The 63974-nt window shown below is 40.0% G+C and overlaps 1 protein-coding gene across 1 annotated transcript; it reads left to right on the top strand.

The window, feature by feature from the left end:
* Positions 1–8418: 8418 nt before the first annotated feature.
* Positions 8419–62360, top strand: LOC123375050 (BRCA2-interacting transcriptional repressor EMSY-like). The gene is given in 22 exon segments (XM_045025629.1): positions 8419–8464; positions 10964–11072; positions 18007–18106; positions 18657–18731; positions 21189–21364; positions 22925–23077; positions 27079–27338; positions 31137–31337; positions 31339–31414; positions 34518–34769; positions 36873–37022; positions 39232–39405; positions 41898–42034; positions 43728–43901; positions 45755–45953; positions 50153–50317; positions 50563–50718; positions 52652–52711; positions 53803–53957; positions 56512–57075; positions 57927–58439; positions 60603–62360. Coding segments are annotated over 21 exon segments (4005 nt in total). The 5' UTR covers positions 8419–8464; positions 10964–11002; the 3' UTR covers positions 60798–62360.
* Positions 62361–63974: the final 1614 nt, after the last annotated feature.

The following is a 63974-nucleotide window of genomic DNA, read 5'->3' as shown; positions in this document are numbered from 1 at the left end:
GGGCCTGATGAAATACATCCTAGAATACTCAAGTTGCTGACTGAGGAGGTATCTGAGCCATTAGTGATTATCTTCAAAAAGTCATGGAAGAGATTCCAGAGGACTGGGATTATATTTGCCCTCTTCCAATCACTGAAAAGGGGAATAAGGACAACCTGGGGAATTACAGACCAATCATCTTAACTTCAGTAGCTGGAAAATAAGAAGAGCAAATAATTAAGCAATCAATTTGGAAACAAGATAATAAGGTAATAAATAACAGCATGGGTACGTCAAGAACAAGTTATGTCAAACCAACCTAATAGCTTTCTTTGACAGGGCACCGAGCCTTGTGCATGAGGATGGTGGTGATGGGTCCCCCCGCCCCAGGAACTGAGGTACAGCAGAGCCCTTTTTCACCAATCTGGGTTCCCTCTTGCACTGTGGCAAGCTGCAAAGCCCTGCAAGCTTGCACTCACACCAACATCCACAGCCAGGGATCACACCCAGCTGTGTTCATGAATGCTCTGGCCAGCCACTCATGAACCCACAATAGCGAGGCTACAGGCAAAATACCCCCAGCTCCCTAGCCTAGGAGCCCAGACCTGGGAATCAGAGGAATCTCTAGAGCTGGGTTCAATCAATCAGAATTGGAGTCCAAGTCAGGGATAGTATCATGCTGGATTTAGGAGGCAAGAGTTAGGTTGGGATCAGAGACTGGAGATCATGAGGCATGGTACGGTCTGGAGCCACCACAGGCCTGAAATGTGTGTGGTTGTCCAAACAAGTTCCTGGGGCAACTCTCCAAGATTAAATAGGGTGCCTGGATAATCAGAGGGCTGCAAGGCACTGTCACTCTGGTTTTCTTGGGAGATATTGCCTGTGGTGCCTACTCTCTACAGAGCTTCCTGGAGGGAGCTTTGTATTGCCTTCTGGTGGCACTATGGGACCATTAACTGCTCCAGGCTCTGTAGACCTGGGTTCTAATCCCTGGATCTTTACAGCATTACAGTTTTGGTTGCCCCGTTTAAAAAAAAGATAGATTAGAATCAGCAAAGGTACAGAGAAAGGCAACAAAAATGATTAGGAGTATGAAATAGCTTCCATATGAGACAAGATTAAAAGGATGGACTGTGCCGCTTAGAAAAGTGACAACTTATGTGGGATGTAATAGAGATTTATAAAATCATAAATGATATGGAAAAAGTGAATAGGGATGTGTTATTTACCCTTTCACAAAACACAAGTAGTAGGGTCACCTGATGAAATTAATAGGCAGCAGGTTTAAAACAATCGTAAGGAAGTATTTCTTCACACACAACGCACAGTCAACCTGTGGAACTTGTTGCTTGGGGACACTGTGAAGGCCTAAAGTATAGATAAAAGATTGAGATAAGTTCATGGAGGATAGGTCCATCAATGGCTATTAGCCAAGATGGTCAGGGACACAACCTATGCTCTTGGTGTCCCGAAACCTTCAACTGCGAGAAACTGGGACTGGATTACAGGATTGATCAGTCAAAATTTCCCTGTTCTGTTCGTTCCTCTGAAGCATCTGGCACTGGCTGCTGTTGGAAGACAGGCTACTGGGTTAGATGGATCCAATATGGTCATTTTTATCCTAGGTGAATACACTAATCACTGGGCTCAAAGTTATATGGTAGACACTAACATCTTCCTCCTCCTCCTCCTCCTCCTCCAGCTGGATTTTGAATGGAACCTGATCCAGCAGTGGGCTCTGAGCATGCCTAACTGTTTGGGCCCTGCACACGAGATAGGTATTTGCTGCCTATCTTCCTTTGGTTCATGGATCATCCTGGGGCTCAGGTGGGAGATAGGTGTTTGGACACCTAGAGTGATGCTGCAGAGCAAATGCCCAGAGGCAGAAACTTTTACCCTGAAAACTTAGATGCTGAGTGAGTTTAGGCACCTACAGCGTTCAGCGGGAGTTTTGGGGATCACAGTGGAGCTAAAACTAGGATCTTAGGCATCTAAACCGAAGACCTGGCACCTAAGTCTGGGCTTTAGGCACCAAATACTTTTGTGAATGAGAACTAAAGTAACTAACAGTAGCATTTACTTTTAAGGCTACATTTACGCTACATGCCACTTTTGGCAGCTCAGAGAGTATGTCACAGTGAAAATCAAGCTGTGTCCAGACTGCATGGACTGGTACTGTGTGTAGCTGCAAGTGTCAGTGAAAGGCTCTGGGGAAGGGGAAACTCTGAGCTTTTCCCCATTGCCTCAGTCCTTATCTATGGCAGGGAGGCCTGCAGCAGCAGGGAGCTGGCGGAGCCTTTCCCAGCTGACAGAGCCATGGAGTGTCCAGCTGTCTCCCAGCTGATGGAAACTTTTGCTGCAGCAGGGAAAGGCTCCATCAGCTGGGAGACACCAGGACACTCCACAGTTAAAAATAGCACTACAGACGGGAAATCATTGCTTGGGTGAGTAGAAAGCCGAGTAGGGTATGTGCTTGCATATATACCCACACCCATCAGGCATGTCTGTAGTAAGCCATGCTTCACCATATAGATTGCTACTTGAACCCGTGCCGGGGCGCTACCCAAGTACATGCCCCACCGAAAGACACGTGCAGTGTAGATGTAGGCTAAGGCTCTGGTCCTGCAACCATTCAAGTCAAGGCAAAGCTCCCATTGATTTTAGTGGTGCAGGAACAGACCCTAAGTGAACACTAAGGCTCTGATCATGCCAACACTTTTAATGCACAAGCTTAACTTTAGGTATGAGGAGTCCCACTGAAATCAAACAAACTATTCATGTGCATAAAGTTAAACATATGCATATTTTCAGGATTGGGACACTCATCAAGAAGTAGTTATTTTTAATGCATCTCTTTCTATTAAATGGAAAGGTAGGTCAATTTTTAAAGTCATGATTGTTTTCAAAACCTGTCAAGATGATCAGAAACATTTCTTTTCACCACAACTTGGAAAAAATATGGAAATATCTTTTGTAACAGGCTTGGGCCAAATTCTACTATTTATTAGTATGATGGCTTTCAGATGTGAATTTCTTGAAAAGAGGGAGAGTGCATAATGTACATAGCCCATTAAATATATTTGTTTCTAGTAATGAGGCATTTATAGTATATGTATGCTGTATAATAAATGAGGAAAAAAACTTTATAAACCCTCTATGTACTTTTAGTATGATTGCTCTTCTATTTTAACAATTAACATTATAAGACTTACTCAAAATATAATGTTCAAAAAGGCTTTTACAGATGTGTCCACAATCCATTTATGTTTAGTAGGGACTGTTTCAGTCATGTCACTGTACATATGACACTATCTCTTTATCCTTTTTAAAAGCCTTTTATTAATGAAATTGTGTGTGCGTAATTCTTAATTATGTTACCATTCTTGAGTTTTCTAACATGTCTAAGGTCAGCATTATTTCACTTTCAAGATCTCTCTACCACTTACTAATGGTTGCAAGATAATACTTTAAATGTACTTTATGGGAAATGATCTGGCTGTCCTTCATATCTTTGAGTGAAATCTAGCCTGGTTGAGTTTTTTTTTTAAATTATACTGTTTAAGTACAATAAATTATGCAGGTTTCCTGCTATTAAAATGCAACGCGTATTTGCAAGAGGAAATTGGAAATCATAAGAAAGCTTTTAGTAGCTTTATTGCTAATCATTATTTATCTCCCAACACATAAAAGGGAGAAATTCTCATCAGTGTGTAAGGAGAAAAAGGGGAGCAAGTTAAACTGCAAAGGAGTGCACCTCCAGAACAGTATCCCTTTTAAGATGTGCTCAAATGTGTGGTGGCAGACAAAAATCAACACATCTTGACATCTGTTGGTTGACCATGATTCTGGTGACACCACGAAAGCAAAAGGATATGGCATATATAAATGTGGGAGAGGAGAGTTAAACTTCCAAACTAGTTGCATAGATAGAATAATAGAAATGTAGTGCTGGAAGGGACCTCAAGAGGTCATCAAGTCTTGCCCTCTGTGCTGAGGTAGGACCAAGTAAACCTAGAGCATCCCTGACAGGTGTTTATCCAACCTGTTCTTAAATACCTGCAGTGATGAGGATTCTCCAACCTCCCTTGGAAGACTATTCCAGAGTTTAACTACCCTTATAGTTGGAAAGTTTTTCCTAATATCTAATCTAGATCTTCCGTGCTGCAGATTAAACCCATTACTTCTTGTCCTACCTTCTGTGGACATAGAGAACAATTGATCACCATCCTCTTTATACCGGTGCTTAACACATTTGAAGACTTAACAGGTCCTCCCTTCAGTCTCCTTTTCTTAAGATTAAACATTCCCAGTTTTTTATAGCCATTCTTCAGAGGTCTGGTTTTCTAGACGCTTTATCGTGTTTTGTTGCTGTCATCTGGACTCTCTTCAGTTTGTCCACATCTTTTTAAGGTACCCAGAATTGGACATTGCACCAGTGGAGGCCTCATTAGCACTCAGTAGAGTGGGAGAATTTCCTCCTGTGTCTTACATACAACACTCCTGTTAATATACCCCATGATTTTATCCCTTTTTGCAGCTGCATTACGTTCTTGGACATCATCTTACACCATCAGCAGGAAGACAGCAGCTGCAGCTTCAGACAGAACGTATTTCAGTATCTTTCTTTTTTATAAAACAATTTTTGGGGAGAAAGTGCCAAATACATTTTTTTTACACAAATGCATTATGGAAAATCCTTGCTGTCATTGAATGAACCACAAAAGGTTGTCCTCCACCATATTCTTCATAGGAAGTTTTGGGCCTCATCTTACCAAATTGTCTCACTGACATCACAAATGAGGGTTGGCAACAACTGGCCCAAAGTTTGCCAGGGAAGGGTAGTGTTGGCAAAGGGAAGTGCAATTGATACCTCCCTGCACTAGTTTTGCTGAATCTAACTGAATTAGTGCAACATTTAAAGCCAAATTCTTCTTTCAGATAATGCATACAGGTGGCTCTACTTGCCTTCACTTTGGCTCTTGAGAAGCGGTCATTAACAAGAAACAGAAAGGCAAAGTCTTCTGTTAGACCTACAGCATTTTGTTGTCCAAAATGATTGTTTTTTAGAATCCAAGAGGTTCATAAACTTGGAGAGAACAATATGAAATTATAATAATATTATTATTATAATATATTATTATTATTATTATTTCATATTGTTCTCTCCAAGTTTATGAACCTCTTGGATTCTAAAAAACAATCATTTTGGACAACAAAATGCTGTAGGTCTAACAGAAGACTTTGCCTTTCTGTTTCTTGTTTTTTAGAATCCAAGAGGTTCATAAACTTGGAGAGAACAATATGAAATTGTAGGTGAGGATCTGGTATTCAATAATCATATTATCATAGGACTGGAAGGACCTCAACAGGTCTTCTAGTACGGTTTCCTGCACTCATGGCAGGACTAAGTATTATCTAGACCATCCCTGACAGGTGTTTGTCTAACCTCTTAAAAATCTCCAATGGCGGAGATTCCATAAACTCCCTAGCTAATTTATTCCAGTGCTTAACTATCCTGACAAGAAGTTTTCCCTAATGTCCAACCTAAATCACCTTTGCTGCAATTTAAGCCCATTGCTTCTTGTCCTATCCTCAGAGGTTAAAGAGAACATTTTTCTCCCTCCTCCTTGTAACAGCCTTTTATGTACTTGAAAACTATTATCATATGCCCCCTCAGTCTTCTCTTCTCCAGACTAAACAAACCCACTTTTTTCAATTTTCCCTCATAGGTCATGTTTTCTAAACCTTTGATCATTTTTCTTGCTCTTCTCTGGATTTTTTCCAGTTTGTCCACATCTTTCCTGAAATGTGACGCTCAGAACTGGTCACAATACTCCAGTTGAGGCCTAATCAGCACAGAGTAGAGTGGAAGAAATACTTCTTGAGTCTTGCTCACAACACTTCTGCTAATACATCCCAGAATAATGTTTCCTTTTAGCTTGTGATCCACTATGGAATATTGGACCCCATAGGTGAGATCCAAGTGTCTCTGCTACCTTGAGGTGAAAATAATAGCACTAACTGAACTGGAAATAGATGTATCAAATCAAATCACATTCTCCACCTTGTCTTCACCTCAGAAAATTTCCAATTGTTTCTTACATTCTGGAAGCCATATATGAAATGATTTTTTTTCTTTCTTGCTATAAAATGCAAGCACAAACTGAGCTACAGTCACCCCTTCTGCAGTCTTTTTCTTTTCTAATACGATTTACTTTTTTTTTCTCTGTCTGTAACATTTTTCTGTAGATAATGTTTTTCTTCTAGCCCTTCCACCTGAGTATCTTTCCTGGCAGTATTGTGAAGCATATCAAGTGACCTTGCAGCTGCTCCTCCATGTGGCCAGCCTGTAGGAAGTTACAAAGCCAAGAAAAAGTTATTTTTAAAATAAGTGTAGTAACTCTGGCTTTGGCATTCGCACCTGCTGCAGCTATGGTACAGCAGCCTGGAATGCTGTTTTGAGGAAAGAAATAGCCAACGAGAGGAGCTCAGAATCTGCCCCCAGGAGTTGGTAGTTGGAAACTGGTTAGAGAAGGTGAAAAGAGACTGTGCTGGGGTGAAAAGGGGCTTGGCCAGAGGAAGTTGCATTAAAGGAAGCTGGACCATGAAAGGCCATGTGCAGGGAGTCTGGCTGCAAGGGACACAGAGCCTATGACCAGTGAGGTTGACTGTTGGGATGCTGACAAAGGGAAATACAGTTTGGGTGCTTGGAGAATGGGTGTGGCCCTCCAGATCAAGGGCTATAGTTCACAGGTGGACCTGTTAGATAAAGGTCTGGTTATCACAGTGTCAAAGCAAAGGAGCATCATAAGCCAGATAGAGGTGGAAGCAGGACAGCAGGGGTGAAGCTGAACTTTGTAGCCAGGGAGAGGAGGAGTTGATTCCCTTGGGGTGACTCAGAATGTTTTAGAAAAAACTTCTTTTATAATGATGGTAATTTATAGTTCATTTTCCTAAGCAAGTATTTTATTTTATATTATTCTATTATGTATAATATATTATTGTTCCTGCCTAATTTCTGTGTTTTTCCTTTATAAAGTTTTAAATTATCTCCATTGTATTGGTTTGCCTCTGCATCTCCCCACAGTAGGCATAGCCCCTAGCTGAGGCCTGAGTCACTCCATATCTGGGATGAGGATCTGAAAACATTCCTGGCTTTTGGGATTATATGGTCACTGTATTCACAGCTGATCGGCACATGGAGACCACAGAATGGAGCACATCTGGATCTGGTTTTTGGGGCGGTGGGGAGGGCAGGGGAGGGGAAGGGAAAGAAATTGTCTTATCTTATTGTTTGCATAGGAGAGGGGTATGTGCAGACTTTTTGCCCATACCACTTACACAACTGAGGGTGATTCAACATTCACAGAACACATATTTTATCATAAATAGTGTAAAGTTGTCAGAAGTACCCAAAATTTCCCATGAACCTAAAACCTATAAACACGGAGATAAAGGAAAAACCATATGACCAAAGCGGTATTGCGAGCCCCAAAGTTTCAAAACCCACAAGTCAGGCCCACCCAAAATCATGAGACAAACTTAAAAATCTTGAGATTTTAAAAAATAAATTCAGAGTTCTTTTTATTTGCTTCTGGTGGTGGAGTTTTCCTCTTTAGCAATGAGGACTTTAAAAAAAAAAAAAAATGAAAGCGGAGAGTCATAATGACTCCAGGCGCGGAGGGTTTAAGGCGCACAACTATCACAAGACTTGGGACAGAACTAAGTGCTGGCAACACTGCAATGCACGTATCCCCCTAATCCAGGCTGACAGCCTTTCAGTGTCCCCCACTAAGTGTGAACAATCGGGACGGGGGTGAGGGGTAATAGGAGCCTATATAAGAGAAAGACCCAAAAAGCGGGACTGTCCCTATAAAATCGGGACAGCTGGTCACCCTATCCCCCAGGAACGCAGCTCCTCTCTCAGTTATGCAGAGGGCTCTGGTTAGCACTTGGGTGTGCTTCACCCCTGGGTGCCAACTGCAGCCCCCTGACAAGGGCGCTGGGTGCAGGGAAAACAGGTTTCAATTCGCTTTGTAGCTCGCCCCGGTCTGAGCCGAGCCGCGAAACGCGACCAGCACGTCTGCCCCCTCTCGCCCTCCGTAGTGAGTTCCAAGTCTGTGGGCGGGGCGGAAGGCTGCTCTCTTCGCCCCGTTGTCAAACACAAAGGGACTACACCTCCCAGGCGGGCCCCGCGCGCCGCCCTCGGCCACCATCTTGGAAGCGTTGGTTTGATTGCCTGACCCGCCCCTTGTCTCGCGCCACGGCCGGATGTACGTCGTGACGTCCGAAGCGGGCCGTGGACAGGGCGCCGATGAGGGGAAACTACAATTCCCACACTGCCCCGCGCGGCCGCGCATGCGGGCTGCTGTTTTGCCGCCATCTTGGCTGGACGGAGCTGCCTGCCGCCGCCACTAAACAAACCCGAAGCTACGCGGGCTCTGCCGCTGAGGAGTCTTTAGATGTTCCCGGAACGGCCGGGCAGGTGGGTTCCCTCCGCCCGGGAGCTTGGGCGGGAGGGCGACTCCCCCCCTCCGCGGGCTTGTTTGGTGCCGTGTCCACGTCAGTGAAAGACGCAGGAGTGAGCGGCTCCGGCTTCCCCCCGCCCGGCAGGCGGAGAGCGGAGCGTCCTCTCACCGGGATGAGCCTGCCCTTTCCCGGGCTGAGCGAGAGGCTTCCGTCCGGCCCCCTGCCTGGGGGAGGGGGGAGCTGTGCCCCCCCTCTCCCTTCCCCCACACAACACCCCCTGGCTCAGGGAGCTGTGCCCCCCCCCCACAATACCCCTTGGCTGAGGGAGCTGTGCCCCCCCCCACAACACTCCCTGGCTGAGGGAGCTGTGCCCCCCACTCCCCTCCCCCACACAACACCCCCTGCTGAGGGATCTGTGCCCCCCCTCGCGTCCCCCACACAACAACCCCTGGCTGAGGGATCTGTGCCCCCCTCTCCCGTCCCCCACACAACACCCCCTGGCTCAGGCAGCAGGGAGCTGTGCCCCCCTCTCCCCTCCCCCACACAACACCCCCTGGCTGATGGAGCTGTGCTCCCCTCTCCCCTTCCCCACACAACACCCCCGGCTGTTGGAGCTGTGCCCCCCTCTCCCCTCCCCCACACAACACCCCCTGGCTCAGGGAGCTGTGCCCCCCCTCTCCAATCCCCCACACAACACCCCCTGGCTCAGGGAGCTGTGCCCCCCCTCTCCAATCCCCTACACAACACCCCCTGGCTCAGGGAGCTGTGCCCCCCCTCTCCAATCCCCTACACAACACCCCCTGGCTCAGGGAGCTGTGCCCCCCTCGCCCCTCCCCCACACAACACCCCCTGGCAAAGGGAGCTTTGCCCCCCTCTCCCCTCCCCCACACTTCACCCCCTGGCTCAGGGAGCTGTGCCCCCCTCTCCCCTCCCCCACACAACACCCCCTGGCTCAGGGAGCTGTGTCCCCCTCTCCCCTCCCCCACACAACACCCCCTGGCTGAGGGAGGAGGGAGCTGTGCTTCCCCAGCACCCGTCTCTCGGCTGAGGGAGGAGTGAGCTGAGCTCTCCCACACACGGAGCCCCCAGCCCAGCTGAGAGAAGGGGGGCGATAGTGTATCTCCCCCCGCCACCCCTTGCCTGAGGGTGCTGTGTGCTCCACCCCTCCCCCACTCAGCCGGTCCCCACCTTGGGCTGAGGAAAGCGGCAGCAGCTCTGTCAGCTGGGGGTAGAAGGAGCTATTCCTATTCCTTCCCCCAGTGTATGGAGGTCAGAGGCGGCATTTCACTTCCTCCATCTTGGCAGGGCGGGTGTACTGGGGGTAACTAAGCTCCCACCCACCTCTTGACCATCATGTCTTGTTGTTTGTTTATGGGATCATTTGTTTTCACTAAAGCCAACAATTACAGGATAGTGATAATAGGCACAATGAATTTTGGAGTGGGGGTAGGTGCATCCTGGTCTGGCTGTCACAGTTTCCTGTGTGTGCTCTGCGAGATCATCTCGTGCAACGTGTGGGATGCGATCTCTGCTTTGTTTTTGTTCGTGTTGCTAAACACAGAACCGTAATCACTGCTCTGTGGCGCTTCAGTCTAACGGCCCAAGTGCACTACAAGTATTGTCACGGTCTTGCACAAGTCTTATTAACCTGTTTGCCTCTGGCGAGTAATTTTTTTAGTGGGTGGACAAAATCATTCTAATGAGTGTGGTTTTCATCATTGTCAAGATGTGGTTGGACAAGTTAGATACTGTGCCTATATTGTGCCTGGACAAGTAAATGTTCATGATGTTTTTGCCACTCTGCAACATAACAGACAAATGACAAATACAGCCCCATGGGTTGTATAGTCACTAGCTGGAAGACTTCCTATAATAGATGCTCTGTGCATAAGGAGAGGGAGGGGACTTGTACATCAATTCAGAGATAGTTCCAGATGTAAGAGCGAGCATGGCATGAAAGAAGGTCTGAGAAAGATATAGGCAGCTCTTGGGAGAGAGGCTAGGATGACCTTCAGGTGTGTCTACACTAAAGAGACTATACTAGCATAGTTACTCTGGTAGAGCTATACTGCCATAGCCCCACAATGTAGATACAACCTATACTGACAGCAGAGGTTTTTCTGTCAATGTAGGAACATCATTTCCCTGAACATTAGCTCCCTCAGTGGAAGCACCCTTCCATTGACATAGCTGTGTCTACATGGAGGTTATGTTGGCATAGCTACAGTGGTTTATTCACACCTCTGACAGATGTAGCTATTCCAGTATAATTTTCAAGTGTAGACCTAGTCTGAGGAAATGGCTATAGGAAGTCAATGGCTGGTGTGAAGTTGCAGAATTCTGTTATAGTGAAATGACGCCTTTTGCAGGGGTTCAGGCAGGGGAATACGTGACTGGAAAGGAAGATGACCTTGGTGAAGTTCTGATCAGGCTGGAGGAAGGGAGAGGTTGCACTAATCAAATTGCGAGATGTAGAGTATGGACTTGTACTTAGAGTATTTGTATTCTTTTTCAGGGAGGTTGAGCTCTGTGGGAGCACAAAGACAGAAAAAGAATGCCTGTTGTGTGGCCAACCCTTCTGGATCTCAGCAGGGATGAATGCAAGAGGATTCTTCGCAAACTGGGTACAGTGAGATGCAATTTGTGGGTCTCTGCTTCCTCTATCCCACTGGCTGCTGGGACTTTGTGTATCTATCTCTGTTTAAAGAATCACCAGCCCACTGTCTTCATTAAACACTTTCATATGTTTGCAATCAACTTATAAGATACAGAAAATGATCAGTAGGTGTCAGTTTTTTCACAGAACTTGCTTTGGTAGTATTTGGTAGTCTTGGATGCTCTTTATGGATTCAATGAATAGAGCTGGTTATGCACCTAATTTCATAGAACCATTTTAATTGGATGGTACCTACACTGCAAATTATGATGTTTTCATGCACATTAATGTGTAATAGGAGACATTTCTGTCAAAAGAGAGTAACTCCTCAGTTTGCTATCTCCACATATCTGATTAATTTCCTACCTGCTTTTTTGGTTTTATACAGAGAAAACATATGAAGGTCAAAATGAATCTTGCAATGCTACCCTAATGTTTAGTTGTCACAGTGGTTTGATTTACATCAGTAAAACTACTGTAATGCAGATACTCAATGAAAGAAAATGTCCCACAATACAATATTTCCAATCTTCAATTACAGGAGGACAGGAATTGGCTGGGAGATGTGAAAACAATCTCCTCAATTAGTTTAATGGTCATAACATTAGGAGCCTATTGAATTGCTGTAGCCATGCATCGAATTCTGGATGCTTTGCCCAAATGAAAAGGGCTATCAGTAAGAAGGGTTCTGGGTGTTATATCCGTAATAACATGCATCTGTGGTACGGCAGGGGTCGGCAACCTTTCAGAAGTGGTGTGCCAAGTCTTCATTCATTCACTGTAATTAAAGGTTTCGCATGCCAGTCATACATTTTAACCTTTTTAGAAGGTCTCTTTCTATAAGTCTATAATATATAACTAAACTATTGTTGTATGTAAAGTAAATAAGGTTTCAAAATGTTTAAGCAGCTCTATTTAAAATTAAATTAAAATGCAGAGCCCCCTGGACCGGTGACCAGGACCCGGGCGGTGTGAGTGCCATTGAAAATCAGCTCACGTGCCTCCTTCGGCATGCATGCCATAGGTTGCCTACCCCTGTAGTAAGGCAACTATACTTAATAGCTTTTAATAGCATTTTAGTATTGGAAGAAGAAAGATCTTAGTTTTCTTTTCAGACATTCATTTAGGCAACATAGTCTAGTGGTTGAACACAGTAGAGGGAGTTGAGATTAGATATTTGAGATTTTCTACTGACTTCCTATGTGACCTTGGGCAAATCACTTAACCTCTCTGGGCTTTATTTTACCCATCTATTAAAAAAGATGAAGTACTGTACTACATACCTTGCATCAGAGGCATGAAGGTTAATGTTTGTAAAGTGCTTTGAGGTCCCCAGATTATGCTATAAAACTTTATTAGTAGCTGAGAGAAAGGGGTTGAAACTATTTTCTCTCATCTTGCTCGGTTATCTGGGGGAGGGGGTTCTGTTTTTAAGAGACAGCACATTGAGTATAGAATCTGAACCATTATTTTTATTTAAAAATTTATTACTTGTACTGTGATAGCACCTAGAGGCCCTAACTGAGATTGCAAGTGTACAAACAGAGACAGAGGCGTATACTATCCGAAAGAACTTTGTCTAAATAGACAAGATAGACAAGGGAGGGGAAATGGAAGCACAGAGAGGTAAAGTGACTTGCCCTTAGCAAGGTCACAAAGCAGGTCAGTGGTAGAGCAAAACATATATAGCCCATGTTTCCTGACTTCCAGTCCAGTGCTCTGTCCATTAGAACACTCTGCAAGGCTCAGATACTCCATAGTAAATTAAACACCATAGCAGATTTTAGAAAAATGTGTCAATACTTAAATCATATCTTAATGTGATATCTAGCACTGCCCTGAGTCCTTTGCAGTACATAGCTGAGGAAGCATGAAATATGGGATGAAGTGGCAGCCTTAAGTTTGAATTTGCTTGTTTTCATTTGTTAAACCTAATTTTATACCTTATTTTGGCCATTTAACTGGATTTCCCTTGACTGAACAGAGACTGTACGTTACAATTTGTCTGTACTATTTAGGGATAGGAGTGAGAAAGGTGGTTACATAACAATGGCCATACTGTGTCAGACCAAAGGTCCATCTAACCCAGTATCCTGTCTTCTGAAAGTGGCCAATGCCAGGTGCCCCAGAGGAAATGAACAGAACAGGTAATCATCAAGTGATCCATCCCATCACCCATTTCCAGCTGCTGGCAAACAGAGGCTAGGGACACCATCCCTGCCCATCCTGTCTAATAGCCATTGATGGACCTATCCTCCATAAACGTATCTAGTTCTTTTTTGGACTGTGTTATAGTCTTGGCCTTCTCAACATCCCCTAGCAAAGAATTCCATAGGTTGACTGTGCGTTGTGTGAAAAAATACTTGCTTTTGTTTGTTTTAAACCTGCTACCTATTCATTTCATTTGGTGACCCCTAGTTCTTGTGTTATGAGAAGGAGTAAATAATACTTCCTTATTTACTTTCTCCACACCAGTCATGATTTTATAGACTTCTATCATATCCCCCCCTTAGTTGTCTCTTTTCTAAGATGAAAAGTCCCAGTCTTATTAATCTCTCCTCATACGGCAGCAGTTTCATACCCCAAATCATTTTTGTTGCCCTTTTCTGAACCTTTTCCAAGTGCAATACATCACTATTGAGATGGGGTGACCACATCTGTACGCAATATACAAGATGTGGGTGTACCGTGGATTTATATAGAGTCAATATATTTTCTTTCTTCTTATCTAGCCTTTTCTTAATGATTCCCAACATTCTGTTAGCTTTTTTTTGACTGCTGCTGTACATTGAGTGGATGTTTTCAGAGAACTATCCCCAGTGACTCCAAGATCTTTCTTGAGTGGTAACAGCTAAGTTAGACCCCATCATTTTATATGTATAGTTGGGATTATGTTTTCCAATGTGCACTGCTTTACATCTGTCCTGTGATCTTCACTGTCTGCCAAGATGCTAAAACATAAGACCTTTAAATTTATAGTAGCTCTCCATAAAACAAAACCAACCTTAATTCAGACATCTAGTGATTACCGGGTAAAGTAACTTCATAGTCTAAACACAGAAAAATATCGTCGTATCTCTTATATTACCTTGTGGTACCTTAGCAAATGTTGACTTTAAAGACAACAATTGGACTGGTATATAAAAGGCTTCATCATCCTAGCCTTAAATACTTAAGCAGTTATTGTCTGCCCAATGTCCTGGTTTAGGGATTATGGTTGACTAAAGTGGGTCTTCTCTGTTTTCCCCTAGGTTTAGTCAGAACTGGGGTGGGTGTAGGAATTGTTTGGGGCATGGTTCTCTGGTTGTGTAAATTGAGTCCACTGGACTCACTCGCTGACAGCTTTTGAAAACAATATACAAATAACAAGTCTTGCTTATTTTGGCAGCTATTATCTGACTGCTATTTGTGCTCTAGTCAGTCTTTTTTGTTATTGTTTCTGTCCCTATTAATACTTATTTTTATGTTAACTGGGATTTGATTTTGTTGGTCTGTATAGCTATGTGTAGTGTGGAAAGGGTTTAGATTGCTAATTTAAAACAAGGCTTTCAGTCACACTTTTGTGTGAAATGTTCAAATAACTAGAACAGTAAATCATTCACTGATAAATTGGGCTGACAATTTATATGGCAAGTTCCAAACCAGTTCATATTAAAACAATGTATGGCGTAAAAACAGGGTTATATGAATGTCAACAGGCTCTCAGCTATAATATTTTCAATTTAATGATGGAACACCACTTATATGAAAGATGTGCCCCATGATATTAGGATTATATATTTTGACTGAGTGGTATGTCCATGTTTTGCTCTTCAGCATTTTCTGTAAGCTAAAGTATAATGTTAATCATTTTTCAGTGTTCAGTCAGTTCATTGTCTTTGATGTATTGGTTGCACATTAGAGATCTGAGTGTTTCTCGTTGCTTCAATGTGATAGCATTCTTTTCTGCTTTAAATAGTTACATATGTTATGGAAATTAAGCAAGACACATGGACAACAAAATTTATATGACAGTCTAAAAAGCTGTCTTCCCCTCATTAAAAAGGAATGTTAGAGGGAAGATTAGTTTTTCTTTTGATAGAAGTAACTTTTTCATGAGTAAAGTCAGTTTTCAGAATGGAGAGAGGTAAATAGTGGTATCCCTCAGGGGTCAGTACTGGGACCAGTCCTATTCAACATATCCATGAATGATATGGGAAAAGGGGTAAACAGAGAGATGGCAAAATTTGCAGATACAAAACTATTCAAGATAGTTAAGTCCCAGATTGCAAAGAGCTACAAAAGGATCTCCCAAAACTAGGTGACTGGGCAACAAAATGGCAGATGAAATTCAGTATTGATAAATGCAAAGTAATGCACATTTGAAAACAATCCCAACTAAATTCCATCTTTCCTATGGAGTTTTGTTAAAGATCTTATAAATATTTCATTTACTCCTGGAAAATTACATAGTACTTTACAAAAGTAGGGCCTGATCTTTCAAGTCCCTCTGCGTGTGGCACTCCTACTGGTGTCCGTGGGAGCGCGTGTGTGCTTGCAGAGTTGGTCTTTGTGGCACCTAGTCATAGTCTTTTAAACTGCTTTCTAGAGAAACTGCTGTGAAATCACAACAAAATATGCTACATATAACAACTGTATATGGCAGAGTAACTTGCTGAAATGGCTGTGAATCATCAGTCTCTCGTAGAGTGGGGCCCCTGGATGATCGAGATACAAAAGTATAGTAGTATTTATATATAGTATAATTGGAGATATATCAATCTCCTAGAACTGGAAGGGACCTTGAAAGGTCATCGAGTCCAGCCCCCTGCCTTCACTAGCAGGACCAATTTTTGCCCCAGATCCCTAAGTGGCCTCCTCAAGGATTGAACTCACAACCCTTGGTTTAACAGGCCAATGCTCAAACCACTGAGCTATCCCTCCCCCCTTTAAGGAGTGCTTAAAGACAATAAAGTCATTGCGGAGAAACTAAATGGATTCTTTGCTTCAGTCTTCACGGCTGAGGATGTTAGGGAGATTCCCAAACCTGAGCCAACTTTTGTAGGTGATAAATCTGAGGAACTGTCACAGATTGAAGTGTCACTAGAGGAGGTTTTGGAATTAATTGATAAACTTAGCATTAACAAGTCACCGAGACCAGACGGCATTCACCCAAGAGTTCTGAAAGAACTCAGATGTGAAGTTGCAGAACTATTAACTATGGTTTGTAACCTGTCCTTTAAATCGGCTTCTGTACCCAATGACTGGAAGATAGCTAATGTAACATCAATATTTAAAAAGGCTCTAGAGGTGATGCCGGCAATTACCGACCGGTAAGTCTAATGTCAGTACCGGGCAAATTATAGTAAAAAAAATAGTAAAGAATAAAATTGTCAGACACAAAGAAAAACATAAATTGTTAGGCAACAGTCAACATGGTTTCTGTAAAGGAAAATAGTGTCTTACTAACCTATTAGAGTTCTTTGAAGTGTGATCAACAAACGTGGACAAGGGGGATTCAGTGGACATAGTATACTTAGATTTCCAGAAAGCCTCTGACAAGGTCCCTCACCGAAGGCTCTTAATTAAGTTGTCATGGGATAAGAGGGAAGGTCCTTTCATGGATTGAAAACTGGTTAAAAGACAGGAACAAAAGGTAGGAATAAAAGGTAAATTCTCAGAATGCAGAAGGGTAACTAGTGGTGTTCCCTAAGGGTCAGTCCTAGGACCAATCCTATTCAACTTATTTCATAAATGATCTGGAGAAAAGGGTAAAAAGTGAGGTGGCAAAGTTTGCAGATGATACTAAACTGCTCAAGATAGTTAAGACCAAAGCAGACTGTGAGGAACTTCAAAAAGATCTCACAAAACTAAGTGATCGGGCAACAAAATGGCAAATGAAATTTAATGTGGATAAATATAAAGTAATGCACATTGGAAAAAATAACCCCAACTATACATACAATATGATGGGGGCTAATTTAGTACAATGAATCAGGAAAAAGTTCTTGGAGTCATCGTGGATAGTTCTTTGAAGATGTCCACGCAGTGTGCAGAGGCAGTCAAAAAAGCAAACAGGATGTTAGGAATCAATAAAAAGGGGATAGAGAATAAGATGGCGAATATATTATTGCCCCTATATAAATCAATGGTATGCCCACATCTTGAATACTGTGTACAGATGTGGTCTCCTCATCTCAAAAAAGATATACTGGCACTAGAAAAGGTTCAGAGAAAGGCAACTAAAATGATTAGGAGTTTGGACTGGGTCCCATATGAGGAGAGATTAAAGAGGCTAGGACTTTTCAGCTTTGAAAAGAGGAGACTAAAGGGGGATATGATAGAGGTATATAAAATCATGAGTGATGTGAAGAATGTAGATAAGGAAAAGTTATTTACTTAGTCCCATAATACAAGAACTAGGGGCCACCAAATGAAATTAATGGGCAGCAGCTTTAAAACAAATAAAAGGAAGTTCTTTTTCACACAGCGCACAGTGAACTTGTGGAACTCCTTGCCTGAGGAGATTGTGAAGGCTAGGACTATAACAGAATTTAAAAGAGAACTGGATAAATTCATGGAGGTTAAGTCCATTAATGGCTGTTAGCCAGGATGAGTAAGGAATGGTGTCCCTAGCCTCCGTTTGTCAGAGGATGGAGGTGGATGGCAGGAGAGAGATCACTTGATCATTACCTGTTAGGTTCACTCCCTCTGGGGCACCTGGCATTGGCCACTGTCAGTAGACAGGATACTGGGCTGGATGGACCTTTGGTCTGACCCAGTACGGCTGTTCTTATGTACTCCTTTTTTTAATAAGATGTTAATACATTAATAGAAAATCTATTGTCTTTAAACCCATGATTTTATTATTCCCTTTTTGCTGTTAATGGTTAAGAGCTAATCATATTTCTATATTTCCTTAGAACTGGAGGCATATGCTGGAGTTATTAGTGCCTTGCGTGCACAGGGGGACCTTACCAAGGATAAGAAAGACCTTCTTGGAGAACTCTCCAAAGTGCTTAGGTAAACCTCACTCTACTTATGGTAAATGTGGTGAGTTTATAATTGGTTTATGGCCTGTTTTCTTTTAAAAGCATTGCATACACTTCCTACCAGAGGCATCTTCTGTTCTTAAAATGAATTCATAATCAGAAAAGAGACTCCAGAAACAATACAGTGGGAATTCCATATTTATTTTTCTTTCAAAGATTCCTGGTCACATTTGCTTATCTTGCAAATGAAATTTTTTTCCTTACTTCCATCCTTGTAAGATTGCAACCCAGAATTGGAAATCCTGCCATGTAACCGCTAATGTAATCTCTAGTAACTGTGGGGAAATCCTTTCTATTCTCTAGGCCAGAGAATTATTTCTTTTACCTTCTGAATAATAAAATACTTTATTTCCACTGCCACAGGAGAGATAAGCAAGTGGCAATCTCTAAAATGTAAATGCTGACCCCTCCATCCACCAGAGTGGAGCTGTTTCTAACATTTTCATTTTCGCTAACGGGATCAGATAAATATATTTGTCTTTCCATATCTAAAATATATTGGCTGCTTTCTTTTTTGACAGCATTTCAACTGAGCGCCATCGTGCTGAAGTTCGGAGAGCCGTAAATGATGAACGGCTAACAACTATTGCGCATAAGTAAGCTATTAATCGTACTGCACATTACTTCCATAAGGCAGCAAATAGTCTTGCCATTGGGCAGTCCTTTATCTTTTAAACCAAATACTAAATTTTAAACCACTAGCAACCTTGAAGGGATAACACAGCTGACTATTGAAGTAGTACATATAACTATACCCTCAACTGTTGCAGATCTGTCGTATGTACTATAGGAAAATGTGTGGAAGTTGTTTAAATCTGCAGTTAACAAGTCAGTGTTTTGTTCGTTAAGGTAGTGCTTAGGAGCCAGCTGAAAATCGGGCCCCATTGTGTTGTATATAAACATAGTATAAGAGAGAGTTCCTGCCTTGAAGAGCTTACAGTCTAAATAGATAAGACCAAACAGAAGGTTGGGAAACTGATATAATGTATATGGAGGGTGAACAATGTGATGGCTGCAGACGTCATGTTTGTGCCATGATTTTAGTTTTGTTTAAATCCTTTTGATGGGGTTACATTAGGAGGGTATTAGCTAAATGGAAGGATAAAGGATCTTTGGTGACCTTGAGGGATCGGGTCAGAGAGGGTGGAGCAAACAGGCAGTCAGCACTGAGGAAAATGTTTGGAGTGAAAATTTCAGAAAGTCTGTCATCACTGTCCATTGGTCCCTGCTTAAACTGCCATATGCAGCTGTTGTGGCAGCTTCAGTTTTGGCTGGCCCCTCGCTGCGTTTTCTTTCCCAAAGCCCACAATTGCTATGGAGAAGGGGATTCCCTGTGGGTCCTAGTTCCTTGAGGAGTGGGGAGTTCTCAGGGGTGGGTCTCAGTTCTGGAGGGAAGTGTGGCCTGGCTGGGCCATATTTATCCCCCAGTTCAGCAGGACATGGTTGAACTGCTTTCTGCAGCTGTTGTGTCAGTTTCAGTCTCTAGCAGGCTCCCTACAGTTTTTTCCCCAAAGACCGCATGATTGGGAGAGAAAACTGGTGCTCACTTATCTTTAAGTGAGATACTTAGTACTCTTAGTATATAAAAGTAGTTTTCAGAATGAAATAAATGGCTTGAGAGATTTTTATTTTATTTTAAGGGGGAAAGAAATGCCTTAAATTATTTAATGTTCAGCTAGAGTATAAGAATTTCTCTTTATTTTCATAAGTGAACATAATAGAACAGCTATAGATTTTAAATGTGAATCTTACAACTCTGAAATTATAGGGGAAAAAACAATAAAATAATCATGTATAAGGAGCCTATCATATCAGTTAGCAATATTTATGACTCACCAAAAGTGGCATATTCTTTTGTAAACTGTCATTCAAAAGTTTCAGGTTTAAAGGCTTGGAAATAGTCTGTTCTATTAGACAACTACATAGCATAGCAGTTTAGATTTTTTTTCTTTAAAAAAAAAAGTGAATAAGGAATAGCGTATGTATTGAAACAATCAGGATTGACTTCTTAAATTGAATTTCCTGTTAAATGATGATGATGTCAGCCATTTGCAAAACTCATGCAGTTTCTGCCTCAAGGGGATTAAAATCTAGGACACATAGTAGGAAACCCAAAGGAGGTGCTAGTTTATGGAATGCCATATCTTTTTAAAAATCTCTTTTCTGTCTTTCTCGCTGAGAAATAATGTAGCGGAGAGCCCATTTGGCTGATGCGGATTAATTCTTAATGATGCTAGGAAAGTGCAGTGTTACCGTTAGATATATTGGAGTTAGCACTCTTAATATAAACTCATGTTTGCAGTTATTTTCAACAAAAACATTTAAAATTTTACCTCAACTGATGCTAATCAGTAAGTACTGTAAGAAAATTTATGGAAGATGCTGAAACAAATCTGGGTCTAACTGAGAAATAGATGGACTAATTAGTGCTGCTCTTTTTACTAGTTACTTAGTACTGTTAGCCAGAGTTAAAAGTAGTTCTTCAGTATGTGGTAATAAATCAAATGAAACTCTAATTGAAAATTATAGTCTACAGTTCTGGCTTCATTGATTCAGTGAAATGGTCATACAAAACAGAAGCATTTCTGCCCAGCAGAAAAAGGGGATAACATGATTCTTAAGTATTCTATTTTGTCTTCAAACATTGAGGCTAATTGGAAGTTAAGACCAGGTAGTTGGCCTCTGTTAAGTGAAATGCACGGGCTGAGTCATTTGACATGTTGCAGTCTTGTTTGGGCTATTGTTATTGGGCTTAGAATACTTTTAATTAAGTAGAATGAGATCTGCCTTATAAACGATTATTTCTACAGCACACTTAGTTTGATGGCTGTTTCATGAACATTGTGCTTCTGATTTTTTAGTTAGTTCGAGGAGTATAATATGCACTAATTTGCAAGACTGCCTTTTTAGTTATGATTTACTGTACATATTCTAGGTTGTCACTAGAAGAAAAATCCTGTTATCTAGTAGCTTTTCTCTATTGGAAAAGCATATTTAGTCAGTAAATATGCTGGATAAGAGAACACTTTCACATAATAGGCATTTCTGTTTAGTATGTCTGGACCGAACAGCTCTTCAGAATGGTCTATAGAAGGTCGTCGACTGGTACCGCTGATGCCACGGCTGGTTCCACAAACAGCCTTTACTGTAACAGCTAATGCTGTTGCCAATGCAGCTATTCAGCACAATTCATCTCTTCCAGTTCCTGCAGAAACTGGGAACAAAGAAGGTGAGGGAATCCCAGTATCTTACTGCAAGTAGTGACGCTGTGAGAAGAATAATTGCACATTTTAAAGGGACACTGTCAGCTAGCTTAGATCCAAAGTGTGTAGGTTATATTTTAAACAAACAAACAAACAAAAACCCTGTTCTTTAATTTTCATATAATATTAATAGAAATGTTTTCATGAAATCTGATTGGATTTGCAGTCCCTTTTGGAATTTTTGCAACCTAAATGTAGTATTGTGCTAGTGCAGCGGTTCTCAAACTGGATCGGAACCCCAAAGTGGGTTGTGACCCTATTTTAATGGGGTCGCCGGGCTAGCTTAGACTTGCTGGGATCCGGGGCTGAAGCTTGAGCCCCGCCACCTAGGGCTGAAGCCCAAGGGCGGCACAGCTCAGGTTACAGTCCCCCTGCCAGAGGCTGAAGCCCTTGGGTTTTGGCTTTGGCTCCCCCATCCAGGGCAGCGGGCTCAGGCAGACTCAGACTTCAGTCCCCCCTCCTGGGGTCGGGTAGTAATTTTTGTTGTCAGAAGGGGGTCGTGGTGCAGTGAAGTTTGAGAACCCTTGTGCTAGTGCATTAGGAACCGGAATATGAAATTGACTAAAAGCACAAAGGAACTTGACTGGTTTACTGTCTATGCCAAGAAAGCGGCAAAAATGTAAACCGCATACGTTCTAAATGTTTTGAAGATGTAAAGCGTGGCAGTTGTTATAAATGGTGCAAAGTTAAATTACTAAAAATGAAAGAAATAAAGAAGTTGTTACAGGTCCCTTTAAGGTATAGTGATATTCAGAAAAGTGACTTTGCAAAAATGATGTGGATATCCATTCTTATTTTGTCCCTCCACATCAAACGTACTAAATTAACAAGTCAAAAGATGCCTCCCCCATCCTCCCCATACCCCCTATGCCATCTAAGCTGCAAAGTTTTATTTTATTTTGTTTTAGGGGTTTAGTTACAGTATATTTACACAGTTACAGAAAACCTAACACTTCTCGAATTAGTTTTTTTCTGACAGATTTGGGAAACAGTATACCACCTGCTTTCTCTTACTACTACTTGTAAACATCAGTGTTACAGCAATTAAACAAGGAAAACCATTTTAAAAGACATTAATCTGTCTTAATTTAAAGAGGGTTTTCAGATTGATTCTAGGACTGACATGCCAGTGAGCACAATGCAGTAACAATTTTATATTTATATCACTGATCTACACAAGAGTCCTAAGCACATTAAAACAAAGTTAATTAAAATACTAAACACATACAAGATAAACTATGATGTAAAACACACAATCAGTAGAGAAGAAAATAATATCAATGGTGTCTTTAAGGTCTTCTCAAATAAAAAACATTTTAAAATCTGCTTTGAAAGCCGCTAATTCTATGGTCGTTCTTGAGTCAGAGCGGCCAGCACTCCACAGTAGCAGGACAGCAGAGGCAAGGATGTGGATAATGACCCAATAAGCCTTAAGCTTTAATTTATCTTCAAAGCTGTCAAAATAGTGCTAGGATAATGGAATTCTTTACTTTAGTTATGTGGAAGGTGTCTTCTCTCCTCTTCAGTGGTGGTTTGCTATTCCTACACAAGTACCACTTCAACCCCAACATCTACCCCTGTTCCAAGTGGCAGTGTAGCAACAGTGAAGTCCCCCAGACCTGCCAGTCCAGCCTCCAATGTAGTCGTCTTGCCAAGTGGAAGTACTGTTTACGTCAAAAGTAAGTGATACCAGTAACTTTGATTAACAAAACAGGAAGGGGATGGTCTTGTGATTAAAGCACAGGACTCTGAGCCAGCTAATCTGGGTTCTAAACCCAGCTCTGCCTCAAGTTTACTGTGTGACTTTGGACAAGTCACTTTACTGATAAATACACTAAGGCACAAAGATGTTAAAGTGGGACTAATACTTCCTTTCCTGATAAGGGTATGTTGAGGCTCAATTCATTGATTGAAAAATACTCTGAGATATTTTGATGTCTGGGTTAACAGAAGTGCAAAGTATGAAAAATAAAACCTAGGAATTTCCATGCAATAGTGGATCATTTGTCCATCTAGTTCGGAATTTTGCCTCTGATGTGGTCATACCTAATGCTTCAGAGGAAGGTTTCCCTTCCACCTCTTCCCCAAAGTATGCACCTGGCCTACAGTGCAATCATTTATCATTTGTGGGAAGGAGGAGAAACCCTTTTTCCCTTCTCAGATGAGCAGGAGAATTTCTAGGAATATCATTTTCCTACAAGCACTCATGTGCCCTAAAGCAGCAAGTGATATGGCATGTCAAGGTAAAGGGCCAAAGCCTTACCTGATGTAAATCAGCTAAGGATTTGGCCTTTGTGGATATTACCAGAAGAATATAAATTTAAAATAATATAGTTTTCCTGCTGTTTTTTTCTGAGCAGTAGCTGAACTTCTAAACAAACTACACAACTAACCTCACCTAGGGATTCTATTATCATTTACTTGCACAGTGCTCTGGCTTGCATACTACCACAGTTTTGCTGTGTGTTGGGAAGTACTGGCTTAGAAACCAACTACATCATTTGACTATTCCTGCTATCAGGGTGCATAAAAATTGATGACTATAAAATAATCAGAAATCAGATTTTTTTAATTTAAATCAGATTTTTTATTTAAATGTGTATATATATTTTTGTTTAAAAATAAACCTATCTAAAATTAAATTTGAAATTGATAACCTGTGTTAAGGTGTAAATGAGCTATAATCTACTGAAATAATTTAAATAAAAAAATATGCTGCATCAATGAGCCCTCCTCAAATTTTTATTTTGCTTTTAATTACATACAGAATCAGAGAGGAAACAACTTTTGGGGTCAACTCAAGCTTTATAAATGTCACAATGTAATGTAATGTAATTAAGTCATTATCTGTTATTATTTTCAGTCTTTTATAATGGAGTGAATGCGATTTACATTTTCCAGAAAAGCTTTTGCTGTAACTAAACTGAAACCAAAAGTAATTAGCAGGTGCAGAGAGAATCTTTTCTTCATTTTGACTAGTTCAGTCAATATTGAGAAAATGATTGGGAGTTGAAAAAGGAGGAAAGTTTGTCTAAGAATAAAAGCCAAGTGGGAGATGATGAGAATAATTCTAAATACTTGAAGGATATCAGGTCAGATTTTCAAAGGTATTTAGGCACCTGAAGATGCAGGTAAGTGTCTGCCGGGATATTCAAAAATGCCTAAGCAGGTTAGGCAGTTAACTCTTACTGAAATCACCTTAGAAAGGCATGTAAACATCTTTGCAATATTTGGCCCACAGTGACCAGAAACAAGCTGTTTAAAATGCAAAACATGTTTTGGTAAACTTGTTTTCTTATGTATCCAGCACATTTTAAGGTAATTTTATTTAACGAAGAAACAATTTAAAAATGCTGCTTTTGTACAGTTTTAATTTAATCCCAAATTCCATTCAAGTGCAGCTTGACACAAATGCCAGGTACAAATTACCACCTAATACATAAGAATGGCATCAATTCACCATTTTCTAACATTTAAAAAAAAAAAAAGAAGAAGAATTTGAATAAATGTATGTTAAGCTATATGAATACTAAAATACATGTACAGATATAGTATATCCTCCTGGTTAGGAAAAAAAAATACCAAATTTAGTCTAAAGGTTTTTATTTGGTGGGAAATCAACATGTTTTAATGCTTATATCAACCAGTGAGAATAAACCTTTCTTTAGAAAAATAATTAAAAAGTACAAATGCAAATGGAGATTAAAATTGATTATTTAAATCAAGATTTCCTACTTGTAGTTATAAATCAGTTGGATTTAAATCAGTCTGTCCTACCTACTATAGAAAGGTACATTGTTTCAGATGTAAGATCTAGAAAAATGGATGTTCTCTTAGCTCAAACAACTGAAATCTAAACCTTAAAAAAAAATACCATCACATAATAATGACTCAGCCTACGATTTGGTCACGAAGGTCGTGGAAGTCACGGAATCCGTGACTTCCGTAGACCTTCATGACTTCAGCTCACAGTGGCTGGGAGCTGCAGGGCACCCCACTGCCGATGGTGGCCAGGAGCTGCAAGGTACCCCCGCCGCCTGCGGTGGTGGGAGCTCCCCAGCGGTCCCCAGTCCCACAGACGGAGTGGGAGGGGGGAGGGATCGCCCGTAGCTCCCCAGCCTATGCACGGGCGGCGGGGGATTCCCCCGCAGCTCCTGAGCCGCTGCGGGCGGGGGTCCCTTCCTGCTCCCAGCCACTGGGCCCGGCAGGGACCGCAGTTCCCAGCCACAGCAGGGCAGGATGCTGGACCCTCCTCCTTCCCCATTTTGTCATGGACGTTTTTAGTAAAAGTCAGGGACAGGTCACAGCTTATGTGAACCTTTGTTTATTGCCCATGACGTGTCCATGACTTTTACTGAAAATTTCCATGACACAATCATAGCCTTAGTAATGACTGTAGGACTGGTCTGGATTCAAACAAATGATACAAGGATGAAAAAATCTCAATCCCCTAAATCAGCCAATCCCTCAATTTTTTGCATTTGAATTTTTGCTGAGAGCAGATTTAATTTTCTTTTGCAAGATGAGGGTCTGAGAATGAGTATCTCCAGCCATCTTGTACAAAGTTGAACTGAAGGCATTGAGTGTGTTTTTCAACTCATCACCTTTGATTTATGTGATTGCCCATAAGCATGGCATCATGCCTGAATGAGGTATTGTCAAAGGTGGTTACAATACACATCCATGCATATTAATGTCTGACATTCTGTGACCCTTTTGGCCAGTTGAAGTAAGAGAATCTTGGACAAGGTCTAGTGTTTTATGAAAGTTGTGCCATACTGCTTATCAAGGTCAAAAGAGCATGTTCTAGAAAGCTAGTGTCAGTGGTTCAGCGGAGTGTTACAGCAGATATATTTTCTGCACCTGAGGTGGGTGATTGTGGGGGTGAAGAAACTTTTTTGAGGCAAAAAGTTTCTTTTGCAGGATTGCAAATTGGTAAAAGTTTTGCTTTTTGGCATACAGTGAGTAAAATGTGCTAAAATAGTCACTGCTTCAAACTGCTAAAGGCACAAGTTGGCAAAGTGGGATGTGGTCTTGGCAGCAGGAATGCATCATTTGATAAATAGATCTTCAGAAGCTATTTGAAGGAGAAAGGGATGCTGCTGCAAGTATACTGGGTTGCATTAAAGAAGGCACAAGGGATAAGGGGGGCATGGTGTGACGAAGCCAAGGGGGAAATATTAGTTACATTTGTATAATTGCCATAATAACTGCTGGAAAAGCTGAATGTGGCATTCTGAATAGGAATGCACTTGAAAAATGTCTCCCCACCCCCCTCACACATATGCAGTCTCATTAGTGTAACTTGTGCCATTTTTACACAGACTAGCAAAACCCCAACATTGGCTGTTACATTCTTTTAATTTCTTATCCGGAATTAAACTGCAAAATTACTCAGTACCCTTGGTTGTTTGTTTTTTTAAGAGAAATTCAGTATTATGACAGCAAGTGTGATCTGTGGGAGGGAATTGGAACAGCTGATTCTGTTCTCAGGTCTGTCATGGACTTGCTGTGACCTCTGGAAGGTTTTATCTTCTCTCTGCCTTGTATTTTCCCATTTGAAAATGGATGTAGGACTTAACAAGCTTAATGTTGTTAGAAAGCACTTAATGTTATTAGAAAGCAGTGAGAGATGGTCAGATGAAAAGCACTATATAATTGAAAAGTCCTGTTCTTCCAGGTGTCAGCTGCTCAGATGATGATGAAAAGCCCCGTAAAAGGCGACGAACTAACTCTTCTAGTTCCTCCCCTGTTCTTCTGAAAGAAGTCCCGAAGGCTGTCACTCCTGTCACTAAAACTATCACGGTGCCTGTAAGTGGCAGCCCCAAGATGAGTAATATCATGCAGAGCATTGCCAACTCCTTACCGCCACACATGTCTCCCGTGAAAATAACGTTCACTAAACCCTCAACACAGACGACAAACACAACAACACAGAAGGTATGTGGGGGAATCTGCCAAGCATTATGTAATTGTATTTCCGTCAATGAATAAAACATAATATTTAGCTTTTTCTGCTCTACAAACGTGTCAAGCTATATTTTAAGGATTGTTCTTTGGGTAAGATAATCCCTCTTTTTAAAACAAAAATCTTATGTGAATTTAGTGCGCCTTTGTGTGAAGGGACCTGGATTGACAGTCCTGGAGACTGAAGCCCTCTTTTTATCCACAGAACAGGTACAGCACAGGCAGTGGGAGTGCAAGCTTCCCCCACACTGCCCCACCAATGTGCATCAACCCTGACCTGAAGGGATCCCTTCTAGGGATGAGAGGGAATTTAGTCTCCATGCTCATTCAATTATTGGCCTCTCTGGTGAGACTGCCAACAAGTTGCCAGTTAGTACCTTTTGTGGTGTTGGGTTTTGTGATATGGGCACTAGTCCACTGAGAACTGGATCACATAGGCCAATGAGCAGCCATCAGATGGTAACAACTTGTGGTCAAAGGTAATCTTTCTTATTTCTCTTTTCCTTAATTAAAATTATTCTATTTTTGCAGTAGTAAGACTCGACCAAACCCAGTTTTCTGTTTCCATGGCCCACTCTACTTTGTGTAGGAAATCATGCCTCCAGGAGGCCTGAGATCTCTCTTTGGCCCAGCAGGACTTGTTGCTAGATCTGAACAGAGATTGTGGGGATGTTGTTTTCCTTTTCATTCTACTCCCTTTACATAGTATTGTGGCAGTTGAGATCAGCCTAGGTACTCAAACTAACAGTGCCATATTTGACCATAATGGGGCTGGAGGCAAGCAATCCTCAGCTGTAGAATATTTTTTAAATGGATCCTGCATTTGTTGATTTCCAGATCATACTGCAAGACCTACTTGTTCTCTCAGACTTTTGGGGAGAGAGTTTTAGATTTTGGACTGGTCCTAAATGACATTTTGTTTTTGATTTTGTGGGTCCAGAGTATTGGCTGGATGTATTTTAATTAACTAAAATAAATGAATCCTATCTAAATTTAAAACACAATAGTGACAGTGGAAACCAAGTTCATTTTTTGGCGTATCTATTGATTTCAGTAGATTTACATGAGAGATTAATTTGACCTTTGACACAGAGTATTGATTTAGATTAGCCTCTAGAAAGCATTTTTCAGATGAGAGATTCTTGACTTTTGAGCCCCACTCACCACCATAATCTTTGTGTTAGACTCAGATTTACTTTCTAACTTTATGTGGATTAGCACACTTCCCATGTCCTGATTTTGGACACTTAGTTCAGTGCAGTAACTTCCTACATTTTAGTATGCAGTGCATTTATTCCTGGCCTTCCATAATGTCTGTTCAGTTGTGTAAAGTTAGGGGATGCTTTCATTTAGTTCCCTGAAGTCCAGAAGTATCACTGCTCAAACAAATGTCTGCTGGAAAAACATTCTGGATAATGGCATGCAAATGAGCATGAGCACATCAAATATAAGGTCTTGCTTTCCATGCAGCAAATATTATTTAGATTAAAGTCTAGTTTAACCAGTGACAGAACATTTGTCGGGATGAACACAAGTTTTGCGTTGGGGTAATTTATTGTTTATTCTTCAAGCTAGTTACATTTAGTACAGTTCGGGGCTTGGTGTACTCATACATATTATTATCCATACTACTTATACATCTTATTCCTTTTTCAGAGCAGGTGCTTTGAACTCTGTAAATAAAGTTTTAGCCTGTGCTTTAGTATCGTCTGTATTCAAAATGAAATTGAAAAGCATAGATTATAGAGGAGGATGTAGTAATTCAAGATGAAATAGACCTGCAAAGGAAAGGTACAGGCACAAGATAGGATATTAAGCTATTACAATCTGATGATTCACTGTCCTTTCTGAATGGAACAATAGGTGCCATCTTTTTGAAAATGGAAATACTGTTAATTATATCTTTCACTCAGGCCTTTGCAGAAAGGTATTTGTCACTTGTTCTCAAAAACCTTCCAACAGATAATATTTCTCATTTTGCTTTATATGCACAGTTCAGTTTAAGTGAAATCTCACTCAGGTCCCATGCTAATACACAACGACAAGATCTAAACTTGTTCTAATAGGAAGTGTAGTATTTGCATATTGCATAATTTCTTATTGTGATACTCTTTTAAATTCAGTTTGTATATCATACTTTCCAACCAAAGCGATAATGCTACTTTAGTAATTTTAAAGAATTACTGAGGTTTGGGATTAGGTTTGAATTTGATATGCAGTTCTTTAAACAATAAGTGATGTGGAATGTGGTTCTTGAATTCTTTTATAACAGTTTTCAGGATTGTGGTGATATTTCAGTAGAGTGGAGGAAAATTCATAGATTCCACTGAAAGATGTCAATGCTCTTCCATTTTTCTATTGCATAAAGCTTTATACAAAGGAGGACAATCTAGTTAACTACTCTTACTAGTCAAGTCCAGTGGCAACTGTTACCCTCGTGTCTTTTTTCAATATCTCTTGACCAAATTTTTGGCATTTCTCAAAACTGCCAAGATTAGCTTCAGTATATATTCAATAAATGTCTTTAACAAAATAAACAGATGTTCCTCTTAAAAATCTGAATAATTTACTGTCGGTCAGCTAATCAGATAACCTTTTACCAGTGAAAGGATGCTATACAATTTCAGTATTCCTCACTAGATTCTTTACATATGTGACAAAATAATATCTAAAAAGTATAATAGCTCAGACCCTCACTCCTTAATAATTGTACTTTAGAGGAATATTCTGCTTTCTAGTGTCCCACTGTATAGGACAGATGAGTATTCCTTAGGTTTTATGTGGCTTATACAATATATGTTTCTGTTTTAACTTGTATGTATATATGTAATATATAGCATGCAGTATATTGTGTATGCACATACACAGTAAGATCAAAACAAAATGTTATGTGTATATGTTATGTATGTGTATGCAGATCATAAAACAATTAGTTTCTCAAACCAGACAATTGCATAGGAGTAAAATCTTTCTCTTGAAAGGTCAGAATGAATTCTAGGTATTTCAGTGATCAGTCAGGTGCAATTGTAATTCACTAGGTACAGCATTTTTTTATCTGCAGACAAGTGGTGCCCCGAGAGGAGGAATTTCCTATCTATCTTTAAAACATCCATAGATTATCGGATAAATTGCTTCTGATCCCTAAAATGGGTGGTTCACTGATAAGTATTAGGGAGGGACAAACTTATTGCACTGATGAGAAATGTAATAATCATTTAAAAAATAGGTTTTGATCCATATAGCTAAATGATCAACTGTTGGCAAACAGTTAAATAGGTTATTAAAGAAAGAATTTATGCTTCTCGTTGCCAGGTCTTGGGATATGTGCAGGTTTGGGAGAGTGATGGTTAAAACCCTCCTGAAATTCCAGAAATGGAGCAGTTTTGAGTGATGGTGATAGTCAGGCTTCAGACTTTATGCCCCAGTGTGATGAACTGAGACATTTCACACCTGTCTTGTTTCAATTTGTCAGCAACATCAGATAACACTACTTTAGTCACATACATACTGTTTTCTTCATAACCAAAAAGCAAAAACGTATCCATTTTAAATGAAAATATAGTCCCTTCAGAAAGTGATGGATTAGCTGCCCTGCCTCCAACTAAGAGAAACTTTTTATTTGCTGCTGGCAAGTGTATTCAGATCTGCAAATGAAACTCTAAACTAAGAGCACTAAAACTAAATACGATTGCTTGTGTTTGTTGTGTATTACTAAGTTGCTATAAAACTTCTAAACACATGTGATTGATTAATTAATTTTTATTGTTTCAGGTGATCATAGTAACCACCTCTCCAAGTTCAACATTTGTACCCAACATTCTCTCCAAGTCTCACAACTACGCAGCAGTCACTAAGCTTGTTCCAACATCCGTCATTGCCTCAACTACTCAGAAGCAACCAGTGGTTATAACAGCTTCTCAGTCCTCTTTGGTCAGTAGCAGCAGTAGCGGCAGCAACTGTTCCACTCCCTCTTCCCACTCCAAATACCATTGCTGTGACTGCTGTGGTGTCATCAACACCGTCAGTGGTTATGTCAACGGTAGCACAAGGTATGACAGTTATTTATCAAAACCAGTTATTTTTACTGGTATAGTAGCCCTTATTTGAGCTTCCTTTATTTCCCTGCCTGCTTGATGATTCTGTTTACTGCTTAAATGTTAATTGAGCAGACCACACATTCCTTTGTTTGAGACAGATTTGTTTGCTGCTAATCTCAGTACATATACTTTGTAAAGTGCATGGAAAACAATAGGTATGCATCTGATTCTCAATGCAGCCAATCCACTGTATTCTATAACCAAATCCTTAATCCAGATTTCTTCTCTTCCCCTCAACAATTAATATATGCAAATTGTATAGTTCCAAAGTGAATCTTGCCAGAAAATATTATACAGCTTTCCACTGTGAAGGTAACTTAACTGCGGTATTAAAAACGTGTAACCGCAAACTGACTTGTATTGACCTTTAAAACACGCCCTGTGATAATGAAGGGGGTGGGGGAGTAGCTCCCTTTTATGGACACCCAGCCAGCCGGTTAGCTATAAAATCCCTGTTAGTTGCTGTTCTCTACTTGCTTTACCTGTAAAGGGTTAAAAAAAAGTCCACAGGTAAAGGAAGGCACCTGACCAAAAGAGCCAATGGGAAGGCTAGAACTTTTTAAAATTGGAAAAAAACTTTCCTTTTGTGTCTGTTGTTGCTCTCCGGGGAAGAGGGGAACAGGGCAGCAGTTATGCTATGAGAAGCTGAAGGCCAGGTATGAAAATCATCAAAATCATACCTAGAATTGTTTACTTAGAACCCAGATATGTAAGTAGATCAGAAAATGTGTAGAAAGATGTGATTAGGTTTATTTTGTTTATTTCTTATGGCTTGTGGATTCTTCTGTGCTAACCCCAGATGCTTTTGTTGCTTGTAACCTTTAAGCTGAACCTCCCAAAAATATTTTGTGTGCTTAATTTTTGAAATTACTCTTAAAAATCTAGCAATAGCCTGAGTTTTCAGATGTATTTTCTTTCTTTTTCTTAGTAATAAAATTTACCTTTTTTAAGAACAGGATTTGGATTTTTGTGTCTTAAGAGGTTTGTGCACATGTTTTGTAGTTAGCTGGTGGCAGCAGCTGATTTATTTGTTTTTCTTTCTCAGCTCTTCCCCATATGGGGTGTGAAAGGGCTTGAGGGTACCCCACAGGAAGGAATTCCCACGTGCACCTTCCCGGGTTCCAAGGGGTTTTGCATTTGGGTGGTGGCAGCATCTACCCTTCCAAGGTCAGAGAGAAGCTGTAACCTTGGGAGTTTAATACAAGCCTGGAGTGGCCAGTATAATTTTTAGAATCCTTGTGGGCCCCCACCTTCTGCACTTGAAGTGCCAGAGTGGGGAATCAGCCTTGACACTCCTCCTACCCATCCCCGATATGAAAAATAACTAAATTTTCTGGGGGTAATCTTTTGGGGAAATTTGTTTTTGTTTAGACAGGCTCACCAAATTAAACCCAAAAATAGATAAATCATAATACTTGGCATATCTAGTCTTCAGATCACTTTTTGAGTATTTACCAATTAATCCTCATAACGTTTCTGTGAGGTGGAGAAGTATTTATACATTTTATCCCCATTTTAGAGTTAGGGAAACTGAGTAGAGAATGGGTTACCCAAGGTCAGAGGGAATCTGTTGGAGTTGGGATTGAAATCAGGAGTTGCTGGCTTCTAGTCATAACTAAATATGCTAGATCACACTGTCATAAAGTACTTCTTCAAGGCCCATATTCTTCATTTTCTTCCCCTTCTCCCTTTTCTCCTAAGAGTGTTCACAGCCCCTTTTGGAACCCAAAGGATTCCCCTGCTGTTTTCCTGCATTTCCTACCCTGTCTTTTCCTGTATTGCCATGAACTTTTCTTTTGGTATAGGATGATTTGATTTAGGTTCTTCTATAGTTTGTCTGCATTCTTAATTTTGGTCAGAGGAGTTCAGAAGATAGTGATGCAAGGCATTTTTTTCCCTTACAATATTTCTGAGGAAACCTTTGCGTTTATTATTTTAACTACCCCCACCCAGAGCACTCAAGATTCAGTCAGAGGTATATAGTACAAGTCATGGACAGGTCACAGGCTGTGAATTTTTGTTTACTGCCCGTGACCTGTCCATGACTTTTACTAAAAATACCCATGCCTAAAATGTAGTCTGAATCACTATTACTATACAGGATTGTTATACCTTGATAAATAGACTTGGATTTGCTTACCTTGTTCAAGACTGCTTCTGATTTCCAAGTTATGTATTGCACACATCTTGTGAAATAGAGGGCGTTAGCTGGTTATCCTTCCTAAGACTACCACTCACATTGTCAAACATTCTCGGTTAGTGTTAATGCTCTTGATGTCCCCATATTTTCTTTCAACCTCTAACAGTTTTTATTGTACTGTAAATTTTTTATTGTCTTGCAGTTTAAAAAAGGTCAACCTTGAAAGGGAGGGGTTATGTTAATTATACTTCAAAAAACACAGAGTAGCCTGCAAGCTCTTTGGAGCATGATCTCTACATTAACTATCTCAGTGGCTCTCAATTTTTCCAGACTACTGTACCTCTTTCAGGAGTCTGAGTTGTCTTGCATAGCCCAAGTTACACCTCACTTAAAAACTACTTGCTTACAAAATCAGACAAAAAAATAAAAAGTGTCACAGCCACACTATTACTGATAAATTGCTTACTTTCTCATTTTTACCATATAATTATAAATCAATATAAATATTGTATTTACATTTCAGTATATAGAGCAGTACAAACATCATCTGTAGAAAATTTTAGTTTGCCCTGACTTTGCTAGTTCTTTTTATGTAACCTGTTGTAAAATTAGGCAGATATCTAGATGAGTTGCTGTATCCCCTGGAAGACCTCTGCGTATCCCTAGTTAAGAACCACTGAGCTATCTTACCCTGTTGTGCTGACACATTGATAATTTACGTAAAGTTTTCTTTGTCTCTAAATTCAGGTACTTTGGAATTGAAAGATGGCATTGCATCTTGTCAGATCCTATGCATGCTTACATGTGCTTTTCACAGTAGTAAAGGCAATGGAAAAGTGGCTGTGTTGCATTTAAAGAACAGAAATTTGTTCACTTGTTTCATCGTTAAATCCACATTTGTTTGCTCTTTCACAGGTGTGTCCACGTCAGCGATTAAAGTTGCATCCACCAGACTACCTTCCCCAAAAAGCTTGGTGGGGACCCCAACCCAGATTCTAACACAGTTTCCCAAACAGCATCAGCAGACCCCAAAACAGCAGCTGCATCAAATACAACAGACTCAGCAGCAGCTGTCACAGTCTTCTCCTGTAGCACACCAGCAGCAATCACAACAGTGTCAGTTGCCACCTGGCATCAAGCCCACCATTCAGATCAAACAAGAATCAGGTAGTTGGAATTAAACTTGGGCAATATTAGTAATGGGTGAAGTCTGACTACCATACAAGAACTAAGGGCTAAATTCTGCCCTGAAATGTGCACAGGCAGCTCTCGTTGACATCAGTGGGAGGCACCTCAGGGCTGAATTTGGCTCTGAAACTGGAAAAGGTGGTTAATAGAGCATGTGTAGGATATAATTTTAGTTTACCTTTGTGGAAAAGTGTTTTGATGTTTTTCTGTTCCCCCTGGTAGAAAACAGAATGAACCTCTTATTAAATAGGAAGTTTTCTTCCTACCTTTAGAGATTGTAAAGGTATATGCATGCTCTTGTAAACAATAGTTTGGCTGGCAACCTGGAAGATGGCAGTTTTCTGAAGATTTAAACATTTGAGCAAACAAACAGCTTTTCAGCTGTATCACTTAAGTTTAAAGGTAATCCAGCTACCCATCTCTTATTGCTACTATTGGGTTCAAAAACCAAAAAATTACATTGACTTTTGTCATAGCAAATACAGTACTTAGAACCGAAAGTTGGACTGGATTCTGTCTCTAACATTGGTTAATACAGTTGACTTTGGGCAAATCACTTAGTCTCTCTGCATCGGTTTGATCTGTTTGTAAAATAGTTTACTAATACCTACCTCATAGGGTGTTGAGAAGAAATGTTTGTAAAGCTCTTAGAAAATTTTAAGGAAAAGTGCTATAAAAGTGCAAAGTATTATTCTGTCCTTGTTTGGTTTATATTAATGCACGTGAAATCAGCACTGTAGTAAGGGAACATGTATTTTATTTCAGTTCTAGACCTTTTAGGTCAGAGTAACTAAAAAAGATAGGACCACAGGGTGGTGGTGGGAATCTATGATTAAATGTCCCATGGATTATGAGACCATCGCTTAGAAAAAAAAGTCCATTAATGAACACTATAAAATGCCTCCACTCCACAGTCATTGCTCACCACTTAATCAGTAACTATCATTTTTGTGTCTGCGCCATACAAAGAACTGGTACAGAAGGAGTAGCAAGTACAAAAGAAATTCATATTTAAAATAGCTGCATTGTCTTGCTTCATTCTTTGCCTTTTACTATGCTTTTAAACTCAAGATGGTTATCACCTTTTAAAATCACTCACATAAAGTCACCTTTAACCTACCTTCTAATGCGTATTTGCTCTGGGAAGCTTAGATCAGATGTTTTAACTGAGATTTTGCTTTTTATCTAGTTTTCCCTCTGTATTGACTCAACGAGGGTCAAATAATTCAACCAACAACTCAGGGCATCTACTTAGCATAGAGTAGAACTCAGGACCCACTTGGCTTGGATAAACTCTTGCTCTGACTTCTAGATCATGACTACTTGAAACCTTTTGATTGTAACCCAAAAGTGTATCCCAAAGAGGTGTTTGCTGGATCATGCCCCACAGGTTAGGAGTGGGCAATAGAAGACAAATCCTCCTAGACAGTATGGTCCATTAGAAGTGGAGAGGAGTGACTTGCTCACTGCCTCACTCTTTGTCTCTGATCAGCCCCTGTCCTCATCCCAATTCCACTGCAGCTCCAAGGCAGCACCAGCTCAAGAGACAAGTTCAGAATGGGAGGGAGAAGCCTCCTCACCCCGAGCTCCTGAATCCAGTGTCTCCCTTGCTCCCAACAGCACTCTCATTTATACGTATTTTTGATTGCTATCAAAATGAAACTTAACAGTTCTTAATAAAGTATATGATAATGAAGAGACTTAACTGACAAATATGGATGCATTTTTTAGATATTTCATTGGTTTTGGACCAACTTGATATTGATTAACATAGTGGGTCGTGGGGAGATGTATTTGGTCATGGACCAAAGACCTCTGCACTAGATCATATGACTTAATTGGTGCCACAAGCACTGGTGGTGATCGGAGTAGTTAAGTGGTAGCAGGCACATGAAAGGTGAAGGTGGTGGTTGTCTTGGTACTAGCAAAAAATCTAAATATTATTTTTAGGCTTAGGAATATATTGGCTCAAAAATAAAAGCCTTGTGCAGCTACTTGCCCATTAGGGCTTGGTCTGGGGAAAAATTTCAGCAAGTAACTTTTTGTGCCTGTATGTTAACAGTGACCTTTCTCCTTTCCTAGGTGTTAAAATAATCACTCAACAGGTGCAGCCCAGTAAAATCCTACCCAAACCAGTTACAGCGACTTTGCCCAGCAGTAGCAATTCACCTATTATGGTGGTTAGCAGTAATGGGACTATCATGACAACTAAACTGGTCACTACTCCCACTGGTAAGTTACTGTTCTTAGAAGGTAAGGGAGGGTAAACCCAGCAATACCGATAATAAACCCTGTTTAGCAGGGTTAAATAACATTTTGTTCATTGTTTATTTAAAAAAAAAGGGTATAACAGCAAATTTGTAAACCTTTTGATAGTCACATACTAGCTTAGGACATTTATCCTTGTCATACACTAAAATGCTGTATTATAAACTCTCAAGTTTACCATTGAGTGGTCTTTTATCTCTTGTACTCTCTTTGACTTGGCACACATAAGTATAATCATTCCTTTCCCACTGGTTGAGAGAGAAATGTCACTGAAACCGATGATGATGATGATGATACTTTGCACTTCTGTAGCACCTTGTATTAGAAGATGTCAAACAAATGAATTAAGCCTCTCAACATTCCTTGAAGGTAGGTAAATATCATTATTCCTGTCTTATTGATGGGGGATTTGAGAGACAGTTGACTTGTTCAGGGTCTCACAGTAAGTGCATAGAGCAGCCAGAAATAGAAACCAGATCCCCCAACTCTATTCTATGCATTCACCAGTAGTCACACTTCTTTTCTATATCAGCAATGTTACAGACTGACGTGTTAGGGTAGTGTTGGATGTATGAAGATGATTTAGGGACCAGGCTGACTTTCTTTAAAGTTTGGTCAAATTCATTTCTTTGCTAAGTGCGCCACACATATTGAGGTAGGTGGTATAAATCTGTGCTTAACTCAGTTTTTAGTCTAGCTTTTCAGTTCACCTTTAAATTCCTTACCCAGATAAAACATTATCCTGATATATTTTAAACAAGTGAAAATGAGTGTTTGGAATATAATTTTTTGTGATTTTTTTTTTTCATTTTAAATTGGTAAATCTTGAATAGGCCATTTGCTTTCTCTCTTCAGACCAGTTTTGAATATTAGGTTTCCCAATTAAATCTAGCTGTTTTGTATAATAACTTTTAGCAACAAAGAAGAGGTCTGCAATGTTTAGTCTACAATATCATAGAATCATAGATATGTGCAGAAGTATAACTAGAGTAGAAAGTTACCCTTCCTTAACTAATACCTGTTAATCGTAGTGGTTGAGAGGACTGAGCATGGGACTGGTAGTGAAGAATTGAGTTCATATTCTACCTCTCCCCCTGACTCACTCTGTGACTTTGGGCGAGTTCCTTAACTCTGTGGGCCCTATATTGCTCCCATTGAAGTTAATAGGGGAAAGGAAATAGACACCAGGTCTGTCTATCTGTTGGGTATTGAGAAGATTAGCTTGAATTCATAAATACTTCTAAAATGTATAGTTGTATTTATTATTGTAGCTATTATTGTATTATAAAGAGTGAAGGTATAAGTTTCAAATAGCGAAATTTAGGCTGGACGTAAATTCTTTTAAGCCACTTCTATTGGTTTATGTGCTCTCTCCCCACTCTTCTTAAAGAGGAAGAGATCAGTTCTAGCAAATTCTATCCAATAAATTTTACTTTGGCCCATAATAAAATAAAGGACAAATATTGAGAGAGAATCTAAACACTTTGTGAACAACAGAGCCATGAACATAAAGGTCATAAGTTTATAAAGAACAAATCCATTACCAACTAGAATAGTTTTAACTTGAAATGTGATAGACAAAATGTTGAAGACAGTGCTTTATGAAATCTTTAATTTAATTTAAATTAGCATGTATCTGAACATTGTGACGCAGACTGAAAACTAGCTGGAGGATCTTAAAGGATAACGATAAATAGCACTGTATCCAGTCAAAGGCTGAAGGAGGATATCGTTGCTGTCTAGGAATACATCAGCGGGGTAATGGCAGGGAGGGAGAAGAGCTGTTGAAGCTAAAGGACAATGTTGGCACAAGAACAAATGGGTATAAACTGGCCATGAATAAATTTAGACTGGAAATTAGAAGATGATTTCTAACCATCAGAAGAGTGGAGGTTCTGGAACAACCTCCCAATAGGAGTAGTGGGGGCGAACAACCTAACTAGTTTTAAAATGGAGCATGAATAGGATTGTATGGTGAGTTTGCCTGTGATAGCAATGGACTGGACTTGATGACCCAGGAGAGGTCCCTTCCTCTCCTCTGTTCCTATGTTCAATTTCTTATAGTGGAACTAAATACTTCTCTTTGATCTAAACCTTCTTTCACAATTTGCAGTACTCATAGTGTTTCATATTTTAATTGCAAGCCTGTTTTTATTGTTTTACTTTGAAATAGGGACACAAGCAACATATACTCGTCCAACGGTAAGCCCCTCTATTGGGGCTCGGATGGCTGGAACTCCAGGCGCTGCCACTTATGTGAAAACAACCAGTGGCAGCATCATTACTGTAGTGCCGAAATCGCTGGCTACACTGGGAGGCAAGATTATAAGCAGTAATATTGTTTCTGGTAGGTGTATTGATATAAAGCCTTATGTGAGATACAAAATTTCTAGAGACACGCAAATACTTTAGTCCTCATGTTTGATTTATCTCTGTGGGTACACAGACAAATAGTTTTGGTACATGTTTGAAAATAGTTTTTGCATTTAGGACCAATCATTGTAAAAGAGTTATTCTCCTTTAGACATATCAGAAATGGCTGATTGATAAGTGAGGAACGAGAAGGAGGGTGAAGGTGTTGAAGAATGGAAGGAGATATTGTCAGGGGTTAGGGCATGCCTTAGATTTAGGAAGGAAGCAAATTTTTAGCATCTTAATGTAAGAGGAGCCTGGGAAGCCAGAAGAAATCTTGATGAGTGGAAAAATGATTAGTGCTATGTTGTAGAAGGCAGGGAGGATTATATCAGCTCCTTTGGAAATGCGAGTGGAGTAAAAAAAATGAGGTTTTTTTTGTAGCCTGCAGAGAGCATCTCTGCAGAGTATTGATGAGATTTCTAGATCTAGTGGAGGTTTCATAGAATAGCATATGCACCACTGTCCTTTGATACCAACCTGTGCACTTGAGATCAGTAGTTGGCCTTTATTCCAAGGAAGCATAGTACATGACGTTCTGTAAACAATGCAGGTTTTGAGCAGGGCATCTAGGTAATCTTTCCATTCAGTGGAGCATTCACTAGGGGTTTCATAGGCTAGAAGTGAGAGAACCCTACTTTCACCATCTTAGAATTACTTCCCTTTCTCAAAATTGGTACAAATTAAATGTATTTTAAATGCCACCCCAAGCGCGTGCTTGGGGCGGCAAGCCGCGGAGGGCGCTCTGCCAGTCGCCGCGAGGGAGGCAGGCAAGTTGCCTTCGGCGGCTTGCCTGCGGAGGGTCTGCTGGTCCCGCGGCTTCGGTGGACCCTCCACAGGCACGCTGCCGAAGGCAGCCTGCCTGCTGTGCTTGGGGCGGCAAAATCCCTAGAGCCGCCCCTGCTGCCAGGTATCAATGATGGGTTGAAGTTGATAACCAGGATTCTTTGTTGGCACACACTTCAGCAGCTAGGTGTGATGTATTTACAGAGAATTGGAACTATTTTTAGGGAAAAACAGAAGTGGTAGTTATCGGAGCAGGAAAGTAATTATTAAAATGGGCAGATTGATACCACTGGTGACTTGTATGTTTGTTAGCCATTGTGAGAAGCTGTTCAGAAAGGGTCATTGTAAATAAACAAGAAGCCACTAAAGGCAAGTTATTATATGGTAGGAGGGAAGAAGAACAAGAAGTTCATCAGTAGAAAAATGTCTTCTGAGCTCTGGGGTTCAAAAGGAAGGAGGTTTTTTTTTTTAAATAATGCTGTGAAAGAAACCAAAAGTTTGTCTTATAATTCCAGTAACAGAATTCTGTATTCCCATACATTAGCCATAGTAAAAACCTGGCCTCCCTTTATGGAAAAGAGAGAAAATAGTGTTAATGTGTTCTCAGCATATGAACAACTTTCTACTGAATGGGAAACCTCCCTTTTATAAGATGTAAACTCTCAGATTTTTCTCTTGCAAAATCTGCTGCAGATAGAATTGCTTGAGCTACAATTTTCAATCTTTATTTCTGTTTGAAGTAATTTATTTGGTAGACAACTTTCTTTTAGCACAGGGATGCCCAAAATTTGCAACACTGAGAGCCAGAGCTAATGTGTATATTTACAGAATATGTTAAAGGTAAATGCACACAACCATAATATTTGTACCTGTACCTTCCATGATAGCTGTTCAGAAATTGTCCTTCGCTTTGGATCAACCATAAAAACTGTTCAGCTCTGTGCTCCCCATACAGGGTCTGCAGTTGTTGTGCGCCCTACATTCTTGGCTTCAGGTCATGCATTAAATGTTGTCTCTTTAGCAGTTTAACTTTTTTCAGTTGCATTTAAACCTGCCATGATGGTAGGATTATCTTTAGGGATTCTGTTTTTCAGTTTATATCAATTTCATTTTTCAGGGTTTATGTTTAGCAATTTTCAAGTTTTATATAACTTTCCAAAAATCAGAGTGGTTCAGGACTTTCTCTTTGTACACATCGTAATGAGTAATGAATCTCTTTGTAATGTCCCCTAGTGTGCTTTAACGTAGTAGCACTATATTAAAGCACATTAGGGAACTTTTAGTGTGCACCAGCAGGGTCTACTTGGACCACATAATGTGCAACATATTAGCATGTGTTAGAAGCCACATCCCTTGTCCGTATTACTGTTCCATATAAACAAGCCCTTATATACAAGTAACCATTTCTGGTGTTTTTCCAGTGTTTATTGGATAAACACTGTTTTCATTCTTTTTTTTGTATCCGGGGTGTTTTATTGGTGTTTACTGATTAAAAATGAAAATCAGAAGCCCTAGTTATCTTCCTTATGCTGCACCCAAAGCGTTTTTTAAAGATTCTAGAGTTACATGAAATATATACATAAAAATAAATGAGCATCATCACTTTTAACCCAAGCCTCTCTTCTTCCCACTTGCTTTAAGGAACTACAACCAAAATTACTACAATCCCAATGACATCCAAGCCCAATGTGATTGTTGTGCAAAAGACTACTGGAAAAGGAACAACTATTCAAGGACTTCCAGGCAAAAATGTTGTTACAACATTATTAAATGCTGGGGTAAGAAGAGTTTTACGTCTAGAATCCGTAGACCAAGTAAGACTGTGTGTTGCCTTCTGCCTTTCTCTGTTTGTAATAAACTTAGTTTCATATAGTGGTCCTGGCTAGCAGAACTCTCATTAGCTGTCTAGCAGATGTAGCGTGGGCTTAGGTCAGGGACTAGAGCAGTTAACAAAAGCGGAGGCTCACTAGGGACTGTTAAAGTTTGGTTAAAGCTTCATATCGTCTCCTTCTTTGAGTTCCCTGTCCAGCTGTCTCTGGGTTACAGAGGTGTCCAGTCCAAAAAGGGTGGAGCCATACAAAATGACTGGATTCTTGTACCAGTTCTTTTAATGTGAGAATGGGATCTCATCTGATCCAATGTGTGAAGGGAGGGTCCTTTTTCAAATATTCTGCACATTTAACGTTGTTTGGAAAATTTTATATCCAGCTGTATATCTGTTAGTTATGTATGCCCTTTACTTCTAAGCTTTTCATGGCAATCCTGAATTAGGATGAAAAGCTGAAAACTCAGATTTTCACTAAACTGAAATCCTGCAATATTTTGGCAACACCAGAATGTGATGTTCCAAAACAAAATATGCTTCCCAGCATCGCCTGCAGCAGAGCCAGGGACCCTGGAAGCCCTGGCAGCTGCTGAATGAAATTGACATGATTCTTGACAGTTTTACTGCTGCCAACCACTAAATGGCAGCAGTGAGACTGAGGAGACTTTTGTTGTCAAGTTAACAAGAGTCTGGTCTACCTGGGGTCCACTGGAAGTTCACTGAAATAGAACCGTTCCCATGAAAAGGTTCAATTTTGACAAATCAGCATTTTCTGATTTTAAAAAAACATTTCTTTTGTTGGAAAATTCCTGACCAGCTGTACTGGATACCCCGGTGATAGGTAAAATAGCGTAAGATAGATTAAAGGAACAAACCGTCAAAAAATTGTAAACTCCAGATTTAGGTTTGGTAAAATTCTTTATAAAAATTAATGTTAATAAAGATTTGGTATTTTTTAACTTTCTTTTAAAGCATGTTTGCAGAGGATTCTATTTTCTGTTCTGTGAATTCTTTGAAGAAGAGATTATCTTGATAGCTGTGTCTTATATAGCATCTGTATGTGCTTAACAAATTGAAAGTGAACATTCCCTTGCACTGCTGAAAGCCACCTTTTCCCCTCCACCACACCCGCAAGAAAACCACACAAGAATTAGAAATAAAACTGGCCAAACTAGTTTCATTATGGAAACCAAAATAAATTCATAACAGCATAAATTGTAAAAGGTAAATAAAATATTAAAGTATTGTCCATTTTAATAATCTAAGATGTTGCCACTGACAAAGAGCAACTCTTAAAAGTTTTGAGTATACCTTTAAATATCTTGTACAATTCTACTTTCCCAGAAAAGAGAGAGAGTTTTTTCTTAACGCCACATAAACTCCCCTAGTCCTTTCATCATCAGCTTCCTCATTATAGTAAAGTTTAAAAGAGTAGATATTTTTGTGCTTGGTTTTTTAATTTACTTTCTATTAAATGCACCTACTCCTTGAAACCAACCTGATGATGAAAGAAATTGGTTGGCGTGTTACAGAGCAGCCACTGTACTGCCTCTTATGAATTTTACATATGTTTAGATAAGAGGGTGTTCTATATCACTGAAGAAATTGTATTGCAAGTTAACATGTACATTTTGCCTTTACTTCAGGGGGAGAAAACTATTCAAGCAGTGCCAGCAGGAGCAAAACCTGCCATCATCACTGCAACCAGACCCATCACAAAAATGATAGTCACACAGCCGAAAGGACTAGGATCTACTGTCCAGCCAGCCACCAAAATCATCCCAACCAAAATTGTTTATGGGCAGCAAGGGAAAACACAGGTACATACTGTCTTATGTCTTATGAAACATACTTAGATTACTATAAAAAGAGAAACAAGCCTTCATGGTGTTGAGAGTCCTTTGCACTTAAAAGCCTTTGGTGTGGGGTGAAATTGATCTGGTTATAGTAATGTGTATCTTATGCACTTCATGAAGTAAGTCTCTCCCTGGAGCCTAACATAGATTGGCAGTTTGGTGCTCCATTAGCACTCTAGATGGGTATCTAAGCATATTACTTTCCAGGAGAAGCCCAAATCTCACCGTTGAGGCCAGTGACTGTATTTGTAAAGCTCAAGCAGAATATTTTAAGATTGAATCATTCAGGAAGATTTATACAGTTGAACAAACATTCTGTGCAACAAAGGTCCCAAAAATCAGATAAGGCATGAATCTATAATGAGGAGGAGAGAGGATTACAGGTATGGAAGGGAAGGTTATTTCATGTGAGAAGAGATTGAGAGGACTGAAATATAGTGATGTGGTAGAAATCTATAGAGGAGCCAGTCAGGCACTATTCAGTCTTCTGCTTTATGATAGAAGAAGTGCATTATGAAATTAAAAGGCAACACATTTTAAACATTAAAAGAAATACTTATTAAGCAATGTATGACTAATTTGTGGAATTCAGTTCTTCAGAGTAGTAAGGGAAATCATATATGGCTAAAAATGGCACGTTTAAGAACACATTTTGTGTGGAATAAAAATCACCTAATTCTTCAGGGCTGCTCATATTCCTGAAGGGAAGCTACTGCTTTCAACTGTAGCCTAAAGAAAATACGTAGCTGGGCTTGATGCCATGAAAGATGGGAGGAATCTCTCCATAATCTGTCAACCTGAGGGACTGGGAAGAAACAGGGTGAATCCTGCCCTATGGAGTGACTTTGAAACATCTGGCATCAACCAGGATATCAGAGTAGTTAGACTCTTAGTCTGTTCTGATATGGTAATTCTTATCTTCCTTTTGTGTGCCAGAACCTGTTCAAAACAATCTGATATGATTAGATGTAGGAATTTAGGTACTGTGAAGATAGGTGCCATAAATTTGTTTGATACCTTTTTTGTTTATGTATGAATTTAGTGCTCATAAAATTGATGGTTTAATAGCAGTGGCTTGAGCCAAGTACAAGGTAGGCAAGGTTCTTGCAAACTTCAATTCTTCTAATGAACCTTAGTCCTGACTCCTGCTATTCTGGTCCTATGCCACTGAGTGCAGATTGACAACTGTAGTACACAGGCATGTAATAGGGTCACTGGGCTTCTCAGCTTTAAGTGTATACTCTAATTTTAGGCATAAACTCTAGACTGCAGAGTTAAGACTAGTATGTTAGCCCTCTGCACCCTATGTTATTGAATCTATCCTAATTCTGGGCACTCTGTAAGTCTAAACAGAGTTCAAGTTTAATCTTGTATCGATAAATGACAGAAAGTTATATTCATATACAGGCTTTCAGAATCTATCTGAATTGGTCAGGACTAGAAAAGCCTGTTGCATGTCTAAATAAATTAGTGCCCAATCCCATATATCACTTGTGTTAAGCACATGCTTAAGTACTTTACTGGATTAGTTCCTTATAGCATAATAATCAGGAGCTTGTGACCTTAAGAATAGACCTTAAGTTAAATGATCTATATAGTTCTTAGTATTCACAGATGCTAATTGGTTGTGTAGGAATCTGCCATGCTTCTATATGGACAGGAACATACAAAAAGAGGATTCTGTAGGGGTTGTATATGCTGTCTTGATTACATATCAGGAGACCGTGTGCAACTGAAGTTCAAGAAACTCTTTGATAGATGTTTGATCCTTCCTTGAGTGCTCTTACTGTAAGTAGAAAAATTGTTTTTTCTATTAGGTTCTCATAAAACCAAAGCCAGTGACATTTCAAGCTACGGTTGTGAGTGAACAGACAAGGCAGTTGGTAACTGAAACATTGCAGCAGGCATCCAGGGTGGCAGAGGCAGGAAACGCCTCTCTCCCAGAAGTGAAAGAAGAACCACAGAGCTACACTGATAGCAGCTCCTCTTCTACAGAGTCCTCCCAGAGCTCCCAGGGTAAATATAATCACTTGGTTTGCTAAATAATAGGCTTTGATTTCCTCTTCCAAAGATGTAAGCTAGTTTTTTATAGCCTGTTGTTTCTCTTTATTATGTTTTAAATGCGTGGTCATCTGGTCTGGTTAGGTGACTGGAGATCAGGACTCCTGAGAATTGCTTCTTAATACTGACTTTCTGTGAGTCCTGTACCCCATGTCTCAGTTCCCCATCTGAAAAATGGGGATATTACTACTTGCAGGTGTGTTGGGGATTAACTTCTGAAAGCACTTTGAGATTTGTTGATGACATATTCTGGAGGAGTATGTAGTATTAATCAGAAATGTTTTACTTTTCACCTCAAAATCATCAGTTCCCGAAATATAAAATAATGTACTTTTTAAAAAAAAATCATACTGTTCAGGTCTTCCTTTGATCCCCAGCTAACCTGGGCAGTGGCATCCATTATAACATTACGAGATTTGCGCACTCATTAAGAGACTATATACACAAGTATTTTTAAACATGTCCTTTAGACAAAGGCAAAATGGTCAGCTTTTATCTGCAAACACCTTTCATCTTTTTCATATACATAGCTGTCCTCCTCTTCCATTCATCCCTTCAATGTAACTTTTAAGAACAACAACACGTTTTTAAAAGTGGACCAATATTTGAGAGTCAAGGAATGCTCTTCCTCGAGGGTAGAGAAAGGGTGGGGAGGGGAATAGTTGTTCTGCCTGCTAAGTAGGCAAGAGTGTGTATGGTACTCTAGGAGACAGAGGGGTCTGTGACTTAGAGTCTTGAGGCTGATAAACCCCCAGTACTCTTTAACAGAGGAGACTCTGGCTCTAAAGATGTTATCAGGTCTTCAGGGTACCTAAATTTTTACAGGACCAAAGATGATATAGACTGGGTCAAGTGAACCTGTGGAAGATGGCTTCAGTACTGTTGCAGTTGGTACCAAGTGCTTGGCATGGGACTGAATAGGCTCAATCTGTAAACAGAAGGTATATGAGCAGTCTTTGGTACCACTGACTTTCTGGTGTTATTCGGGGATGGGATTAGCCTTTTTTCAACTGCATCTCTGCCACCTAGGAACTCGGTACCGATTTTGGCTTAGATGATTGACTCCTCTTCACCTTTGTAGTAAAGATGCTCCCTGGGTTATGCAAATCCGGATTTATGGAAAAAGTTCTATACGTTGTTTGGGGTTTTTTTTGCGCATACTTGTTGGGTATACGTTCCCGACTTACGCAAAAATCGATTTACGCAAGGTGTTCAGGAATGGAACTCCTCCGTAAGTCAGGGAGCATCTGTACTGGCATCACTGCATGGAACTCCCCTTGAGACCTGAGGTCTCCATAGTCATCTTGTGAACTGGTGACAGATTTTCTTGGAGATTTACTCCTTGCCTCCTTTTGCTTAGAGGCAGATATTGAGATTAATTGCCATTGACCAAGATATTGATGTGGACGCTGCACTAGTGGTACACTAGGCAGTCTATGTACACAAATTCCTCCACCCCCTCGATCCAAAGCTGGTCATAAAGCTGGCTCCATTATCAGGAGCTTAAAGGTGATTTCCCAATTTTTTTTGGGCTCTACACTTGAAGTGTAGATCTTGCATTTACTGGAGACTTGAGCACCACCCAGACAGTGGAGGCACTGGGAATGCCAAGACACTGACTGGAGTAGCCTCACTGCAGGATAGGCACCTTCTGAATCCCTGGGAGCCCAGCCTATCCTGCAAATTAACAAAAACTGACCCTCTATGAAGGGGAAACATCTTAACATCTAACTATATCTATGAATAACTTGGCGCAGAGGTTGTTTTTTTTTCAGTGAAAGGAAAAGGGAAATATCTGTTCCAACAACTAAAAACACTAAAAAGTCACAGACTATATGCTAACTAGCTAATGCTGAATACTAGAGAAAACAAGCACAGATAAACGCCATCTCATGTTGATTGCGGCTGAGAAGGAACTGAGGGGCAGTTTGCCCGTGCAGTCTCTTCTAGCCTCAGCATGAAGCATAAACACGTGGCATAGGGTGCAGGAGCACCTGAAGTGGTTCACTCGACCCAGTCTATGATATCTTTGGTCCTGTAAAAATTTAGGTACCCTGAAGACCTGATAACATCTTTAGAGCCAGAGTCTCCTCTGTTAAAGAGTACTGGGGGTTTATCAGCCTCAAGACTCTAAATCACAGACCCCTCTGTCTCCTAGAGTACCATACATACTCTTGCCTACTTAGCAGGCAGAACAACTATTCCCCTCCCCATCCTTTCTCTACCCTCGAGGAAGAGCATTCCTTGACTCTCAAATATTGGTCCAGGGTTCCCCTGGGTATTCTAGGTCGCATCACTCTCCCTCCTACAATGACATATTTCAGGAAGGTAGATCTCAAATGATACACCTGTGGCAGGAACACAGATGAATGCCTCTACCTATGCCATTTGGCCCCTCTGAGTGGTCTTGCTGGGGCTTGTAGGCATTCTGTTGTTGACAGTTTTCAGTTAGGTCTCCATACCGCTGGAGGGAGCAGAGAAGGGCCCATTCTCCTCAACATCCTCTATCACCATCTATGCCAAAGGAGGAGACCTTTGAGGAGCAAGAAACAAGGGTGGATAAAGAGGTCACACCTCTTACTAATATTGCCTCCTCATCACCTAATGAAACTGTGATGCCTCCACCACATTCTATGGCCAATGACTTCAGGCAGTTTCAAGAACTGATGAAGCGAATTGCTGACCTGTTACACATTCTCTTAGAGGAGGTTCAGGAGTCCAACTATAAACTCCTAGATATTTTACACACCTCCACATCTATGAAGATTCCCATTCTGGTCAGTGTAGCTCTTATGGAGCCTGCTAAGACTTGTTTGGCAAACCCCAGCTACTGCACCACCTACCTGCAGAAGTATGGATAATAAGTATTCTGTCCCTGCCAGAGAATCAGAGCTTCTATTTTCTCACTCATCTCAAAATTCCATGGTAGTGAAGGCCGTTAATGGGTGCAGTAGACAGCTGAGCTCAATGTCCACCCCATACAGTAAGGACCACAAGAGGCTCAGTCTTTTTAGTCGCAAATCTCCCTCTTCAGCTACACTTCAGTTCAGAATAGCGAACCATCAGGCACTCATGGCCAAATAAGACTGTTGGAATTACAACAAATTTAATTCCTTTATTGAACACCTGCCAAAGGAACTGACCAATTTAAGGCGATTATACAAAGACATTGCTCCAGGCCTCCTTGGATGCTGCAGGTACAGCAGCACAATCTATATCCACTGCAGTGGTCATGAGAAGCAAATCTTGGCTGCAGCTGTCAGGCTTTCCAAGAGAAGTTCAGAGCACTGTCAAAGGCCTATCTTTTGTTGGTTGCAAGCTCTTGGTGGACTTGATGGATATATGGCGGAATCAATGGATATATCTCTCCGCACTTTAAAGGACACAAGAGCCACACTGCAGTCTGTAAGGCTTTTTATACTCCTGTAAATAGGAGATCATTAGGTCTCAGATAGTACAGAACGCACTCCCAGCCTTGTATTCAGCTTACCATAGACCATCCTACCATAGACTCTATCTGAGCCACTATCCAAGAGGCCAAGATACTCTAAAAAGAAACCACCTTCAGCTACATCTATATCTTCTCAGCCATTTGCAATTTGAAATGGATAGTGTAACCAGATGTTATGGCTTCCAATACTCTTTTGGAGCCATATAGCCTCAGCACAGGGTACTAGGATGTTTGGGGCACATACACAGGCCAAACAGGCACTACTCCAAAAATCTCCAATCAAAGGCGCAGGACGCATGGGCACCCGAAGTGAAGCACCCACAGGGGTGGGATACATGTCCAAGAAGCCAGTTACTGCACAAGGTGAGTAACTTTTCCTTCCACATTGATAGTGTTTTTTGGGAACTTAATGTGATCAAATTTAAAGAAATTAAGGCTTGTTTTGTTCAATATTTGAATACTGAATATCTGAACAGCTGAAATTTTCCCAAAAAAGTCAGCTTGAGGCAGACACTCAGAAAAACTTCAGTTTTTAATAGTTAAAATTTGACAAAGTTAAAAGCAACTGAAAATAATATTTTATAATAGAAATTATTAGGCAACCTTAACAATAGATGTTGCTGCCAGCTCCACCTGTAATAAACACTGAATAAAAATGTTGCGGTTGGTTGATTTGATTTGTCCTCATGCTTCTGTGTAACAGATTCCCAGCCTGTCGTTCACGTGATTGCGTCTAGAAGTCAGGATTGGTCAGAACATGAAATTGCTGTGGACACCAGCCCCACAATAATTTATCAAGATGTATCCAATGAATCACAATCAGCTACTTCTACAATAAAAGCACTTCTGGAACTTCAGCAGACAACAGGTGTGTGTGTGTGTGTGTGTTTGGGATCACTTTGAATCATGTTAGCCAATTGCATTGTTTATTAGATGAAAATTCTGTATTTTTGCTCTTGCAAGTGTTCAGTTTGGAAGTACAGTATATCTTGATTATGTCCCACTTTCTTGGGGCAGTTTGATTCTCTTACCATTCGGTGTATTTAACTTCAGTTGGAGTCTATTTTACTAAAAGGTGCATTCTCTCCCCTCCGCCCAAATATCTTCAAGCAGTGAAGGAGAAGTTAGAATCAAAACCAAGACAACCTACCATTGACCTGAGCCAAATGGCAGTTCCTATTCAGATGACTCAGGAGAAGAGGCATTCTCCAGAAAGCCCTTCCATTGCTGTAGTAGAATCAGAATTAGTTGCTGAATATATCACAACTGGTAAGTGGCTACAAAAACATACTATGAATACTAGAATTAGGATGGCTGGTTTTCAGTGGAAAGCCTTTTTGTTGTTGCATATGGTGGGGGGGATGGGAACAGTGTTTTCTGTCTTCCTTTCCTCATAGTATTTCTGTAAAGGAAATTCATGGTAGTCTTCTTCCCTGACTTTGAGGACATATTAAGGGGCATGGGATGCTTCTGCTCTTCCCTGGTAGGTCAGAGAATGTACATCTATCTGTTTCTGGTGTAAAATGAAACAGAAGGTCATTGTTTCAAGTTAGATCATTTAAACATACTCTGATCTGGTGGTGAAAGGGCAAAGTGCCCCTGTTGATGTCTTTGGGGCAGACTCTTGGGAAGGAAAGGTAGAAAATGAAGTTCGGGATTCATTATATGACTTATCTGTTGTGAAAGGGTAAAAGACTTCTTGCAGAATTAGTTCACCCAACTTTGTGGAATTCAACTCACTTACCGGTACTGAGCAGGTAGCCTTTTTTTGGCCAGGTGGGCATTTTCCATTATAATTGCCATCCTTATGATATAGTGGGCAAGTACATTTTGTGTTTGGGCTAGTAAAGTTTTCTATATCCATTTTGCATTGCCAAATTAATGCTTCAGACTGGCACATCACACTTATTGGGATTCAGCTTTCCCTAACCTTAACTGACCTACTCTCTGTCTAAAACATCTTTCTAATCCTCAAGTTGCCTCAATCCTTCAGTGTTTTTCTCTGGACATGTGTCTAATTAAACTATATCTCCCACAAACTGGAACACTCATCTGCCCCTAGACATTTGCACCATTTAATAAATTCAGTGTGAAAGGGTTACCATGTTTAGCTTCTTAAATTCAGCATTTGAATTAATACTCTACATGTTTGCATTTTGCATTTCCCAATTAAGTTTTAACTGTGGTGAAAATGTCTGTTTAAGCAAGCTTTATCTTGTTTTTTATATTAAAATATGATTTCAGTGTTTTTAGTATTTGTTAACATCTAATCTGGTATTTCCATTTTTCATTTTCCCCTCCACTTTCACCACCTGCTATCCAGATTTAAGTTGGATGGGACTTTTTTTTATACTGCCTACTGTATCTGGCTTCAATTCTGAGTGAGAGAGTCATAACTCCAGTGGATCCCTGGTGGGAAAGCATTGACTTAACATTAAAATGTTGTTTGGATAACAAGTAGTATGATAAGTATTTAATAACAAGTAAGCATACATTATAACATTATTAAACTGATCACCAGTTATTTGAAGATCAGTCATATTCCCTGACATCACCATACACTGTGTGTTGTACCTTGTATTCGAGTCTCCGGTTTCCTCCAAGATCTACTGGAAAAGTCAAGTTGAACTATACATATATCTTAAATCAGTGCTTGTAAAAGATGCCTATTTAATATTCGTGTAGTTTGAAATCCTCTTTATCTATAGATCCAGGATACCAGACAACAGCAATGAATGCTTCCCTGAACTTACAATAATCAGTAACTTAAAACTGGGTTTTTTTACAGAGCTCAAAGTGATTTACAGAATTACAGGGAATGTGCATGGTGTAGGGGTCATTTGCTTTTCCCACCAATTAAATGCAACCAACCATGGGTTGGACAGCAGCAGCCTTCGTAACAGCATACAACTACAGTTACTTCTCCAGTTTCTTCCCATTTGAATTTAAGGAACAGGGGTCATATGAAACAAAAAAGTATGCCACTAATCCCAGAATAGGTGGATTTTCTGCTAAAATGATAAGCAGTGAAATAATGTACTATACTCACATTTATATGTTGTGAATTTTTATACCTGCAGCTAGAGCAAAGGTTTAGGTACATTTTAAATCTAAATAGCTGCTGGGCTTCAGTATTAACACCCATTGAATTGAATGGGGAAGTTCACACCTCTTAGTATTATCATTTTTTGTCTGTCTGCAGACTCAGGAAGACAACTCTGTATTGGTTCACATTCGGAAGAATTTCTACACAACCATATAGGTTAGAAACTTTATTTTTAAATTAAGTTTAAATTCTGTAGAAACTGTTTGGGATATCCATTAATAGCTGGCACAGCATGAAAGGCAATGCTGACTTTATCCAACCCCCTCTAGGAGTAGCAAGTTAAGTTTCCATATTCATCCAGACTTTGGCCTCCCTTCTAACTACCCAGAAAAGAATGACTTCTAGTCACTGTTAGTTTCATCTGGATATAATCATATTCCTCTGAGCCATCAGTACCATACCATGTTTTCTAGTACCTGATGCATTTAGGAATAAGTTAATTAAAGCAAATATCTACTTAATGGTATGAGTTGGTATAAGCTAATTTGAGTTCACCATTGATGCTGTTGTCTTATGCTGTTGACTGCTTTGTTAGATAATAGAATAAATCATTATCTGACTTTAGGACTGTTTCACTCTGCCCACCCATCTGGTTAGTTATGGAGCCAAAACTATAGCCCCAAAGTTGATGGGGTTCTACTCTGATAAGTGACTCTAAAACAGGTATGATGGGTCCATGTTTGTTGTCTCATTGACTTCTGAGCAAATTTGCTCAAGTTCTTTACAAGTAAACACTTTCTAACTGCCAGCCCTGTACATTTAATGTAAGGTTTGAGAGTCCTAAAGTTCTCTCCTTCTCACATATGATCAGTAATTTTCTGTAATCACATCTTGGCATTTTCAGTTATGTCTGTGCAACCCCATTGCCTTCAATGGAGTTGCAAAAATGTAACAGCATAATTCGGACTCCAGAATGGTCCATACTGATGATGTATGAAAGAAACCAGCTTGAGACTCTGAGCACAAATTCAGTTTGCAGGACTAGCATTTGGGAGGCGAGGGACATTTTAAAACTGAGCACACACTTGCTCAGACAAACACCAGACTCCATGATGCTATTTTTAAGATCCTTCTCAGAGTAGATCTACACTTTAAGATTGAAGCTAGCATACAGTAAAGGACTTATTTCATACTCAGATTTTTATTTCATCCATATTTGCTTTCACTTGAAGGTAAAACAACAAAGCAAGTAGCTTCAGCTACTACAGTTAGTTCCGGGGAAGTGCCATTGACCTCTTTTCTTTCAGTCAGTCATCGGTCTCAGCCCCACCAGCAGTCATCCCAGCCCCAGAGGACGCTGCTGCAGCATGTGGCTCAGTCGCAGACAGCAACACAGACTTCTGTTATGGTGAAATCTATCCCTGCATCTTCCACAGGCGCAATTACCCATATCATGCAGCAGGTTGTACCTTTTCTTTTCCAAACAGTCTGTGAACATAAGTAGACAATGTGAATTATATAGGGCCAGGTTTTGATTTGAATGCACGTGTCATATTGGTTTGTGTCAGTGGAAACCCAAGCATAAGGACAGAATTTGGCCCATTGTGAGTTGCTGTTCCTTGAGTGTGGGACTGAAAAAAACACTATCTAAGAATATCTTCCATAATTGTTGATGTAGCCATGTTGGTCCAAGGACATGGGACCAGGTAGGTGAGGTAATATCTTTTATCTTGAAAGCTTGTACCTTTAACCAACAGAAGTTGGTCCAGTAAGGTATTACCTCATGTACCTTGTCTAGTAAGTGGAGGGGTTGTTTTGTATATGCTACATGTTTGCTGTTGGCCATTTTGAAAGGATGTTGCTGCCTACATGATCCCTCCCCATTTGTGTGGAGTTCACTTGATAGCAGTGTAGGACTTGCCTGTCTCTGTACACAGTAATGAAAGGGGGAAGGGCCCTAAAGGTTCTATGTTAGGCCTTGTCTACACTACAGAGTTTTGTCAGCAAAATGCAGAAAAATTCTCCTGTTTTGCTGACAAAATAAAACTACTTCAACGAGAGGCATAGAGCTTTTTGCAGCAAAGTTAAAGCGACAAAGCGTCAGTGTAGACGCTGCCATTCGTTATGTCGCCATAACTGGCCTCTCCCAGTATCCCACAATGCCCGCCATCACGCCTCTGCTTGCTGTTTTGAACTTGGCTGCCCTGCATTCCAACTACACAGGCATGCGGCTCTCCCCTTTCAAAGTTCCAGGAAGTTCTGACAGCTGAGCATGCCGGCAGGAAAAGCAAATTATTAACGTGGAGTTCTGCTCTCCCCCAGCACTAGGAACACAGCGGCAGGCAGGGGAGTGTGTGTGTGTGTGTGTGAGTGTGAGAGAGAGAGAAACTGCAGTGCTGTGCAGAGCCGGAGAGGGAGGTGGAGGCTGATGTCGGAGGTGTCTCCCTCCCTGTGCCTCAGGACTGGATGTTTCCAGCCGCTGTCTGAACTTAGAGACCTTATGCTGACACACTCACTCTCCCACAACACGCGCTCTGTCTCTCTCACATACACACTCCCCCACCACACACACTTCAGTTGAAAAGCAGCTGGCAATCTAGTAGGATTCCCATGGAATGATGGGATTGAAAAACCTGCATCACATGATGCTGTACCTGCCCCACGAGACATTGCAAACCCATCCCAAAGCACCCTGTGGCCAGTTGCACAGTGGGATAGCTATCCACAGTGCTCTTCTCTCTCTGTTGATGTGAGAGCTGCTAGTGTGGATGTGCTCTGCCAACACAAGGAGCACAATGTGGACATGCAACAGTGGTTTAATTAAAGCGGCATAACTTTTGTTGACAAAACTCTGTAGTATAGACAAGACCTTTGTCTTAAGCAGAGGAAGGAAAAGGAGCAGAATTGAAGACAATAAAGAAGCAGGATGCCTTTGATTTGGAGCTTGGCTTTGTAAGGTGCCAAACTGCAGAGGCCTCTGGCAAATTCTCAACTTGGGAAGTCACAACTGAGAGACTGCTTTAAAATGTTTGGTGAACAGCCCAAGTGAAAGGGACAACCCAGTAAAAAGCAGAGGAAGAAGCCTCTGGTGTGTTCTTGTTTAAATAGTTTGATTTTCTTATTTAATTCAAGAATTAGCATTTCTGTTACCTGTCAGCAGTAACAAAAATAAAGCTACTCTAGTTTTGTGAGGTCCACTGGGTAAATGTACACCACTCACTTTCTATATAGTTCGTATTTAGTTAAGGTCTGTTGTAAAGCCTCTGCAGAGAGCATCTGTAGAGGTAGAATTTTGCTGAATGAGGCTACTTAGTTATTATTTAGGATTGTGTAATAAGACAGTGTTCTTGCCCCTAAGGAACTTAGTCCAACTCAAACGTGATATACGGGGCGGTAGTTTTGATGCGTATTAAGGTACAGACATGGCAGTGGTGAGGAAATCAATCCAGGAAGAACTGGGTCTGAAAAGGAGGGAGAGATTATGCTTTGGTGCATGGGAAATGGGGCAGGTTCCAGGTGTAAAAAGTGGTATAGAAGAAGTCACCAAGAAGCATCAGAGGAGACATGTGTTAGGAAAAGAGAATCAAAATCTCTTAAGATAATAGGTTCTTGTTAAAGCTAGGAACCATCTATTCACCAACCTAAGATCTTTGTTGAATCAGCCAATCCCTTCCATTTCCCATTCAGACATCATGGAGTTTGAGGCGATCTGAATCTTAATCTTTCAAATGTAAGAGCAACCTAAGCTCCGCTGAGGGCAAGACATCTACAGTGGCACACCAGGGCTTAGTTTGTTATGGTATGGAAATAGCCATTGAAGTGCTATGGCTTTGGGAACTCAGCATCTTAGGATATTTCTGCTTTTATACATGAGTTGTATGCCTGAAATCCTGTGACCTATTCTGCTTTTATAACAGTCCAGTTTAAATATTCTGTAATGTCACTAGATTTTGTGTATTCTGCAGTAAATTAGATGATGTCTCATTACTTTTTCATTTGTAACTTTTTTTATTAAGGCTTTAAGCAGCCACACTGCATTTACCAAACACAGTGAACAACTTGGAACTGAGGAAGGAGAAGTGGAAGAGATGGATACCCTAGATCCTCAGACTGGTCTATTTTACAGATCTGCCCTGACGCAGTCACAGGCACAAAAACAGCAGAAACTGAGTCAACCACAGCTGGAACAGACTCAACTGCAAGTGAAAACTCTGCAGTGCTTCCAGACTAAACAAAAGCAAACCATCCACCTGCAGGCTGATCAGATCCAGCACAAACTCCCACAAATGCCCCAGCTTTCTATCCGGCATCAAAAGCTAACCCCACTTCAGCAAGAGCAAGCACAGACCAAACCAGATGCACAGCACACCCCACACCACATGATGGCCAAAGAAAGGCAACTCCCTACCTTAGTGGCACAGCCACAGCAAACTGTAGTACAGGTGCTTGCAGTAAAAACCACGCAGCAGCTGCCCAAACTGCAACAGGCACCAACGGCACAAAAAATCTACGTGCAACCCCAACCCCCCCAGAGTCAATTGCAGCTACCTGCCTCTTCAGAGAAACAGCCCGCAAGCCAGGTAACAGAATATTGATAGCATGCAAAATAAAACGTCGCTGTTCAAGGAAAAGTCCAAACACCAACCCAGTTGCTGTAGCCGTGTTTTCTCCTGGCAAGAGAGAACTCCTCATTACGCTGGTATTAATTTCCCCATCAGAAGGTTGACACTAGGAAAGAGAAGCACATGTTGTTATATAGGGAAAAAAAATCCATAGAGCTCACAAATCAGTTTTGTTGGACCATTTTTTGTGAATTTCTGCAACCAACAGTGCATGGAATTTGCCCCTAGTTTCTTTTATTTTTTTGGGTATAATATATTATTGATTTCCGTTCCCGTAACATTTAAAAAAAATTCTGTGGAAATAAAGATGAATACACTGCAGTCTCCCAAGGATCTCCATTGTACGTCTTCCTTGGTAGTTTACATCACCATCACCCTTCAGTTAAATAATTTTACCTAGAGGAGCAATTTTACTTTCCTTGGGAGGGGAAGATGTAAAGACTGAGGAAAATGAAATACTATATATGTATTTTAACTAACTCCAAAAACCTTTTACTCCCCTGCCCCTTGAAGCATATATAAAATAATAAGAAGGGATTAATATACATCACATGGGAATATAAATCCCAAAGGAAAATGAGGCTGCTGTGATATTCTGCTAGAAACATTGTCTAGCAGTCCAAAAACTACTTTCCCCAGGCTTCAATTAAATGTTATCGTATCACTGCTGATTCCTTTGTTAAAACACTGAGCTTCAACTGTCTTCCTAATAGCAAGTATGTTGTTTGTGCCGTATTGTCCAGATAAATATTGATTAGGTTTAAATAAAAAAATAGCTGTAACATGCACAACAAAAATTTGATTTTCAGGTGCAGCAGCCAATTATAACTCAAGGATCCACTGTTACAAAGATAACTTTTGAGGGGCGACAGCCTCCTACTGTTTCAAAGGTAGCAGGCGGCAATTCTGTGCCCAAACTGGCATCGCCAGTTACAAGCCTATTTCCCATGCAGGCATCTGTGAAGACAGCAGTAGCAGACATTTTGAAAATGTCTATGATGGAAGCTCAGATTGACACAAACATAGAACATATGGTAGTGGATCCCCCAAACAAGGCCATGTCCACTAGTAAACTCGCTAGTGAAGCAGAATCATCACCTTGTATCCAGGTGCCAAGGGTGACTGCAGTAGGGATGACGGCAACTTCCATCTCTCAGCAACTGAAATGTAAAGAGTCCTGTTCAAGTCCTCCTGCTGCTGATCCTGTTTTAATAGAGAAGAAAGTGGATGCACAAGGAGTGCCTTCAACAAACCAGTTTATACACATTCAGAATATATCCCAAAAGAAAGCTGAAGGGATTTCATCTGAAATTATTATCCAGGTAAGAGAAGAGCAGAGCAAATAAAGGTAAAAAAAAAAAAAAAAAAGCACATATTTTCTAGGTTTGCGTGTCTAAAGCCTTAATAGCATCTGAACAATGTTCAAGTATTTTTTTTTCCTTTCTTACTTTGGTTCTCCTCTACCCCAAAACAGTAAGTGATTTAAGAATATAAAAATGTTGGGCACTTGTTTATTAAATTGGCAATACGGTGTTAAATACAATTTCTCAAACATGCTGGTCACTGCATTCCTACTGTCTGTCTCCTGAGCATTTTAAGTGTTCTGCTTTGCTTTCCCATTAAGGAAACAAACCAAACTTGCTAGATATTCAAAATCACCTTCTAACTGAAATGCTTGAACATGCAACTTTTGCTGTTACCGTGGAGGTATGATTTGTGCCATGTCTTTTTACAGTGTATTACAGTCTTGCCTGTTTTTTAGTGTAAAACTTTCTTCAGCATAAAGTAGATTTAGTAGAATCTCACTAATTCAAACTGACTGGGAGACCTTTTGCAAATTAGTAAATAAGGACCAGATTCATCAAAGCACTTAAGTACATTATTAACTTTATGCATATGAGTAAATCTCATTGATTTGAAGTCAACAGGACTACGTACATCCTTAAATTAAGCAGATGCTTATATGCTTTGATGAATCAGGGCCTAAGTGAACAAATGTGAAAATGTTCATTTATTCAAATGTAGTTTTATTTTGATACGTTATAACGTATTATTGTATTCCATAGTACAGATTATCAAAGCATTGAAATTTTAGTCATCTGAAATATCACAGCACCCTAATTATACATAAGTATAAGTACATAAAAGGTTGTAACAAGGAGGGAGAAAAATTGTTTTCCTTAGCATCTAAGGATAGGACGAGAAGCAATAGGTTTACATAGTGGCAAGGGTAATTTAGGTTGGACATTAGGAAAAAATTCCTAACTGTCAAGGTAGTTAAGCACTGGAATAAATTGCTTAGGGAGGTTGTGGAATCTCCATCACTGGAGATTTTTAAGGGCAGGTTAGACAAACACCTGTCAGGGATGGTCTAGATAATACTTCATCATTCCATGAGTGCAGGGAACTAGACTAGATGACCTCTCGAGGTCCCTTCCAGTCCTGCACTTCTGTGATGCTATGATACTGACTCATTGCAGAGAAGTGGACAGAATGCCATTGTGTTTGTTTGCAGTGTTTGATTTAGAGATTTTATTGTATATTATATACACTTATTATGGTGAAAAATGTGTAATTGTGATGGAAACAAATATGCTAACTTTGATTTATTTATAAAGTATACAAATGCTTTGAATTATTTTGTAATATTTTCTTTGAAACTAAGTAGTTTTTCTAGGAATACTCAGGATTTTGTATCTCTTGAGTATGAGGGCTAAGAGATAGATGTAGTGTAGAGTAAAATAATCAGTATATCATAGGTATTTATATGATGCTAAACACCATAGTATTTAGGTGTGGTTATGATGTCTGGTCCATTTCAAAATCAAAATGCCTCTCTGATTATCAATTTAATAATTAAAATGTAGATATATTCTCCATACAATCTAGAAATTAAAAACAAAAAACAATTTAGTCATTTATTGTATTCCTTTGTTATTGCAGTACTTTGATCAGTCTAAATCTATTCTTTCTTTGTATTAATCCAACCAGTTTCAGGGACCCATTGTGCAATATGTTGTATGTACAACAGTCAGAAGTCTCGACCCCAAAATACTTAGTCTAAATAGAGAGAACATACAGAGGTTGAGAGTACATGTTACCCCTATTTTACAGATGGGCCAGATAGCAAACAGATTAAGTAACTTGTCAAAGGTTACACAGGAAGTCTGGCAGAGCTGGCAATTAATCCCAGATCTTTTGAGTCCCAGCCAACTGCCTTAACCACAAGACTATCTTTTCTTTAATTGTAATTATTTCAATTTATCCTTCAGTGAAAAAATCCTGCAAAATGATCCTTTCATGCTACATTTAATTTAGGAATATTGTAACAATAGGATGAAAACAAATGTATTGACTTTGGGAAAATGTTTCTGGGATTCTTACAACTGTTTAATAGACATGAGCATCTCTTTCATTTAAACATACAAATCCTTAACTCACCTGTCAAAACTGCGTATTAAAACTTCATTTTTTCTTTCCTTTAGACTATCCCTCAATACTCCATCCCTTGTCACTCCAGCTCCAATGTGGTAGTGGAACCCAGTGGGCTCCTGGAGCTCAATAACTTTACTAGTCAACGTCTTGATGATGAGGAGACAGCAATGGAACAAGATGTGGACAGCAGTACTGAGGAAGGCACTGAGCCCAGCCCCTCTCAAAGTTCTGCTGAACAATCCTAATGAATTGGGACACTGGAGTGCACTTTAAATTCATCTTGGCAATTGAGTGTCCAAGATGCCGTTGTATTGTGATGTATTAGAGCACTTTGCCTATTAGAGTTGTTCATTGGACCCTTGAAGCATCAGTGTGTTTTAACAAGACAGTATTGCAGAAACGACATCTTAAAATTGTTTCAAAAAGGATGTAGTTACCAAGATACAGTAAACCTGTGACAGTGGAATGTATGTCTTAAAAAAAAAAAAAGGGCAAAGCTACAGTGAATTGAAAAGATTGAGTAGAAGTTCTTGCTATGAAGCTCTTGACCAGATACTGAAACTTTTCAGTAAAAAGGGACCTTTTACTTTGCTGTGTCTTTCTTTTTGTAGCTATTGAGCAAAACACCATCACAAAGAATGTTTAGTAGATATTTGTATTTTTAAATAGCATGTGAGATAAAAGGTGTGTCTGTCTGTACTGGAAAAGCCCCAGGAATTTCTGAATTGGTTAGCTTTCTTGCACTTGAGCTCAATTAATGTTCATATTTGTAATCGTAAATATAGTTTATTTTTTTAATTGTTGGTGAATATTTGGACATAAGCAAAATCACTAACAGGTAACATGGTTTGGTGGATTTTGTTTTCATATATTACAAGAAATATGCTAATTTAATGTGCAAAACATTTCTTTTTATGCCACAAGCAGATGAAATGCCCATTTAGTCTAATTAATTAACCTGATAATTTATTTAAATGCAGTGATTTAAAACCAGGCCAAGTTGCTTAACTAGTTCCTGTTAAACAAGCAAATGTTTTCATTCTAATGCTGTGGGGTAGCAGAAATGTATTCTGGTTTAAAACAAATGTTCAGATTTGGGAATATTTGGTTCATTATCTCATAACTTCAGCTTGTATTCAGATGCAAGCTGAGGCTTTTAAAAATCCATATTTTACTCTTACATGCGGTTTTTTAAATGACCATTTTGGGGGTTTAAAAGCTTAAACTGATTAGTTGTATGTTTCAGAGGTAATCCTCAGCCTTATGACTTGACTTGTTCAAGCAATATGTTGGGTTTTTATGATCGTTACAAGCCACGGAAAGAGATTTGGGTGCAGGTGGAATGACAGCAGAGGCTGTTTTAATACGTTCTGGTAATGAAGACAATACCTTTCTTTTTAAAAACAATGTATATAGAAAAGTTTTTTAACCATTTTGTATAGATTTCATTATAAATAACTAAGCATTTTAAGACTTTGACATCTCATTCAATTGTACATACATCTATCAGCATAACTGCCCATTTTTTGGTGCTGAAGTACTACTGTAAGTATAATTCATCCAAAGTGTAATACAGGTTTTGCGTCAGTCTTTTTTAAGATGTGATTTTACTGTTGATATTGTAGTTTTTTAAATTCCAACTGAAGAAACGCTCATCAGACTAACATACAAAACCTAAAAAGCTGAACATATTTGTCCTGAACATCTATGTACGTAACAACACTGCAGTCTCCTGTAGATGGTGCTGTTGGTTCTCCTTTTAGCCTCTGTTAGCAGTTACTTCATTTATAAAGTCCTTATGACTTTCATTTTTATGTTTGTTTTGTCTGTTAATTATAAGCCTGAATGGCAAAGTTTTATCTTTTATGATGACAAAGAGAAGTTTTCAGCCTGAATATTATGGAAAAGCTGTACATAGTTGGGTAAGAATTGGATTGTCTTCTCTGCATCACCTATACGTTACAACATTGAATACTGTGACAAGCACTTGTTCCTCCTCTTTATTTTACATAACATTAGAAGCACTCAGGTTGGAGAGAAGAGAGAATATATGAAGTGGAAAATACCTTATGCCTTTTTTCTAGTTAAAAATTAATACAGAAATATTGTAAGTCATTCTAGATGGTATTTCAGTTTTAATAGCTGTGTTTGTTTCTAGAACAGAGATACTTAAAGTATGGCCACCCCCCAAAGGCTGTGACAACAAAGCTTGACAAGAAAGATGACAACAAAGCTTATCAGCTGCAGATTTTATTGCTAGCAGATTCAGGCAAGGTGTCTTTTCTAGTCATCTGTCATTGAAGGGGTTAGTATGAGCCTGGTCTATATATTTACTATTCATAAAAATGGATGTCAAATTCTATGCAGATGAGATGAGCTTGTGCCAAGCTGTTGTCACTCATGGTCTTACAGTATATTGGCTGTCCCTGTCATAGGCCGAGCTAAATGGAAGAGAGAAGAAAGCCCCTTTCAGTATTTCTGTTGCTACACTATAAGAAGTTTACAACTTTGCCATAAAGTATGGCTCCATGCTTAAATTTGTTATCTCTATGTAACTTTAGATGGCTGCTCTCGTTTCTACAAACAGATTTTAAAAAAACAAATGAAGTGTTAAATTTATCTTAACACTCATAGCATATTACACAATTTAAGTTCTGGCCCAATTTTGGTTTCTTGACAGAAAAGTTTATATTGTGGTGTTCTTGTTTTAAGATAGCTGCAAAGAAATTTTTAGAGAGGCCCATGAAACTGAGGATTATATCTGTAGTGAAATTATATTTTGCACTTACATAGTGTCATTTCCTTTCATTGAGCCTTTACAAACATGAAGGCTCACAACACCTCTGTTATGAAAGGTAAATATTTTACAGATTGGTAAACTGAGGCACTTGTTAACTGCCTTGCCCACAGATATACACAAAGTCTGTTGGGTAGACAGGAAAAGAATGCTGATATCCTAACTCCCACCTCTCTGCATTAAACTTAAGTTCGGATTTCCTTCTTTCCTAATCCTTTCCAAAACCAGTTGTGAATTGAGGCCCTAAATAGTTTGATTTATGATCTTTGGTGAATATGCTGGAATTGGTAACTAGTTTCATTAGAAAGAAATCTACAAGATAACAGGTTTTGATACTGCACCTAAAGTCCAGACTATGTTTTGTGTTTCAGCTACAGTAGCTGAAAGTAGAGTGTCATCCATTAAATTTCCTTTACTTTCGTGATTATTCTTCACATCCTTATCATAGCTCTACTAAAATAAAACATGTGCTCTTTAAGTTCCCATGTCCAACAAACAATGTGTCGCTACCTGCCAAAGGTTGCTAGATAATTTGTATCTTCCTTAAATGGAAGAGATTTGACTTCTGCCCATCTTTTGCAATGGAATAGCTCAAAAATTAGCTGTGTAGAATTGCTTATTGTTG

This window comes from Mauremys mutica, chromosome 1 (genome assembly GCF_020497125.1).
Source record: "Mauremys mutica isolate MM-2020 ecotype Southern chromosome 1, ASM2049712v1, whole genome shotgun sequence".
Taxonomy (NCBI): domain Eukaryota; kingdom Metazoa; phylum Chordata; order Testudines; family Geoemydidae; genus Mauremys; species Mauremys mutica.
This window is presented reverse-complemented; position numbering and strand designations above follow the sequence as displayed.